The 71,465-nt window shown below is 49.4% G+C and overlaps 1 protein-coding gene across 1 annotated transcript; it reads left to right on the forward strand.

The window, feature by feature from the left end:
• Positions 1-13,061: 13,061 nt before the first annotated feature.
• C2CD4C (C2 calcium dependent domain containing 4C) lies at positions 13,062-30,377 on the forward strand. The gene is made up of 2 exons (XM_077331946.1): positions 13,062-13,164; positions 21,492-30,377. The coding sequence occupies exon 2, from the start codon at positions 21,524-21,526 to the stop codon at positions 22,829-22,831; it is 1,308 nt and encodes a 435-aa protein (XP_077188061.1). The 5' UTR covers positions 13,062-13,164; positions 21,492-21,523; the 3' UTR covers positions 22,832-30,377.
• Positions 30,378-71,465: the final 41,088 nt, after the last annotated feature.

Here is a 71,465-nt window from a genome sequence, read left to right on the forward strand (position 1 = left end):
CTGTCAAATCAGAAATGATAGCTGTAATCCCATTGTTGTTATTTTATGTTGGACTGATGCTGACCACTTGGACACAAAAGGATCTTCCAGTAGTTAGAAACCAGACTCCCCTGGCAGGTCTTAAAGTACAGCCCAAGCCGGTACTTAAAAGTTTGCTTCCACACTCTTGTTACAGTCAGGCACTGACCAAGTTCTGCAATCAGGGTTTTATTGCCTACAAAATTAGGCACTCTGAGCAGTGCCCAGAAGAAAGAGGCTTGTGATTTTTCAAGCTCTCAATTTGCTGCCTCAATCCACACTGGGACCACACAGAGGAGACAAGGCAATATTTTGGATTCAAGCACTTCCATTACAGGTGGTAAGTTCTTATTACCTTTACAATGAAAGAATTTCGATAGCAGTATCAGCTGACTTTTAATAGACTCCTGAAGGAGTCTATTCCACTGTTCCAAACTGGAATGGAAAACAGTGTAACATTCTTGTGTGTCTTTGGCAAGTCCAGTTCTACAGTTACTTCCTTCACTACTTTGACTGTTTTAAAATGTCCCACAAAATGCAGATTCAATTTCCTGGAGGGCTGCTGGCAATGCAAATGCCTCGTGGAGAAGTCCACCACATCTCTTTCCTTCAAAGGGGGGAACGGGCTACAGTATTTGTCTGCGTTGTGCTTATAATCCGCTTTGGTCCTCTCTAGGGTGTCCACAATGTTTGGCCAGGCGGCTTGAATCTGAGCTGCCCATTTTTTCAGGTTGGGGGGGGGGGCTCTCAGGCTTAGGGGTCCAGGTTTAGGGGCCACCAACAAATCAGTACTGTACACCACCTCAAAAGGAGAGAGCCCCATGTTGGTGTGGGTTCCATTATTATATGCAAATTAATCTAATGGCAACAAAGCAACCCAGTCCGTCTGTTGGTAATTAGTAAAACACCTCAAATATTGTTCTGGGACTTGATTGGCTCTTTCTATTTATCCATTAGTCTCTGGATGGTAGCCCAAGGTGAGGGCTTGTTCTACCCCTAAGAGCTTCAGAAGTCCCGCCAGAACTTGGCAATGAACTGGGAACCCCGGTCAGATAGACAATGTGTCGGGATTCCGTGGAGTTTGTACATGTGTTGTACGAACAAAGAGGCCAGTTTCTGGGCAGTGGCTATAATTGAACATGGCTTAAAATGGGCTTGTTTGGAGAATGCACCCCCCCCCCCCAGATTACAGTTTTCCCCTGGCTGGCAGGGAGGTCTGTAATAAAATCCATGGTAATGTCTTTCTAGGGACCTGATGATGTCCCTAGGGGCTGAACCAAACCTTTTGATTTCTCCCTCACCCTTCTGGCAGTGAGCCATGTAGAGCATTCCTTCACATAAACCTCTACATATTTACGCAGGGATGACCACCAGTAATGTCTGTGTACCAGATGTGACTTTTTCACAAAAACAAAATGCCCTGCAGGCTTTGAATAAGGACACAGTTTGAATACATCCACTCAGGCATCTGCGGGTACAAAAATAGCCCCTCTTCACCTGCAAGTCTGGGCACAGTGTCCCTTCCTAAGTCCTTCTACACCCAACCCCCTGGAGTGGAGCTGAGCTGTGGCATTTTGCTGTGTGCAGCCAGTTCCAGGTGGGAGGGACAGAAGATCGAGTCTACAACTGGATCTGCCTTGTTTTCATGTTGGGGTAGGTGGGAGAGTGTGCCGATGAGAAATTTCAATTTCCCGGGGAGGTACTTCAACGTAAAGTGGGAGAAAAGTTCCGCCCACTGGATCTGTTTGGCGGTCAATTTTTGTGGCTACCGTAGCGCTTGCAGATTTTTGTGATCAGTCCAGACCTCAAATGGAATTTGAGGCCCAGACAGGGCTAATTCAATGGGTGCTACCTCTTTATCCAAAATGGCCTAATTCCTTTAAGTTTCTGGAAATTTCTTTGAAATATAGGCAAGCGGGTGAAGCTGCCCATCCTCCCACTTCTGGAGGATCACGGCTCCCATTGCTATGTCGCTTGAGTCTACTTGGAGGGTAAAGGGCTGTGTAGGTTCGGCATGCTACAGGATCGGTTCAGATGTGAACAATCTCTAACTCATTAAAGGGGTATTGGCAGTCACCCATCCATCTCAGCACAGCCTCAGGACATTTCTCATTTTTCCCCTCCCTTTTTTGTTTTCAAACAAGTCCATGAGGGGAAGAACCACTTGGGCATAATTGGGAATGAACGTTCTGTAAAAGTTTGCAAATCCCAAGAAACTGTGCAATTGCATTCATGTGTGGGGAGGCTCCCAGCAGATCCTTCACTTTCACCTGTCCATGCTTAACCCTTGGGGCGATACCCGTTACACCAGAAAGTCTGGGCTTATGGAATTCACACTTGGATAGTTTGGCATACAGTTGATTTGCCCTTAACCTCAACACCTCCTGCACTAATTTGACATGCTCTTCCATGGTTATAAAATATCAGTAGAAGAAAAAAAATCCATGTACTGTTTAAGTTCCTTATCTAAATTATCAATTTTAACCATAAAAATTCTCCTCTGCCCTTCTTGAGAGTTTCCTTGATGTTATTAATTTTCCCTTCCATACCTTGGATCTCTGAGGCTGACTGTTCAATTATTAGTAAAATTAAATCAGTTGAACACTTATTCAGAATAGCTGCCCATTTTGTTTTAAATGTTTCATTATCCGTAAATAATGTGGGAAATTTTTGGATTCTTAACTTATGTAGAATCCTATTACAATTCAAATATTCATTTAAGCAGCATGGAGATGCATCTTAGTTTTCTTTTTACACGAGTTTTGATATTGGTTCCAGTCTCCAATATGAACCCCGTTACTGATATTCAGCGGCAGTAGGATTTGCTGTATTCTATTTCGATCCACCTGCGTGAAGGTGAGTCCCTCCGTCCAAGAAGCCATGCAGTCAGGACATAATACAACAGGTGAAGACCTGTCAGCCGTAATAAAGGAAAAGAAAAAAGTATCATGCTTGAGATGGCAAAGTGATTTAATGTTCAAAACAATTTCACAGTGTTCAAAACGGATACCCGGGTATAGTCCGTTTTCGATAACTTCATCAGTAATATTCTAAATATAAATGTATAATATAATATTATATAACATATAAATATATCCCCATGCTACATGTTAATTCAATATAAGGATCAAAATTTCAAAAATAAAGATGGAAATACCTCAATATTTTAATAACTCAATCTTCTCTAGTAGTACTTTTATGATTGTTGAAAATAACCTACAAAGATAGGTCATACATAGTATAAATCCTTATAAAATGCCACTAAAGGTTAATTCTACTTGAAGGGTTAATTCTACTTGAAAGGTTAATTCTACTTAATTCTACTTGAATTCTGCTGCCTTAACTGGCATTGTAGAGGCTTTTGCTTCTATGGTCATCTTCCCGCTGCCTTTACCTGGGAGTTCCAGTTCACCTTTGGAGGACTCCACATTGGAGCTTTCCCATTATTTCCCATCCCATTTCTCAGGGATCTTCTTTCCCGCATCCAGCAGGAAGCACCGTCTTCTAACCCAAATATCAAATTAACTAGAATTTAAGCCCGCTGTAAGCTGAATACAGTGGGCGCTAGCGTGGGGCGCAGGATCAGCCTGGCTGCATCCGTGACGTGGTGAGGCTGTTCCTGGGGCCGGGCGAAGGCCGCCGCCCACCCATCCGCGCATCAGCCAAGGCAACCAGGCATGCGCAGGAGTCCACGCATGCCTGGTTCAGTTCAGCACCGTGGCGGCCTAGCTGCGGCGCTGGAGAAGGCGAGGAAAGGGGCGGCAAAGCAGAGGACGGTGTAAAGGCAAGTAGGGTCGCGGCGAGGGGCCAGGAAAAGGGACGGTCAGAGTGGGGGGACGGCAGCGGGCCGAGAGGCAGCTGGTGGGCGTCGTGGCACGCCGGCGGCACGGGAAGGGTTCTGGGGATCGAGGGGGGAGTAGTTCTCAGTGGGTGGGTTATAATTTGGGTAGGAAGTGGATTATAATTTGTGTAGAAGAAGGAACACAAGTCCTTTGCTGGTTTTCAGAGCCAAAAACAGGTCATGAGGCTTTACTCTCCAGACAAAAATGGTTTATACATGGGCTACCAAATAAGACGTCATGTCTCTCAAGTGCACTTCATCAAGGAACAGGGGGCCTGGGACCTACAGAGCACTAGGAAAAAGGAGGGGAAGGAATGTGGAAGGAAGGGAAGGAGGCATAAAACATTATGGCAGGAAATAGACCCTGAGAACTCTGACTGTTGAGAAGTTCCTCCTGATGTTTAGCTGAAATCTCTAGAGTTCCGCGCCTGAGCTCCAGTCTGGCCCTCTGGAGCAAGAGAAGGGAAGTCCACTCAGCCTTGCACACAACAGGCCTCCATTTTGCCTCCATTTTGACTTCTCCAGCTTTTGTTTCAGTGTCTGGATTTCCTCCATGTTGTTAGCCACCCAAGACCTTTGTGAGAGTGGGACAGCCAATAAGTCAAATAAATCAATATATATATATAAACAAAATAAACCCGCCTGCCTTGTTGGACCTTTCTCTAGGGGGTTTGGTTTCCCGACCATCCTGGTTAGCCTCCTCTGGATGAGCTCCAGTTTGTTAGTTCAAATGCAGTTCCCAGGACAGGACCTGGTGCTCCAGACAAGGGCCAACCAGCATAGACTAGAGGGGAACCAATGCAAGTGAAGACTACACTTACCTTTTAGCACCTGCCTCCTGTTGCTGGCTCATGGTCAGCTAGTGATCCACTAAGACAGGGGTAGTCAGCCTGTGATCCTCCAGATGTCCATGGACTACAATTCCCATGAGCCCCTGCCAGCAAATGCTGGCAGGGGCTCATGGGAATTGTAGTCCATGAACATCTGGAGGACCACAGGTTGACTACCCCTGGTGTACATGATTCAGAAACATGCAAATAACGTCCTGCAGGGTGCATCAGAGGACACGTGTAGTTAGCATAGTTCAAACAGTATCTTCCTGGTATTTTTCAAATAGTCAATTCCAGTGTCCTGATTAGCTCCTTGGAGATTTCCTACTCCTTTGAGCCTACCTCTTCCCTGCTTGCCTCCAGAACAGACCGAAAAAAATGAACAGAACAGGCAAACTGTAGGACTCTCATTCCTCTCCTCTTTTTATACCATGCTTGTTTTTCTTCCTAATAAAATAAAGTAAGAAACATGGCCTAGAAAGAGAGAAGAGAGATACAGCCTACAGTCTGTTATTCTTTTAAGCAGGCTGGTGTGCACCTCCTCTTTGCATCTTGAAACTTGCCCACCTTCCCAACTTGAAATAGCATCAGAGTCATCTCCCTGATGAATTACATGGCCGTGAATACCATCGCTCCCATTAAAACAGACTATCAAGATCTAGGGAGAAAGCTCAAGCAAATGGGGGCACAAGTGGAATTCTCTTCAATCCTGCCTGTCAAGGGAAGAGGAATGCGTCGAGAGAGGAAGATAATGGAGGTGAATCAGTGGCTGCGTAGTTGGTGCCGGCAGGAGAGATTTGGTTTCTGGGACCATGGGATAGGCTTTCTTGAGGAAGGCCTACTAGCACCTGATGGACTGCACTGGTTGAAGCTGGGGAAGAATGTGTTTGGCAAGAACCTGGGGAGATTCATCAGGAGAGCTTTAAACTGAAGCCACAAGGGGAAGGAGACGTTCAGCATAGGGAGTGTAAGGAAGGAGACCGATCGGGGGCAGCCCAACCAGGAAGGCCAGTTCATAGGGAACCAAAAGTAAAAGGATTCAGATGCCTTTATACTAACGCCTGAAGCATGGGCAATAATAAGGAAGAGCTGGAACTTCTCATGCTGATGGAAAGGTATGATCTAGTAGGCATCACAGAAACTTGGTGGAATGATTCTCATGACTGGAATGTAATAGTGGATGGATATGAACGGTTCAGAAGAAACAGAATAGATCGAAGAGGTGTGTCAGACCACACCTGGAGTACTGTGTGCAGTTCTGGAGGCCTCACTTCAAGAAGGACGTAGATAAAATTGAAAGGGTACAGAGGAGAGCGGCGAGGATGAGCTGGGGCCAAGGGACCAAGCCCTATGAAGATAGGTTGAGGGACTTGGGAATGTTCAGCCTGGAGAAAAGGAGGTTGAGAGGGGACATGATAGCCCTCTTTAAGTATTTGAAAGCTTGTCATTTGGAGGAGGGCAGGATGCTGTTCCCATTGGCTGCAGAGGAAAAGACACGCAGTAATGGGTTTAAACTCTTGTGGCGCAGAGTGGTAAGGCAGCCGTCTGAAAACTTTGCCCATGAGGCTGGGAGTTCAATCCCAGCAGCCGGCTCAAGGTTGACTCAGCCTTCCATCCTTCCGAGGTCGGTAAAATGAGTACCCAGCTTGCTGGGGGGTAAACGGTAATGACTGGGGAAGGCACTGGCAAACCACCCCGTATTGAGTCTGCCATGAAAACGCTAGAGGGCGTCACCCCAAGGGTCAGACATGACTCGGTGCTTGCACAGGGGATACCTTTACCTTTACCTAATGGGTTTAAACTACAAGTACAACGATATAGGCTAGATATCAGGAAAAGATTTTTCACAGTCAGAGTAGTTCAGCAGTGGAATAGGCTGCCTAAGGAGGTGGTGAGCTCCCCCTCACTGGCAGTCTTCAAGCAAAGGTTGGATACACACTTTTCTTGGATGCTTTAGGATGCTTAGGGCTGATCCTGCGTTGAGCAGGGGGTTGGACTAGATGGCCTGTATGGCCCCTTCCAACTCTATGGTTCTATGAGTCTATGATCCTGCATTGAGCAGGGGGCTGGAGGAGATGGCCTGTGTGGCCCCTTCCAACTCTATGATTCTGTGATTCTATTCTTTCTGTACAAGCAGCCTCAAAGGGGAAATGCCTCCCCTGTGCTGTTTCATCATGGAAAAATGGCTGAGAGAGGAAGGCCAGGAGGACTTCCTCTCCCTTCAGTGCCATTTTGAGCCTCTTTGGGATCTTCTATAGAACAGGGGTAGTCAACCTGTGGTCCTCCAGATGTCCATGGACTACAATTCCCATGAGCCCCTGCCAGCATTTGCTGGCAGGGGCTCATGGGGATTGTAGTCCATGGACATCTGAAGGACCACAGGTTGCCTACCCCTGTTCTATAGTTTCAAAAAGACATTCCCCACAGCTGCTGGCTCTGGGTTGCCTGGACCCCAAGATGTGTTTCGTCCCTTTTCTTATCTGCAGAGGACACATGATTAGGAAGTCAGACGCTTGTATCCAGGGCCAGAGTGGAACTTGCTGGAAAAGTGGGCAAATTGTTGTTGGTGTTACGTATAGGCCAGTTTATGCAAATGAAGGCTTGCAGATGTCACAGTTTCAGCCAATCACTAAACTGACTCTGAAAATCGACCAACGAACTGCTCCCGTTAATGACCAATCAGATTCTTTGGTGGGCTAGCCAAACTGTATATAAGTTCACGTTCAATCTCCAGTTGAAGGTTCTTGGGCCATGGGGCTGAGCCTGAGTCAATATATGCTCTGTAAAGAAGTGAGTCTTTGTTAGAGGGGCAGCACCACCAAACTATTTGCACTGTGAAGGAACCCTGCCACCCATACCCTCAGGAAGGGAGCTGGAGCAAGGGTAGCCAAACTGCGGCTCTCCAGATGTCCATGGACTACAATTCCTATGAGCCCCTGGCAGCAAATGCTGGCAGGGTCTCATGGGAATTGTAGTCCATGGACAGCAGGAGGGCTGCAGTTTGATTACCCCTGAGCTGGAGCCTGGGCCTGGGCTTGAGACTTAAAAGAGTGTTGGTCCATGAATGGTCAGAATTCACCATTTTGCACCTCGGGCAGAAGCAAGTGCCCTGCATCTCTCTCTCCTTCGTGTTCAAGAATGACAGCTTCAGAACTCACACTTTTCTTTTTTTATTCTGCCCTCAGAGAAGCTTCAAGTAGGGAGGCCAGCTGGGTTTGGCTCCTGTCCTGCTCGCCAGCCAGGATCAGGAAGCCAGTTTTATTGTTGGACAGTTCAATTTTTGTGAACAGCCTGAGGACGTTTGGCGGGTTACGTGTCACATCTTTGCGTGGCACATGCAAATTCTCATATAGTCCCAGTGGAAGTCCTTATTCCCCCACCAACCTGTTTTCTCTGTGCTCCTCTCTGGTTGCATAAATAGTGAGCCAAACAGTCAGTCAGTTATTTATAAGCAAGCCTTGTTTTTTTAAAAAAATTCTAGCCATTTGGTATTTGTATTCTCAATAGTGCTTTGTGCACATGAATTTATGGATAGTCTTATGGGAGCTTTAATTTCCAGCATTATTTAAATTGCCCGTCTCGACCACCTACGATCCTGGGGAAGAATCAGTTCCACCGCCACAGCAGAAGGAAGCGAAATGCCACCGTGCCGGCTCCTGTGCCGACACAAAGCTGTTCGACGGAGCGTTCAAGTCACACGGCAGCAGGGGAGGACATCCCAGCGCTGCCTCCCGACTGACTGCGTCTGTCAAAAACAATATGTTCACCCACCAATCATGTTTGCTGTAAAGATCACTGAATCCTTCACTTTCAGACATTTTGGGAATTTGGTGATAAACAAACAGATCTCCTTTGCCAGCACTGGAAGCCTGAGGGCAGAGTTAGTTGGGTCAGAGCACAAAGAGCAGGTCGGGCAAACAAGAGTCAGGGGGCATGCAGGCACCCAAACACTTAGACCAAGAATTAAACTCGGGTGGTCTTCCAAGTGGCCCTGGACAGACACTTTGTTTTGTTGCTTTAGACCAGGGGTAGTCAAACTGCGGCCCTCCAGATGTCCATGGACTACAATTCCCAGGAGCCCCTGCCAGCGAATGCTGGCAGGGGCTCCTGGAAATTGTAGTCCATGGACATCTGGAGGGCCGCAGTTTGACTACCCCTGCTTTAGACCAACCCACCTGAATCTATCTTCTTGAGACAGTTATTCTTTTTCAGCCTACTTCACAGGGTTGTTGTGAGGCTAAAATGGAGGAAAGGGGAATCATGACTGTTATTTTGCCTTCATCAGAGGAGGGAATGGGTGCTTTTTCTTCCTGGGAGGCTGGGATGCCATTCCTCCCTCGCCCTCCTCAGCTGTACCTTGGGAGCTGAAGCTTTTGGTGCCCCATTACAATCTTAAGGGTGGGGGTGTTAAAAGATGGTGGGGGAAATAGATGGGATGATTTTATGTCAGGATAGGAACCTGGGCCACCTGTCAAGACTAGACAGAGGTGGCAAGATGGCCATCAAAGTGTGTTTAATATACTGCCTGATTTTCAAAAAAATGTAGTGTTTCCTTTTGAGTAGTCAAGAAATTAGCTATAGCTGCATGTTTTCAAGAGGGCCAGAGGTTTGTGGAAGGCAGCAGGCCAAGCCATGGGAGTACCTCAGTTAACAGCAAATGCCTTTTCCAGAACCTTAAAAGACTTCATACAGCAATAAAGCAGACTAAATCAAACAGATGCCAGTCATGGCCAACAGCTTCCCCCCAAAGTCACAACTCAGCTGCCTCTGCTTCTCCAGCCAGGGCTGAGCACCCAAACTGAGCAGCAGCAGCAGCTGGAGGGAAGAGAGGTGGCTCACAGCCCTTCCGAAATGTTGCCAAGGAGCTGCTAGTCCTCGTGGCCATGGCAGGGAATGTCTTGCTGCTGTCAGTTTGGGCTCTCCCAGTTCCTGCTGGCAGAGAGGACCTTTGCCAGCAGAGAGAACCAAGTCAAGTCCATCAGACATCAGGTTCTGCTAGAACTTCTGGAGGGCAGGGCCAGATCCAGGTTTTGAGAGCACTGGTCAAAATGCCCCACAATGCACCTTCCCCTTCCGCCATTTAAGTATACCATCAACAGCAGTGCTAGTGTGGCCAGTTCTAGCTTGGGAAATCCCCAGAGATTTGTGGGAAGCATGAAGAGATGGTGCAGCCTTTGGAGACAAAGACGGTCAGCAAGGATGCGATGCCAGAATCACATGGAGCTGGAAGAGACCACCAAAGGCCATCCAGTCCTTTACATCCTTAACATACTCTCCTGACAGATGCTCATCCAATTTCCTCCTGAAAGCTTCCAATGAAGGAGAGTCCACCACTCTCCAAGGCAACATCTTCCACCCACAAAAAGCCCTCTTTGTCAGAAAATGATTTTGATGATTTACTTGGAACCTCCTTTCCTGTAATCTGAATCTATGGCTCCTTGTCTGTCAAGCTGCAGTAAACACGTTGGCCCCCTCTTCAGCATGCCTACCTTTTATGTAGTTAAACACAGCCTCACGTCACCCCTTGGCCTCCTCTTCTCCGAACGGCACACACCCAACTCTCTCAGCCTCTCCTTGTGAGGCACGGATTCCAACCCCTCAGCCATCCCAGTCACCCTTCCCTGAACCCCTCCCAGTTTGTCCATATCCCTCCTGGGCCCATTCTGCACACATAGGATAATGCACTTTCAATGTGCTTTGGCAGCTGGATTTTCCTGTGCAGAACAGGAAAATCTACTTCTAAAGTGCATTGAAAGTGCATTATCTATCGTGTGCAGAATAGGCCCTAAACTGCGACACCTAGAACTGGCCAAATTCCAAATGTGGTCTAACCAATGAGGAAGAGAGTGGCATTATAATGTCCCTTGCTCCAGATTCTGTGCTCCTAGCCAGGCAGCCTGATATCGCATGAGCCTTCTTAGCTGCTGTATCGCACTGCTGGCTCAGATTCAACTTAAGGTCTGCCAGAACTCCTCAGCTGTGGGAATCATTCAGCATACTGAACCAAAGTGGAGCCATTTTTGAGAGCTGAGTGACCAAAGAAGGATGTGCAGAGTATGGAAAAATACTGCCACGTTGACAGGAACAGAGCTACAGGTCCTAAAGTCCAGAAGACTGGAAAACTACTCCATATAGGAGGGGAAATGCCTGTATGTTGAATGTATGTATTTAGGATTATGTATGGCGATGTATAACTTTGTAGTAGAGATAAGCATACGCACAGAGTAAAGGGGGATTAAGACTGTAACAATAAAGACGGGGTAGGAGAGGGGGAGAGGAGAAAGAGAGCGCGCGCTCAATTCCCAGACGGGGAACTTCTGCTCGGACTCCCCTCAGATCCTACCTAGATGAAAAGGCACACCGACTTTGAATCTTCTTTCAGGGGCTATCAGCTGTCGGCTGGCTCCGACACTCAGCCCCTTTCACACACACTAGTATCAAGCCAGGTATCCCCCACCTTATCATGATGCATCACATCTTTATTACTCAAACGTAATTCTCCCTATGAAAATTCATTTTGTTGGCTATGGCCCAATTTTCCAATCTATCCAGATCTCCTTGACTAGGAGTCCTTTCCTCTGGAGTATTAGGCACCCCACCCAATTTAGGGTCATTTGCAGATGGGCCCTCTATTGCCCTATCCAAATCATTAATGAAACTGTTAAACAAAACCGACCCCAGCACAGAATCCGGCGGCACACTGCCGGTGACCTCCCCCCAGCATACAGTCTTTGGGTTCTATCAGCCAGCCAATTACAGCCCACTGTCCAGTGCTGAGGATTCCTCCAGCTGTCATTTCACGAGAACTCCAGACCCCACCTGGCAGCTGGCAACCCTGCATGGCACACTCCTATCTGCCCAACAGGGAGGTACTCTGCCTCCCCCCCATGGGGGTGGGGTTTGAAGAAAGCCAGTCAATCACTGTTCCACTCTCTGTAACATCTTTTCCTCTGCTGCCCATGCATTGGAGGGGTGTGCCTAGGGAAGCATGGCTCTTGTGTATGACTTGCGCTCTTTCACTGCTGCCACCCTTTCCCTGGGAGACTGCCCCAGGAGCAACCATGATATCACCATTGCCCATCTCCTGGGGGGAGGGGAGCATGACCCTTCCCCAGGAGAGGTGTGGTCTCCTGCCATCCCTCCAACCAGGACATGGGGATGGTGGATGCTCCATTGCCTGGTGGGCTGGACCCTGAGCAGGAGTAGCTGGTGGCCCCCCAGCTGGGGAGTGCAAAGCTGGAGAAATCTGCAGCATCTCCCTTTTGTGCACTCAAGTGGGAATTCCCACTGGAGGAAGTGACCAGAAGGGGGGAAAAGGTTATACGGGAGAAATAACCTGACTTGACAGCTATACTTCAAGAAATCAACCATGTGTGTGTGTGTGTGTGGTGGGGGGAGGTAGTAATGCTCTAAATCAGGGTTAGTCAAACTGTAGTTTTAATTCTCCAACCTCCAAGGGAATCCTTTGATTATCATTCTGCCTCGCTTTGCCTGAAAACCGACATCAGCATGCCTTTCACATCCTGGTTGATCTGGGCTGCAGCATGAAGACAGAAACACGGGCCTCATAGGCACCCTCAGAGGCCCTCTCTTCTTTCTTTGGTTACCAACAGCCGGTCGCTGATGTCTGGAAACAGACAGCCTGCCAGTGCGGGGCAGCGATTAATTGGACTCAAGATCCAGGGAGCCAGGTTCAGATCCCCACTTGGGCCACACATGCTTCCTGGACACACTTCTCAGGCTAATCCTCATCACTGAAGAAGTGAGCAGGGACTCCCGAAAGCTCCTCCCTGGCCCCAAATGTTGCCAGTCTTGCAGGTGCTCCCGGACTCTGGCTGTTTTCTGCTGCTGCAGACAGACTAACACTGGGCCACCCAGCGCTATCTACCTCACAAGGCTGTTGTGCGGCTTTTATATCTACCTCTGCCTATATCTACCTCTATCTACCTCACAAGGCTGTTGTGCGGCTTTGGATCCTTGTTGGATCAATCTGTCGATCTCTGCTTCCAAATCTGGCCTGCCCAGAAGTCTTTTGGGATTGGGGGGGACTGGAGTGGGGTTTGGGGGGTGGGTGGGAGATATTTTCTACCGAGCAGGATCCCACTTTCTGTCTAAGGGTCTCCCTTTGGCGAGAAAAAAGACGGGCAGAGCTTAAGGCCGACCCCCGTGCCCCAGTCAGGTGTACTGCGTGCAGGGAAAAGGCAGCCAGAACTAGAATCAATTAATCCCCCCCCCCCCCCGCAAGCTTCCCATGTCTATTTTTCTGCTCGTCGCAGCGCAGCAGAGCGGACGGTGGGGGGGGGGGTAAGGGGTTGGGAGCGCAGCCGGCGGCGCCCCTCTTCGGAGGAATACGGCCCGGTGGCGGGGATGAATGAACGGGGCCGAGCGAGCGGCTATAAAAGGCGAGCGCCGCGCCCCGAGCCCGGCAGTGCCAGGCGGAGAGAGGCGGAGAGAGGCGGAGGCGGCGTCCCACAGGTGGGTCCCCCTGGCCGGGGCTGGCGGGTTTACCTGCGGGACTGCGGTCTGGGGAGACGGGGACCCCCTGCTCCCCTGGCTTGCCCGAGGCACCCTGGAGGGCGGGTTCGGAGGGAGAAGCGAGCGTGCCTCTGAGCATGTGCCGACGGCGGCAGTTCTCCTCCCTCCGCCCCCGTTTGGTTGCATGCCGCGGGACAAACGGACGGAGTGAACTTTCCGGGTGGGCTCCTGCCTTCCCCTCCCGCCGGGATTCCCGAGGGCAGAGCAGACCGGCCCAGAACCTGTTGACATCAGCCTGACAAGGGTTCCTCTGCGCAGGTGCAGAGTGCCGCTTTCTTAGGAAAGATCCAGTCTCTCGGGGGTTGCTTCGGGCGGGACTGAGGACCCCTCCCCACCCCCCCTTCCCCACCTGTTTGTAAGTTTGCTAAAATTCACCATTGGGGGTTGTGAGACTTCTGGGGCGTTTGCGGAATGTCTGGGTTTGCAATGCGGTGGCAATCGGGACCTGTAAGTTCCCCCCAAATGTCTGCGTGCAAAATTGGTTTGTTTGTTTTTTAAAAAAGAAAACCTGTAGAAATAGGCAGTTGCTCCCTTCAACTTGACCGAAGGGGGGTTTGATGCCTTCTGGGACATCTGGATGCTCTCTGCTTGTCCCACTTGGAAGCAGAAAAATAATTCCAGGGAGCCAGTGAGGAACTCTGCCCACCCTCCCTGTTTCAAATGCCCCTCTGCCAAGAGGCTCTCCCTGTAAGTAGCGGGCAAAGAGACCAATCTCTCTCTCCCCCCCCCCCTTTGTTTGAGTCAACAGCAGTGCTGAATAAATAGGAATAGGTAATAATAGAGAATAAACTCAGCCTGTGTTCATAAAGAGACAAGATCTCTCCGCTGTACCCTTGGGACTTACTGGATCTTGACACACAGATCGGCTACCAAAACCCCCTCCCGCCACCCTGCTTGGACAAGGTTAGTCACGCCGCAGCAGCAGGGCTTTGGGAAAGATGCACTCACGGGGAACCAGTTGTGAACAGAAAGAACTTTGCTAAATTTTTTAAAAATACAGAATTGGATAAAGCGATTGTACATTCAACGTTCCTCTGTACCCTGTGTCTCTCTCCGGTCCATTTAACCCAGGGGTAGTCAACCTGTGGCCCTCCAGATGTTCAAGGACTACAATTCCCATGAGCCCCTGCCAGCGTTTGCCTGATGTAACCGACCTGGCCAGACCCATTGCTTGGCTCTTTGGGAGAACCGAAAGGGTGGTGCTGTACCCCTCAGCAACAGGGTCCCAATTCCGATGGTTAGCTCCTTAAGGCAGGGGTAGGCAAACTGTGGCCCTCCAGATGTCCATGGACTACAATTCCCATGAGCCCCTGCCAGCAAATACTGGCAGGGGCTCATGGTAATTGTAGTCCATGGGCATCTGGAGGACTGCAGTTTGACCACCCCTGCCTTAAAGCAATGTCTTTTCCCCCTCCCTTTTTCTTTGGGCTTGTGTCTAGCACAGTGCGCTATAATCAAATCATAACATGTTTTTTGTTTCTGCAGAGCTGTCACCGTAGCCTCCTTCTTCCCCCTTCCTGGAGTCAAATAATGCTGGGGTTCCAAGCAGGGTCCTCTGCAGCTCTCTCTCCCCCCCCCCCATAGCAATATTTTTGAGATGCTGTCAGAATGTATTTTCCTGAGGTCTCTTTTTCTGTTGATGCGCCGTTGGGATACTTCTGAATGACTCCTGCTTCATATCTTTTCCCTGGATTTGGGAATTCTGCATGACCCAGTTTAGTTTCCAAAGTGAGACCATTGCATTTAGAATTCTCCCCTGATCCTGTTGCTTATTTCCTAAAACTGTACAACGCACTGTGCGCGCACACCACTGCCTTCTGTCCTTGCAGCATGTTTGGTGCCCTTCTCTTCCTTTGTGTTCTGGGTTCGCATGGATGCATGCCTAGCCTGCTTTCAAATGGGAATCCTTGAGGAGACAGAACTGTTATCAGGAACTGGTTCCTATAGAACAGTCCAGTACCATCTTAGGGCTCAATAAGGGTTTCTGATTATAAGCTTTTGAGAGTCAAAGCTTCCACTCTTAAAAGCTTATACCCCGAGGCCCTTGGTGATCTCAGAGGTGCTGCTGAGTTTGTATCGAGTTGTTCTACATAGAACTGAATTCAGATTCTTCTCTGCGGCGTTAGCTAACGTGTAGAAATGCAACAGAAGACAACACACGCCACAAAAAGAATCTCAGTGCTATCCTTTAGATGTCCAAGGTTTATCGCTAGACAAGAATGCACCAGAAGAGAAATGCAAATCCACAGAAGGACCAGAAAGTTCTGTGCCATTGCATTTGGTCCAATTCTGGAAATAATTTTAGCAAGATTCCTTTTGAAACTAAAGGAGGATGGGAGAGGAACAGTGGCTCCGTGGCAGAGCCTCTGGTTGGTGTACAGGAGGTCCCAGATTCAATCCCTGGCACTTCCAGTTCAAAGATCTGGCAGCACAGGATGCGAAAGACCTTTGCCCAAGACTCTGGAGAGCTGCTGGCAGTCAGAGCACTGATCCTGATGGACCAGTGGTTGGATTCAGTATAAGACAGCTTGGTGTGCTCATGTGAAAGATGGGAAAGCTGTTTCCCTCTGACTGGTGCTGGCTTTGTGTCCCAGAGCTAGACTGCCTCTGCTCATGTGCAGAGAGAGGAGATGCGGAGCTGTTCCAAGCATTGCCCTACCTCTGAGACTGTCCTAATCCCTGTGCAGTCTGGGCTGAGTCCTGCAGTCCAGCCTCGTAACAGAAAGAAAAACCAACAGTGAGACTTCCCCAGGACAAACTCCCATCAACCTCCGCTCTGCCCAAGTGCACAAGAACGGCATCAAAAAACAGACTCGGGGCTCCCCGCCACGGAGGGGCATCGAAGAGCCACTGGGAAGGTGCGTGCCAACATTTTGCTGGTGGCAAAAATCCCTTGTCGGGACAGAATCTGCAGAACTGAATGGGAGTCTTGAGAAGAGAGGTAATGTTTCAAAAGGGGGAGAGGGGGAACATGGCATGCAGCAGTGCCCCAGGGCCAGTTCCGGAGATGAGAGAAGGGTTCACCTGAAGGACCTCTCCCAGAGACCACGGAGAAGTGCTGGCAGGCTGTGTGGACAATACGGACTCGAATGGACCAAGGGGGTCTGACTCAGTCTAGTGGGATGCAGCCCTGCAGCATTCCTAGGCATTGCCTGGCGTTAAAATGCGATGCATTCCTTCTGGCACCACATGCGCAGAATGCTAAGGCGCTCCCAGGAATTCTTGGCACCCTTGAGTTGCACCCCCCTTGCCCTGGGAATCCCCCTCTTGAGGTCCCCATGACTCGCTTCTGCCCTTCCTGTTTGGCCAGCTGGGCAGGCTGCTTTGACTCGCTTGGGCTGTATATTTGTCAGCCTCCCCGGGTGGCATCGATTTTTTCCCCATGCGCTGCTGCTGCGAGAGGGAGGCGGGCAAGAAAAAGGCTGCATTAAAGGAATCCGCCGTCTCGACGGGCCTTTGTCCTTGGTAAAGAAGTTAAGGCAGCGGAGTGCTTTCCTGGGCACGGCTGGACTCCTTGCAAAGGCATTTTGGTCTCACGGGAGATGTGGAGCGATCTCAGTCTCTGCCGTGGCTGCTGCCTGCTGAAGGGCTGTCTTCCCCAGGGACTGGAGCCACTGGGTTTGGGGAAAGACCTCAGCAGAGTGTAATGAAACGTTCTCCGTGAGAACTGCTCTTTTTAGTGTGGAGCTGAGTTGTAATTCCCGGAAGTGTCCGGGTTCCACCTGGAGTTTGGCAACCTAACCCGGGAGCCCTCTCTTCTAGGACTTGGGAGAGGCTTGGCTGGGCAGCCAGGCTGATAGCCCTGCTAGAAGTGAGACCATCTGTGTATGCTCCAGGACACTCTTGTCTTATCCCTGCAGTAAAACACGTATTAGTTGAACAAGGTGATCAATATGAAGAAAGAGATGGATCCCCAGGGATGTTTCTGTTCCCTCTGAGTACAGGGGCACATGGCTTACATGTACGCACACAGATTTGGACACACTCAGTCACGCAACCTGGCGTCCTGCCATCAAGGGCCCCACCCCCCACATGATCCTCAGAGGAGGGGGGCAGGCTTTCCCTTCCTGGCAACACAAGAAGCCATAAATGGTCCCTAGGTGAAGGAGTAAGAGGGAGAGGAGAGGGGGTGATGGCAGAGGGGTAGAGCAGTGGTCCCCAACCCCCGGTCCAGGGACCGGTGCCGGTCCATGGATCAGTCGGTACCGGGCCACGGCTCCTCCTCGTCCTCCTCCCCGGCTGCTGCCTCGGGGGCTGCCCTGCCACTCTGCCACCAGCTCACCTTTGGTGCTCTCCAGTGGCTGCCATGGCTTGGGCTCTCCCTTGGCATGGCACTGAGCAGCTGCTGGTGGCAGGGCCCCCCAGTGGGCGGCGGGAAGTCAGGGGCGTCGGCGGGAAAGCAAGTGGAGAAGCTGCTCAGGCGACGGTGACATCCCTTGGCAAAAGACTACCCCCCTCCTGGGTCTCAGTAAAATTGTCAAGCGTTAACCAGTCCCCGGTGATAAAAAGGTTGGGGACCACTGGGGTAGAGGAAAGGGCATGGGGAGGGGGAAACTCAGGCATACCTAGTCCGTGGAGGTTCTCTGCCATGCCAGTGGCTGGCCCATGCAACTGGGCCCTGGTTTTCCTAGGCACTGTTGTGGGGCAGAGGGGGAGGGGACGCTTAAGACAGGTAGGGGGGCTGTTGGGTGGGAAGAGGTAGGGTTGCCAACTCCAGGTTATGAATATCCTAGGAATTTGGGGCTTGGTGCCTGGGGAGGGAGGGGTTTGACGAGGGGAGGGACTTTAGAAGGGTATAAAGCCATAAACAACACCCTCCAAGGTAGGCGTTTCCTCCAGGGAAACAAGAGGTGCAAGCTCCAGGTGAAGGCTGGAGATCATTCGGAATTAAAGCTGCTTTCCTGGTCAGTTTTTCTGGAGAAAAGAGCTGCTTCTGGCTTTATACTTTGTTGAGGTGGCTCCCCCCCCCCCCCGAATCCCCAGGAACTGGCAACCCTAAGGGGAATGGGCTTCTGTAGTTGGGTGATCCATTGTGATCCCAGGAGCCCCCCCAGGTTGGCAGCCCTAGAAGGAGAGAACGAAGCAGGAAAGGGAAAGAGGAAATAATGAGGAAAGGAAAAGGAAGTCCTTGTGAGTTCCCACTCGTACCTGTACAGTTGATGGCCGCCTTCCAGCAGATCATTTCTCTGGGTAGGTGAGAGCCACACTGAAGATTTTTAACAAGCCCCCCAAAGTGGAAGGGTCTTCTGATGCAATGGGTGGGCTAAGCAGAGTGGCTGATGTCCTGAGGCTGGGGAAGGTTCTTTGCGTGCAAACTGGTTTTTTCAAATGCACACACATTCTCCAAACGATGCGGAGAAAGAACTTTGATAGCAGCGGCCTGTTTGATCCCCCCAGATAAAAACTGTATAGCATTCTATCAGCGGACAGTGCAGTAACGAGAAGAAACCGATGTAAATGAACAGAAGGAAAGGGAATTGGAGGCCAGCCGCTGTGAGTTTTTAGCTGATTGCTTTCAATAAGAAAAGTGCATTTGCAGGAAAGGCTCTTTATTGAAAAGAACAATGATGCTAGCTGCCTGGAAGCTTTGCTAAGGCTAAACTTCCACCGTCTGTTGCTCTGCCTTAACCTTCAAGTCCCCCCTCCTCCGTCCGCCAGTCCATTTGGGTGCAAAGATTCCAGGATCCATTTAGCGAGGGAGACACAACCATCCTTCAAGGAGCAATAAAGATAGCGGTGACAGGACATTCCCCCACTTTTATTCCTATAATTCACACCTGTGGCAACTAAGAGCAAAGCAATAAAAGAATGAACGGCAGCAGTGTTCTTTACAAAACTGGAAATAAAAATTAAAACAGTAGGGCATTTCGGCATTGGTTCTGTTTTAGAAATCAGGCCAGATAATGCACCAGTCCAGATAATTCACATAGCCCAGGTGGGAAAATGAAGAGGATTTTAGAAGCATGCCCCATCCCTGCAAATTGCACCAGAACTATTGAACCATGTTTTGCCTGGATTGCAATGGACTAAAGAACACCTAGAAGAGCCTCTTGTGGCGCAGAGTGGTAAGGCAGCTGTCTGAAAGCTTTGCCCATGAGGCTGGGAGTTCAATCCCAGCAGCCGGCTCAAGGTCGACTCAGCCTTCCATCCTTCCGAGGTCGGTAAAATGAGTACCCAGCTTGCTGGGGGGTAAACGGTAATGACTGGGGAAGGCACTGGCAAACCACCCCGTATTGAGTCTGCCATGAAAACGCTAGAGGGCGTCACCCCAAGGGTCAGACATGATTCGGTGCTTGCACAGGGGATACCTTTACCTTTACCTTTTTAAAGAACACCTTGGAAAGATGTCAGGCTTGGAGGCTACTCAGAAGCCAAATTTGTCCAGCTCTTTATGGCATAATACAAGCAAAGGTTAGGGGGAGGTCCCCCCGCAAGGAAGCAGCCCCCTAAACTTTGACAGGGGAGGAAAAGAGAGGCCAATAGAAAAGTGACTTTGCTCCCAGTGGGGAAAGAGCTGATTACATGGGGGGGCTGAGGAGAGATTGGGAGGGAACCTTGTGAAGTAGGGTAGACAGAGTGTATGACTGGCCCAAGGTCACCCAGCAAGCTCCCATGGAACAAGTGGGGATTCGAGCCTGGGTTTCCCAGATCCTAGCCAGACACTTTAACTGCTAACACCACATTGACTGTCCTCAGAAAGCCAGTTTCCAGTGTAAAAGGCAGCCAAAGAGAATAAGAACACCGGAAGAGCCCTGCTGGATCAAACCAGGGGTCTATCTAGTCCAGCATCCCATCTCACACAGTGATCAACCTGTTCCTCTAGAGCAGGGGTAGTCAAACTGCGGCCTTCCAGATGTCCATGGACTACAATTCCCAGGAGCCCCTGCCAGCGAATGCTGGCAGGGGCTCCTGGGAATTGTAGTCCATAGACATCTGGAGGGCCGCAGTTTGACTACCCCTGCTCTAGAGGGCCAACAACAGGGCAAAGAGGCTGAGCGAGGCCTTCCTAAGATCAGAAGAGCCTTGCTGGATCAGACTAGTGAAGGTCCATCTAGTCACAGAATCATAGAGTTGGAAGGCACCTCCAGGGTCATCTAGTCCAACTCCCTGCAGGATGCAGAGCCCAGCATCCTGTCTCGCACAGTGGTCGGACAGTTCCTCTGGACAGCCAGCAACAGGCATAGATGCCATTCCCAGGGAAGAACATCAGAAGAGCCCTGCTGGGCCAGATCACTGGTCCATCTAGTCCAGCATCCTTTCTCATACAGAGGCCAACCAGCATTAAGGCCCGGGGCATAGATGCTTCTTTGTTCAGAGGATGGGTTCCCCACCATTGCTAGTCACCACTGCTCCATGCAGTGGTGATTCATCCTCCATGCATCTATCTAATATGGTTCTCAAGGTGTTTATACCTGTGGCCATCACATTTTCAGGCAGTGAATTCTGCATTTTTAGGGTTGGGCGCTTCGACATCCAAAGAGGCTGTTTGCGCCCAAAGCAGGCAGCACCATGGCCAGCAACAGGCATAGATGCCTGCTCCCTGCTGCGGACGCGAACAGCCGCTTTGGATGCTGAAGCGCCCAACCTTATAACACTCTTTGTGTAAAGCAGTGTTTCCTTTTGTCCTTTGGAAGCCTACTGCTCATCAGTTACATTGGACAGCCATGGCGTTCTAGCATTTTGGGAGAGGGAGGGAAATGTCTCTATGGCATCTCTCTCTACCCCAAAAAGTGAATAGTCTCAAAACCATAACAGCCAACATTGACTTCTGACATTATTTATTTGGGGTTGGGACGATCTGCTCACGACTTGCAAAGGTGCTTTCTCACTCCACCCCCCCTTCTCACCTCTAGTAAACCAACATGTTTTACATCTTTAACCGGATACCTCTGTGGTCTCTTAATGACTTATCCCCTAACACAGGGTTAGTCAACCTGTGGTCCTCCAGATGTCCATGGACTACAATTCCCAAGAGCCCCTGCCAGCATTCGCTGGCAAGGGCTCATGGGAATGGTAGTCCATGGACATCTGGAGGACCACAGGTTGACTAACCCTGCCCTAGCAGATTCCCCAAGGCAAATAAGCTGTCCTGTGTCCGTCCCTTTGCAAAGTGCTCTCTCTTTGACCCGTGAGAATAGCATTCTAGATCCTGCGTAGAGCAGGGGGTTGGACTAGATGGCCTGTATGGCCCCTTCCAACTCTATGATTCTATGATTCTAGACCTCCTCAGTGATGGCTCTTTCTTGTGTTTATCTTTTGCACGACAGACCTTTGGACTTGCAGAGAAGGCGAACCCAAAATGTGGCTCCTGGAGAAGATCAGGGGCTCAGTGGAGAACGGAGGGGCTCGGGCCAACGAGTCGGGCGACAAGCAGTCCAAGGGCCCCTTGTACAGCAACGTCCTGACCCCTGATAAGATCCCAGACTTCTTCATCCCCCCGAAACTTCCCACGGTGCCTCCAGAGGCAGAGGGGGCGGAAGGGAAGGCCAAGCCCAACCTGGGCACCTCGGCCTCGGAGCAGAACCTCTCGGCCCGCAAGGCCCAGCGCAGCCCCCGCCTGCCGCAGAAGGCCGCGTCGGAGAGCAAGAACCTCCTGAAGGCCGCCAGCCGCCACATCATCCAGATAGAGAGCGCGGACGAGTGGATGTCCGAGGAGGACTTCAGCACCAACGCCGACCCGCAGTCCCAGACGGCCATGTCGCTGCCCTACGTCCCCAAAGCCCAGACCTCGTACGGCTTTGCGACACTGATGGAGAGCCCCCACACGCGGCGCAAGGAGTCCCTCTTCCACAGCGAGCACACCAGCCTGTGCCCCTCGCAGTCCTCCTCGCCCAGCTCCCAGAGGAAGTCCGGCGGGAGCAAGACCAACGGGGAGAGCGGCCACCTCAACCCCTCCGACATCAACATGTCGCTCATGAACCCTTACCGCTACTTCAGCGGCGGGGAAAGCGACACCTGCTCGTCCGCGGAGTCGTCCCCCTTTGGGTCGCCGTTGCTCTCGCGGTCGGTGTCCCTCCTCAAGATCTTCAGCCAGGAGAGCCAGTCAAAGGTCATCAAGCTGAAGCATTCGGTCGCCCGGAACAGTTCCCTTTCCACAGACGACAGTTCTGCCGACACCAGCCCCAGCTCGCAGCGGCGCATGCGCTGCGCCACCCCTCCGACGGGGGGCGCCACCGGGGGCGTGCAGCAGCAGCCTCTGGCCCCCGCCGAGTCCCACGACCGGCTCCACAAGGAACACACCATCCGCTTGAGCAAAGGGGGCAGCATGCGCCTTGTGGCGGACTATGACCCTTCCAACGCGCGCTTGCGGATACGCATCGTCACTGCCGAGAACCTGTACGACAAGCACTGCGAGGCCCGGAGCATTAACTGCTGTGTGGCTCTCTACCTGAACCCCGGGAAGCTGCAGAAGCAGCGGAGCACCATCATCAAGAACAGCCGTAATCCCGTCTTCAATGAGGATTTTTTCTTTGACGGCCTGGGAGCCGGCAACGTCAAGAAAATGTCCCTCAAGGTCAAGGTGGTCAACAAAGGCAGCAGCCTGAAGAGAGACACGCTGATGGGTGAGAAGGAGCTCCGCCTCACCGCCTTACTCCCTTTTTTATAGGCCTCTCCAGGACAGCCTGCCATCGCGCCTGTCCCTTGATGGCCCCTTCCCCTGCCCACAGAGGAGACGGGGTCGGAGGCCACCATAAAGGTTTGGCGAGGGCCGGTCTGTGTTCCCCCAGCAGCCGCTGCATGTACAGGGTGGCGAGGGTTGTAGCCTTGTGGGATGGCGTCTCAGAGGCTCTTTCCTGGGGGAGACGGCCACTCTGCCTGGGGGTCCCGTGGGGTCCCACAGACATCAGGGATGCCTGTGGGCTTCTGCAGGCAAACACCCCTTGCGGGAGAGCATGGAGGCGAGGCAAGGGATTCCAACAGCTCTTGTCAAATAGGGGGCAGGATCAAGGGCCAGACGGGAGAGGGGGCCCTTAAACCCAGTGGTCCCGGGAGTGGGAGGTGGGTGCATGCCTCTACCATGTGTACATCCCCTCCCTGCTTCCCTTGAAATGCATGCAAGAGGGCAGACTGGCCTTCCCCTTCGGAGACTGCATGCTACTTGTGTCTGAACAGCCTCATCCAGCAGCCCCCAAACAACGGTTCCTGGGGAAGTCCCAGGTTTGGGCAGCACAGTTGCCTTCTGGGAAGGGGTGGGGGAGGGGGTTGCTGTCCAGGTGAACCTCATTGCCTTATTACCTTGTGCAAATCCAGATCTGGATTTGGGAGCCCGGGTGTGTCTGTGGGCTTTACGGAGCTGCTTGAGCAGGAAAATGCTGCAGACTATAGGGGGTGGGGGGTGGGAAACGGGGAGTCATGGCCTTAGTGAATCCTACAAATAGCAAAGCTGCTTGGGGAAGGGGGCGGGGTCCCTTCCCGGGGTACTGGCAGAGATGCAGCTGGTGAGGGAGGATTCTGCAGCAAGGAGAGAAGGAACCTGTTGGGTTTGTGTTGGGGAAGCCGCTGCTTGAGCCCTTGTTCCTAAAACACGTGGCACCAGGCCGACGGTCCAGGGCAGGGCAGGGCAGCAGCACCCTTGTATCTGGGGTGCTGACAGTTTGGCCGTGCTTTCCAAAAGAGTGTGGGCGGGTTCCCCAGGCAATAGCCCAGTTCTGAGCCCAGCTGCCCGTCCCATCAGCCGTAGGTTGCCGGCTCCGGCTGGCAGCAGTGCCCCCGGGGAATTTGGGCAGAGGAAGGTCTTTCACAGGCATGCCGCTGCGGTCTTTGACACACAAAGCGCTGCGGGCTGACCACAAGACATCCTTCAAGGGAAGAGTGTGCTCCACTACAGCACTAAGGCAAAAGAAATAAATGTTTGGTGCTTGCCCTGTGCTTTTTCTAGCACTCTTGGCCAAGGATCGGCCTCTCATCAGCTGCCCCTTTTTGAAAGCGCCAGGAAAATTATCTTGGGAGTTCTTTCCCGGCCCAAATATCCTCCCCCCTTCGCCTCGCTCTGCTGCCACGGAGAAGCAGAGAGCCTCATGACTTTGGGTCACCTGCTGGGCTACTGATGAAAGCCCGCTTATTTAGGGTTCCTGCAACCACATCTGCACGATCCACTCCGGTCCAAGAATTCCTGCCATCTACATCTGTCAAGGAAGCCTTTGATACTATTTTCAGCTGTAGATGGGCCTGTTGGGGCTGGTCGATGAAGGGCAGGTACTCTGCACATGCTCACAGGACCTCTCTTCCCTCCTGATTTTAACTTCACTGAGCCACAATACTGAAAAGGATACCTCTAATCATAGACCATCCGAGCCCAAAGAGAAGCACAGAATAATGCTGCGGCCAGAGCCAGCATGGCGTGGTGGTTAAAGAACAGCGGACTCTAGTCTGGAGAAACAGGCTTGATTCCCCACTCCTCCTCCACATGCAGCCAGCTGGGTGACCTTGGGCTAGTTACAGTCCTGATAGTGCTGTTCTCACAGAGCCGTTCTCTCATAGTGCTGTCAGCCCCGCCCACCTCAGGAAGGGAAAGGTGTTTGTAAGGCACTTTGGGTTCCCTCTGGCACTCCTTCAACTGCAATTGGTGCAAGATGACCTGCCCCTGGAGAGCCATGTGAACTTGGAACAGCCAGCAAGTCAAACTAATAAATGAACAGAACGAAGTTTGAGTCCTGTGGGACCTTTAATACCAAAAAAGTTCAATTCTGAGTGGAAGCTTTCAGGTGCATAAGCCCCAGTGAAACTGTGTCGGTCTTCAAGGTGCCTCTGGACTCAGACTTCGTTCTGCTGCTTCAGACCAACACCGCAGAGCCATTTACCTCTATCTTTGTTCAAGAAATCAACCATGAACCTTTGGGCCAGTTTAGCAACAACAACAAAAAGGTTAGAAAGAGGAAAACAAAGGCCAAAAGGCCATGCGGTGATGGTTTCCTCTGCCCTCTGGCTGAGAATTTTGGCAAAGATGAATCCTGGGCCCATTCTACACATGTTGGATGCTTTCAGTGTGCTTTAGAAGTAAATTTTCATGTTCTGCACAGGAAAATCCAGCTGCAAAAGCACATTGAAAGTGCATTATCCTACATGTGCAGAATGGGCCCAGGAGTCAGAAGAACAGGGCCGTTAATGTCCATCTGTGTGTTTTCCATTTGCAGCATTTAAGATGGCAGGTTTTCTGGTGGGCTGGCTCAGGTAGTACTGCAAAGCGTAGTCAGATTGTGTTTATACCTGCCAGGTGAATCTGTTCGCTATCCCCAGAAGCCCGCGTCTTCTCAGTGAGATTGAGCGTGACAATGCACCCACGGAGCTGAGGCTATTTTCCAGATCCCCCCCCCCCCCACCCTTCAGTTCCACTTGGACTCTGACTCTCAGCTCCCAACAGGATCAACAGATCAGCTGTTTCTTTCAAACTGCTGCAGATGAGAAACAGGCAAAGGGTATCCAGCAAACATTCCTACAGGCTGTGTGCTCTCGAAAGCTGTGGGGTGGTGGATCAGCTTTCTACACTTGAATTCCTAAACAAGTTTTTTTTTTTTTTTTGGAATGGAGTGATGTACAACAGAATCAAGCACTGAACCTTTAAGAAAGCTGAATTTAGGATTCATCTCTCTTGATTTACAAAGTCTTGCCCAAAGGGGCTGGTGATTATGTTTCAGAAGCCGACACAATTCCTGGGGAGGGGGATTTATATCCCCACTAAACTTGGGGTGTGTGGAGTGGGAGGGAGTTGGTTGTTTTTTCTAACTCGGCTTCATCACAAAAAGTATTTCTGCATGTGTTTCGCTGGAGATGCTGTTGAGTAAACCTACCGTCCCTCTTGCCTTTCGGCATGCATTTTACTCTTTCCTTTAATATAAAAATTATTTGTTTAATGTGAATCTTTGTTAATTGCACTTTGATCTCGTGTCATTAGATAGCTGCAGAACTGGAAGCCAGTTCTACAAGAGCAGGGGTGGGCAAACTGTGGTCCTCCAGATGTCGCTGGCAGGGGTTCATGGGAATTGTAGTCCATGGACATCTGGAGGGCCACGGTTTTCCCATCCCTGTACAAGAGTTTCCTCTGCTGAATCTCTCTCTCTCTCTCTCTCTCATTTCTGTATATAAGTCTGGGACCCTCCATGCCTTCCTGAACATGCACTTTCAAAAATGAGTTTCAAGCAGAGCATGGCTTTTAAAACCTTTTCCAGTATCTGCATGCTGTCAGAGTAGACAACTTGCCTGTCAATTGCTTTGTCGTTTTGGCTTCTGTTGATGAGCATGGGAGGGGACCTCCTCTGGTTTGTCATCTCTCACTCCATCCCGACCACCCACCCACTCTCCTGCCACCTTGTCCTTGTCCCTAGATGCCTCATTTCTGAGAAGGATAGGCCTGAGTTCTCACCCTCGCAAAAACTGCTCAGGATAAATGACGGCTGGTTTTAAAAGCGTTACTTTTGGCAGTTGTACAATCCTGGTCAGGCTTTATATCAGGGGTAGTCAATGCGGCCCTCCAGATGTCCATGGACTACAATTGTAGTCCATGGGCATTTGGAGGGCCGCAGTCTGACTACCCCTGCTTTAGATAATCAGTCCCGGCCATGTTTCATGCAATGCAAAAGCAGCCTATAATTGTAAGCAAGGTAGGTTTTTTTAAAAAAGATTCGATAGGAGCACCTGTGATGCTTAGAAGAGCTACTGTGAGGTTATGATCCTTCTGATTGCTGTAGGTCAAAGTTGTCGATAGAATGTTGACAAACAGTTGCTTTGTGAGAGGTCAAGATTGGTCTTTCTCATACTTCGTGGGAGGAATATGAATAAGATAGGGATGGAATGGACAGAAAAGGTTATTGGGGGGGGGAGCATTTTCCAGTGCTTTGCTTACAAAATGGGGAAGTTCTGTCAGTCACTGAAATCCTTTTAACCATTATGAAGCCAGAGAGAAGAGCCTAAAGCAGAGAAATTAGAGAATATTTCATAAGTTTGCATTGCAATCCTAAGAACACTTTCCTAGGAGTAAGCACCATTTAATAGATGTGCTTAGGATTGTTCTCTTTGTAACTCAAGCCAATAGATATCTAGCTATAGTAAATTAATGAGAGTTCTAAGCATGCGCATACCTATCACTGTGTCAGTAACCATGTTTCGAGTCCACTTGCACCTTTAAGTCAACAAAGTTTTAGTCAAAGTATAAGCTTTCGTGTGCATGCACACGAACATTTATACCGTGAATAAAACTTTGGATCTTCACTTACATTTTTTACACTGTAAATCGATTTGAACCTGTACCTAAAGCTTCCCTTTTTCTTAAACATGTGGCTCTTCTGCATTTGCACTGTCCAAATGGGGTCTTCTTCCGGCTTGTTTGGGGGAAGGGGAGTCGGTGAACTTCCAGCCGGCATTGAAGGAGCACAAGGCTGGAGAGTGCTTTATTTCATGCATCCAGAGCAAGTTGGGGGACGGGCAAGTGGATCAGAAGGCTGCTTGTTTATCTTTCTTTTCCTGCAGGAGCAGGGGGGGGGGAGGGGAGAAGAGGCGAGAAGAGGCAGCAGCCTCACAGAGGAGGGGAGAATAAGTCCCCTCCTTATGTGAGGCAAATATCTGCTCAGAGAAGTGTGGGTTTCTGGAGCGCAGTCACTTTAAAACAGATCCCAAAATGAGGGCAAAAATAAGTATTGTGATGGAATGGTGACCTGGAACTAGGCAGTCTTTGAAATGATGCCCTGACCAATCAGCCACAGACTGCTTTGCTACAACAGTGTTGGAGGCGCCAGAGAGGAAGTTAATCTGGCAAAACGCAGAGATCTACACTTAATACTGGGGCTCTTGGCGCAGTTTCCCCAAATGTAGTGAGTTATATCTGCTCCTGGATATCACGGGGGGAAAGGTGGTGCCACCGTGGATCAGTCATAAACGTTGCAGAGGGAAAATTTAAAGTGCTAAATGTCAAAATGGAAATCAAACAATGTGTAGATGACTTTTTGAAATTCAGGGTCAGCAGGGATCAAAAGCCCAGTGCAGATTCTACCCAGGTCTCAAAGGTGCTGTTGGACTCAAGATTTGTTCTGCTTCAGACCAACACTGCCACCCACTTGAACCAATAGCTCTGTGTTGGGTTACAAGGAGATGTATATTGAGTCAGAGAGAGAGCTTTTCAGGCAAACAAGAGCCCCGGCAGTTCCCATATTTAGAAATTGGCAACACAGCTAATTTGTCGCCTCCTCTGGCTCTCAAAAGCTTATACCCTGGAGATGTTGCCAATCTCAAAGGGGCCTACTAGCCTTAAATCAAGTTTGTGCAAGGCGTCACTTTTATATTGTCCCTATATATGTATTAAAAGAGATTTGGGGGATGGCTGGAGCGGAGATAAAAATCTCTAGTAATGATTGGCTGAGCTGCCCTGATGTCACAGCAGGGATGAAGGGGCAAGTACCCATTTCTCTGATTGCTGTGGGTTGTGGGTGGGCCAAACTAGGTATGGGCATGTTCTTGTGTTCTCCACAGCAGTGCTACTGGGGATGTGATTTAAAATGCCACAAAACGGCCAGGGGTGGGGGTGAGGGGAGGGATGCTGCCTTGGAAAGGTACAAGAGATCGGGGGCCGCAACATATTTAAATTCCTTTAAAATGGTGGTGGCATCTCTCCGGTGAGGGTGAGGCTGCTGACTCTCCTGGCCCTGAATTGTTCTGATCCTTGAAGGGATGTGGGGAGCCTGCCTTGAAAAGGCAGAGAGACTGGAAATGGGTTTAGAACGGGCTTTTTCAACCGGGGTTTTGAGAAATTGGTCTTGAATTGGTGAGAGGTTATTAATTTTTAATATATTTTTATTGGGTGATATGACCATCTAGGGACATGTTGACCCACCCATCCCCAAAATGGCCAGTGATGGGCTGGGAAAGGGTGGGAATGATGGGGCCTGGTGGAGGGGCCATGTCCGTAGCTCTGCTTCTTGTCCCTATTCTGCATGACCATGCCACTTCTGGGGTTCCTCAAAGCCTGAAGAACGTTTCAGGGGTTTCTCAATGGTAAGAAAGTTTAGAAGGGCTGGTTTAGAAGAATGAAAGAAGGGCAGGCCAGAGAGACAGGAAGAGATATAAAAAAAGCAAAGTTGGAGAGAGAATGTCGCAGGAGAAAAGAGCACCTTCAAGATTCGGCTCTTTTTCTCCTGCTAACACGGCCACCCATCTTGGAGAGGGAATAAGCAGAGAAGAACCAACCTTTTGGAAATTGCTCCATTCCAGCCAGATTTATACCGTATTCATTTACCCAGCAAGACAAAATTTGTTCTTTCAGTTAAAAACATACTTTAACCCCCCCCCCCGCCCACAATTGTCTTATGACAAGAATCCAAACGCACATTCTGCTGCAGCCGCAGAAGTCTCTCCGACGGCATCCTTTGCTCTGCAGGTCAGGGTGAACAAGGCAGCAGCGTCCTCTCCCTCTGGAGAGGTTTAATTCGAGAGACGCTGAGCAGAGAGCTGAACCTTGACTCAGGCAGCTCTCACACTAACAACATTTCAGACAGCCAAAAGGCAGAGGACTGGGACTGTGATGGGACTGGCTGCAGGGAACCAGGGCTGCTCCTGATAAATGGGGGCAGCTGCAGGGGCATGAACCAAGTTTGAGTCCAGGGGCACCTTTCAGACCAGCAAAGTTTTATTCAAGGGAGAAGCTTCCATCTGCACAACATTTAGATCAGGGGTAGTCCAACCGTGGCCCTCCAGATGTCCATGGACTACAATTCCCACGAGCCCTTGTCAGCGTTGGACTATCCCTGAATTAGATGGTTTGCTAGCAAAGCAACAGGCTAGACTGGGCAAAGGTGTGGGGGGGAGCAGGAAGGGGGTGCTTCATTTTCAGGGGAGCAGCAGGGGAAAGAAATCAAAGCACTCAATCAATCCATCCTTCCCCCCATTGCACAGCTGATCTAAGAAATATGATCTTTAAAATTTGATCAGACAAACATTTCCAGGTCCTGTTCTCTCCCCCCCCCCCCCCCGGGGAGGTACAGTTGGTGTCTTCCCTCCTTGATTCACTTTGGTGCTGAACTATTAATTCCTTACAATCAGCAGTTAATGAGCTTGTTTCAGCCGCTCCAGTACTGCCTTCATTGAGGTATATTATCTTTGCTCGGTACTAAATCCTAATGTTTATAACATCTTCTGCTTTGCTCTCCCATCATGGCTCTTCCTTTTTTTTTTAAAAAAAAAATATGTTTCGTATGATAGATGTCAGCTATTAACAAGGCTTCCTTTTGGGCTTTGCAGCCATTTTTTAGGAGGTGAAGAGAAAACTGCCCTGAACCAGAAAATGAACCAGGAAAAAAATTGGATTGGAACATTCTTCTTTTGGGGGGTTCACAGTATGTTCCCACTCTTCAGTACATGGCTGGGGGGGGGAATAGGCTGCCTAAGGAGGTGGTGAGCCCCCATTCACTGGCAGTCTTCAAGCAAAGGTTGGATACACACTTTTCTTGGATGCTTTAGGATGCTTAGGGCTGATCCTGCGTTGAGCAGGGGGTGGGACTAGATGGCCTGTATGGCCCCTTCCAACTCTATGATTCTATAATTCTATGATTCTATGACCCCAAAACAAACTCTTCATCAGGTTGATTTTTTAACAAAAGGCAGTGTATGGTGCCAGAGTATGGTCAGGGAGACCCAGGTTTGAATCCCTGGTTGTGCCATGGAATGTCACTGGATGACCTTGGGCCAGTTGCGCCCTCCCAGCCTAACCTACCTCGCAGGGCTGTCCTGAGGGTGCAGTGGAGAACCTCCAGGGAGAAAAGTGGAATATAACTGAAGCAAATAAACAGGGTGGTTTTAATGCAGGCTGAATAATGCCGTTTCAATCGACTTCAGTGACTGTTTGCAAGCAGATTTTGTCAGCTAGGGCAGGGGTTGTCAAACTGCGGCCCTCCAGATGTCCATGGACTACAATTCCCATGAGCCCCCTGCCAGCGAATGCTGGCAGGGGGCTCATGGGAATTGTAGTCCATGGACATCTGGAGGGCTGCAGTTTGACTACCCCTGAGCTAGAAGATGCATAAAGATGTTAAATAATATTGGGGAGAGAATCATGCCCTGTGGTACTCCACATTGGAGTGGGGAGCAGTGCGACTGTTCCTCCCCAATGGCAACCCTCTCCCCTTGAACTTGGAGAAAGGACAGGCCAGCCACCGTCATGCTGCCCCCCATATTGTTTTTCCCCACCAACCACGTCTTTTTTCTGCCCTGCTTTGGAGCAGAGCTTAATGCAACGATATATAGGTGTTGGTACTCACGACTGCCCCAGAAGTCCTGGCTCAGATTCCTAAACAGAGAAAGCACTCTGCACAAGCTTAGAGATGCTCTCCACTGTGCTGCTAGTTTGATTTATTTCCTCCAAGGTGGTTCTTGCCATCTGCATCGCTGAAGAGGCCCTTTCCTGAAATGCTGATTCGTGTCAGGTCCTTGGTTCACATGGCGCCTTTCCAGGCAGAAAGCGGCACTGGGGTTTTGTATCCCACACCCTTCTTTCACGATTACGCTTTTGAGTCTTCGTGCACCAGAAGTTTGCGGCTGCAAAACCGCGTCTCTCCCAGCAGGCAAAAGAAGCCGAAAGACTGGCAGAGAAAAAGAGCTCTCTCTGTTTCAGTGGCAGAGCAAAGACTCGTGTCTACAGCATTTTAAGATTTCCTGTCCAACCTGTTTCAAAGAGGTTCCCAAGAAGCCTCGGCCAGACAGGAGATTTATGAAGCCTGCTGGCAAAGTGAGAGAAAAGGTTTTGCTTCCGTCTTCTCAGGACTCTGGGCTGCCATGGCAGCACAGCTAAGTGAGGCAGAGAATGTGACATTTTACTTTCTTGTACTGCGTATAAAGCAAGCAGTTGTGGGCTGCCAGCCTAAATACCTGGTGATGCTCACACAGGTGGGCTGCAAGGCCTGGGAGGAGGAGGTAGGGGGAAGAGGGCAAGGGTCAAGGACGGCTCAGCCACAAATGCTGGACGGCCTTTGCATGAGGTGAAAATAAAGAGCCCCGCCAGCCACGAGAGGTGGGAAACAGGACCAAGGCCGAGGGAGCAAAATCAGATTAAAGTATATTTTATTACTCAAGTTTCCAAAAAATTCCCCACCTGTTTTGGCAAAAGGCTTTGTTAGTCTTGCAGTCGTTTTTCAACTGAGCAACTCAGAGGAGACAGTTAAAAATAGAGTCCCAATAGCACCTTTAAGACCAACAAAATTGGTCTTAACCAACAAGCTTGTTTCATTCCCTTTGGTGTTTCAAAAAGCAGCTACTGATTTTTGACTCCTTTTGAAGAATGATGAACAGATTTCTCTGACGAATCCTGTTGGCAAAATTTTGTGAAGGGAATTTTGGGGAGATGTCAGCCTTCTATCCTTCCGAGGTCGGTAAAATGAGTACCCAGCTTGCTGGGGGGTAAACGGTAATGACTGGGGAAGGCACTGGCAAACCATCCCGTATTAAGTCTGCCATGAAAACGCTAGAGGGCATCACCCCAAGGGTCAGACATGACTCGGTGCTTGCACAGGGGATACCTTTACCTTTGCCTTTAACTGAGTAATAAAATTTATTTTACCTTGTTTTGCACCCTTGGCCTTGGCATTCTTTTTTTTTTTAATCTCCTTTGAGTGAAGCGCCACTTGTCGATGGAAGGCACTCCGTTGCTCAGCAGTTCAGTTTACAAAAAACAAGATGAAAACTAAACCTTCTGCAATGTAAAAGTATGTGAATGAGGGAGTTGCTGCGGTAGAGGGGGGGATTTGAACCTGAACTTGCTTGCCCGAAACTGTAATGACTTGTTATTAAATTTCTAGACCGTCCCTATCGACACAGCTGTCTTGGGAGGTTTAAAGGTAAAGGTATCCCCTGTGCAAGCACCGAGCCATGTCTGACCCTTGGGGTGACGCCCTCCAGCATTTTCATGGCAGACTCAATATGGGGTGGTTTGCCAGTGCCTTCCCCAGTCATTACCATTTACCCCCCAGCAGCAAGCTGGGTACTCATTTTACCGACCTCGGAAGGATGGAAGGCTGAGTCAACCTTGAGCCGGCTGCTGGGATCGAACTCCCAGCCTCATGGGCAGAGCTTTCAGACTGCATGACTGCTGCCTTACCACTCTGCGCCACAAGAGGCCCATGAGGTTTACAATGTTTAAAAATACAATAGCCATAACCAAGGGCCAAAATCAATTTAAACAATTAAAATAGATTGAACGGTTAATCTGCCAGATGGTTGGTGATCCCCAATTAGTTCTTGTGAGTGGGGCAGGCAATGAGCTGTTGGGTTGCAGCAGGGGAGGGCCTTTCTGTTCATCTGAACTGGCCTCATCCGTAGGTCGGACAGAAGGGCACCATGTTGTAGGCCCTACGGAACTGTGCTAGTTCCATTAGGGCCCCGATGTCACTGGGGAGCTCATTCCACCATGCTGGGACGAGGGCCAAAAAAGCCTTGGCTGTAGCCAAGGCCAGTCAGATCTCTTTTGTAACCACCACAATGTTCCAGATCCTCAGAAATTAAAAAAAAAATACAGAAGGGGGTCCCACCTAGATGTTTGAGAACCACTGGCCTAATGTTAGTCAAAGGCAGCGGTAGTCAAACTGCGGCCCTCCAGATGTCCATGGACTGCAATTCCCATGAGCCAATGCCTGCATGACAAAATACTTTTTTTGTTGTGATTTCCTGGCTGCAGCAGAACAGATTGCAAGTGGTGTTGGTCCGAAACGAACTGCAAGGTTTCTGCCTCCACCTCTTCAGTGCTTTTGGACATGGCTCAAAACAACAGAAGTTGGTCACTAAGAGAATCTGTATGCTTATATGGCCGTAATGAAATCCCTCATTTAAACCTCATTCATGGTTGGCAACTGGAGGGCTGTTACATTCAGGTGTGTCTAAGGTAGCAGAACAAAATTTGAGTCCTGTGGCACCTTCAAGACCAACACAGTTTTATTCAAGGCACTAGGGGCCAAGCCTTTTGCATTCAGGATTTGGGGGGTGGGGTGGAAGAACTCTGCAGACGGTTTAGGTCTGTGCTGTAATCCGACTGTTTCCTTTCCTTCTCCCGGTTATTTCTTGGAATCTGGCTCTGAAGGGCTTCCTATAACCCCCCTGTCATAGTAAATGTCAGAATTATGCCATATACTTTGGATATTTGTTTGCTAGCTAAAATTTAATTTTCAGATTTCTAATTTTGTCAAATCCCTCCACGACTTTGTGTGCCAAGTAATTTTTCTTCTTGAAAAATGTATACCCTGCTCCTTTGAGACACACAATTAAACCATATTAGGAAAGAACACACAGTATCTCTGCTGCAGATGGGTGTATTTTTATACATAAGATGATTTTACAAAAAGTCTATATAACTTTTCATTCCCCATTTTAAAACGATCCCTGTCATTTGTTTGTCTTAAATCTGGCTGACACTAGGCCTAGGCTAAGGCTTTGGGGTTGAAATCTTCCCTGATTTTCTTTCAGGTCTCCAGCAACTAATCTGGAACTGGTTTATTAGACCTATTTGCTGGCTATATGTTCTCTTTTATAAACCCATGACTTAATCTCCAGTGCCAGAGGCATCAATCCAGTCTCACAGCCAGGGGAAATTGTCTTTATGTTAGGTCAAATCGAAATCAAACATCTAAGCAGATGGCCGATGAAGAACATCACCAGCACAATCCTAAATAGCTTCCAGTGGGAAGCCATGTGAGTTGGGAATAGTAAGGGGGGAAATGTGAGTCAAGGAGCCCCTTGAAGACCAACAAATATTTCCAGGGGACAAGCATTTGTGAGTCAAGATGACAAAGTAAACTTTGACTCACAAAACTTGAGTCTTTAGCCTCAAGATCGAAAGCTGGGGGACTTTGAAGGGTGTAAATCCTCTGCAAAGGTATCTAGGGTTGTGTGTGGTGGCGGCCGATTTGGATGCCGCCACACACAACCTTAGTATACACACCTTAGGACTCCCTCCCTAGCTGATGATTTTAATACACATACTTTTTCACACCCACACCACCAATAACCACTGCCATATCTTCTGCCAACCCAGATTTCCTTACCGACATTGAAACTGGATTTACGGTTGAAAATAATCACATTCCTTTCAAAGGTAGATATTCACAGAGATGGCTTATTGTTTCATCTCTCTACATCTGCTTCATGGTTTCTTTTGGATAACAAGATCTGCAAACGGCTGAGCACTCAAGGATCTTGCTAATTTGACTGCAGGTTTCCAAAGATAAGCATTCCTCTGATGCTGCTGAATTGTAGCCTCCGCATGCTTGATTTGTGAGTTTTGAAGCATTCAGCTTTCTCACCTTCCCAACAACAAACCAAATTGAAAGCTATTGTGGGGGAATGTAAAGGTTAATTGTCCATTTGCCAAATTAAGTGCTGTTTCCCTCTCCATTCCCCTTCTGCCCAAAATAAAGACTCGTATACTCAACATCATCCATGACTGGAAATGTTTTGTGGGGCAGCAATAAGCAGAATACCAATTACATTTCCCCCCAAACAAATGTTGGTTTGGCAGATTTCCTTGAGCAAGGTTTTACCCAAATTTGTTGCTCTTTCTGAAGACCAGGGTGTAAGCTGCACGGAGCTTTTATTCCAATCCCAGGTCGATTCAGTCCCTGCCATCTACACAGAATGCAATTTCCATTTTGATTTTGTCCCAATTTAAAATTTGCCTCTGCAACAAACATGAGTGATCCGGAGTGACCCCACTTTTTCCCTGAAATATTTAGGAGTGGAAATAACTCTCAGTATTTTCAGAATCGGATTGAGAAAACATGTTTGCCGTGGTAGAGAAGCCCTGATTGGTCAGAGAAGCATCCAGGCTGTAAGCTTTTCTTAAAGGGGAAGTGCTAATTTTCTCTCTCCAGAAGCTGCAGAAGCAGTAACTTCTGTGGGTATAGGTTTGCCTCGTGTTCTTTTCCCTCCCTCCTTTGTTGTCTTCAATCCTCTCCCCCCCCCCCTTTAAGAAAAGAAAAGAAAGAAAGAGGCTCTGTCCGGGCTTGGCTCCCCCATCCCCTTCTCAGCCTCCCTAACCTCATGCAGAACACTTTTCTGTTTCAATGCGGGGGGTGGGGGGAGAGGAAGACCAAGTTGAAATTGATCTGGATTCAGCAGGATCCACACCAGAAAAAAACAAAGTAAGTGCAGAATCAGCCCTGCAAGCAAACATTTGTGGTAAGCTTAGAAAGAAACTGTCAACACACACACATCCTTGTTCTTTTTGGGCTCTTGTCCTGTTGGCTTTCTACCCCACTGCAGACTCTTTGGCCTTGGTAGTTAGAATATTTATGAACATTCCATAGTACCACCATGATTGAGTCAGCAGTGGCAAGTGCTGTAGGTAGTTTTAAAGATATGTTCATGAATTCCAGGTGCAAATTGTTTATCTTTCACCCTTCTACTCTGGGACTAAATCTGCAGCTTTAAATCTGCAGCCCTTGGATTGGGAAAGCTGACCCTTGGGCGAACAATTCAGTTTAAAATAACATTATTAGTTTCAGTTTTTGAAAGGTGGTTTTGTCATGGTGGCTAATTTCTCCAGCTTCCTGGGGATTTCATCACTTCATTCCCATTCCTGGATCCCTTTCAGTAGCAGAGTAGAGAGCAGAGTTCCCACCTAGCTGTGTGGGTGAGCAGCCACTGGCTGACAGGGCAAACCTTGCACAGCAGCCATCTGGAGCCACGCAGGGTCTGGCATAGCCCATGGCCCTTTTAAGATTGCAGCATTTTAAGGTTCTGCTCTGCTCAGTGTTGGGGGAGGGTGGATTAGAAGGAACACTGGGAGAAGGGAGAAAAATCCCTAAAAGTAACAGAATGCAGCCACGAGAATGAGGTTCAATTCTGCATTCATTTTTTAAAATATAGGTACCCTCCACATGTATCAGTACATGCACATCCCACCCTCAAGCCTCACACGTAGTAATGGCCTTTAATGTATTCTCTGTGAGAATGGCAAGCAATGAACTAAATAATTTTTAAAAATATTTGTTGTCAGGCGTGCCTCAAGAATACAGATCTGTGGCCACCTGAAAGCAACAGGGAGCAATTCTGCGCCCTGATGCACCCCACCTTTCGAGGAAGGCCATTTAAGGGGCTATTCTGAGCCAGGTAATGGGTTCCCCTTTCCTTTCTTTGGATGTTACTTCTCCCCCCCGCCCCACAACCCAAAAACTGTTTAGGAGAAGTTGAGCCAAGAGACTTGCAGCTACAGGATGCAATTGCACTGGGCTATTGGTGGTGGTGGTGGGGGGCGGGGGGCTTCTAGAAACGTGGTAGCCATTATATTGTGTGTTGTGTATGTTCCATCCCACCCCCTCCCTTCCTGTTTCTGCCTTCTTTGAGACACACATGCACGCACGCATGTATGTATTTCTATTCCAGTGTTTGCCTTGGAGACAATGCAGTTTTTATGGAGTGTGAACAAAGCACATTTGGAAATGTTTGTATACAAAGGAACCTAATTTTTGGCATAATTAAAGGCATTTCTAAAACAGTCACAGAGTACAAAATGTTTTTGGTCTCATTGCACCCTGACTTTCTTCCATGAGCTAGGGTTGCCAACTTTGGGCTAGGAATGCCTTGGAGATTTAATGGTAGAGCAAGGGGAAGGTGGGGCTTGGCAAAGGGACTCCATCCCCCTGAGCAGCCATTTTCTCTCAGGAAACTGATCTCCATAGTCTGGGTCTGAGTTATCCTTCTGGGAGACCTCCAGGCATCACCTGAGAGTTGGCAGCCCTACAGCAAGCTGAGTGAACTGAGCATTTCCCCAGCTACCAAAGCCTTTTGCTGCAGGTCGACAGAGTTTTGCAGGGTAGCTGGGAGGGAGGGAGGGAGTCAGGTTTCTGATTCTTTCTCTACAAACTCTATTCTGCTTTTTCCCAAAAAAGAGGCGCAAAGCGGGTGACATGCAACATGTTCCAAGTAGGCCCAAGAAAGCGCTGTGACCTACCCACAAACCTCTGCAGCATTTGTCAAAGAATTCAATGTTTCGATGCAATTGGGAAAGCAGTCCATTTTCCATTCTGGTGGGCCTTCTGGTGGGCCTTCTGATGGCACCTGGGGTTTTTCCCACTGTGTGACACAGAGTGTTGGACTAGACCAGTGGTTCTCAATCTTCCTAGTGCCGTGACCCTTTAATACCGTTCCTCATGTTGTGCTGACCCCCAACCATAAAACTATGCAAGTGTTCTTTCACAGAAATTAAACCAAAACTGACCAATTGTGTGAAGATCCATTGTTCATGATTGGTTATAAATTGTTTTTTCCCCCCGGGGTTTTCCGTTCAGTTCTGCCTCACGTCCCACCATGCTGATTGTGCTCGTTTCTGCTGCTCCAGACAGATGAACGCTCTCTCTCGATCTACCCTGCAAGGCTGTTGTGTGGATGGCGCCCCCCCCAGCCAAGCTGCTTACCCTGCCGTGACCCCTCTGAAAGGGTTGTTCAACCCCCAAAGGGGTCCCGACCTCCAGGTTGAGAACCACTGGACTAGATGGATCACTTAGATGGCTTCTCTTACATTCTTACAAGAACTGACAATCCTACCAACCTGTCCAGTGGGAAAGTGAAGGGGACCATGTGCAGTGATGTTGGTTTACATGTTCACTTGCATATATTATTAAGGAATTAAGCATTCAGAACACATTTTGGAAGACAAAACAACTATTTTTCGAGTGGGAAACACTGAAGAATATAGTTTGAAATACCATCATTACACCCCTAGCAGAGAATGCAGAACTCACAGAGAATAGATGTCTCCAGAAAGAATCCCACCCTGCAGGAGCATCGTTGAATTCATGACGGAGTATTCAATTCAGGCAAAGGAACTGATCACTCAAGAAAGTGAACCAAACCACAGATCAGGAAAATCCATAGTAGAAAGAGCTTGAAAACCTGACATTCTGTATCTAACCAGTTGATCCTTCTCCCTGCAATCTACCCGAGAGGTCCCCAGGAGTCAGCAGATGCTCAGGAACAAGAAAAGGGGCAAAGTGCCCAGGGGATGGGTGGGAAGAACTGGTGGGAATCAGCAGGTCCTTGCCTAAGGGCCCTTGAGCTGTTTGCATGGATGGTTGGATTCTGTCTATACTGTGACCCCAGCCCTCTAACAGACGCCCTTCTTCTGCTGTCTGCTTTAAGTGGGTGCTTCCATTTCCCCTTCTGAAACCCGGACTTAAGCAATTGGTGTTACAGGAACAACCTCCCCCTCCAACCTACAGTTGCCAACTCCAGGCTGGGAAATATCTGGAGATTTTGGGGGTGGAGCCTGAGGGGGGCAGCGTTTGGGGAGGGAAGAGATTTCACTGGGGCGTAATGCTACAGAATCACCTTCGGAAGCAGCCATGTTCTCCAGGTGAACTGATATTGTAGCCTGGAAATCAGTTGTACTCTTAGGAGGTCTCCAGCAATAGGTTGGCAACCATATCTCAATCGTGTGGAGACTCTATAACTCCTACACACGTGCAGAGCCCAGGCTGAATCTGTCTCACTATGCCAGGAGAGACTAAAGATTGTATGGGCTCAGCAGAGGACCATTAATTTCTACCGGCCAGCAGGAAAGCTAATTCTCACAATATTGCCTTTGCAATAAGATTATTCCCAGACTAATCAAACCTTACACCAACTGTCTTCATAAAAGGAGTACAATTCTTCAGAGTTAAAGAATTAAGCACATTATCAGCACTGCTGGCTATCTTCCTATCTAAATTAAATAATGTCTGAAATGATTTAAAAAAAAAAGTGATCTCAAATTAATTTTGAAACTTTTTGATCATTTCAGTTTTCCTCCATCAAGCTCCATGACAGCATAAAACATGTAGCAAGTCAAACGGAGAACATTCTTCTTTGCGAGAGAGGAAGGGAATTGACAAAATCTGCGATTTCTTTTAGGGGTGCCCAGGTTCTACTCCCCAATTGCCAAGACTTTCCAAACCCAGAGTTGGTAACCCCATACCTGAGGTGGTGTTTGTTACAAATATACATATTGTAACACAGTGGTCCCCAACCCTCGGTCCGGGGACCAGTCCTGGTCTGTTGACCAGTCAGTACCGGTCCGCAGCTCCTCCTCATCCTCCTCCCCGGCTGCTGCCTCGGGGGCTGCCCTGCCACTCTGCCGCTGGCTTGCCTTTGGTGCTCTCCAGCGGCCACCATGGCTGGGGCTCCCCCTTGGCGTGGCACTGCGCAGCTGCTGCTCATAGTGCCCCCCAGTGGGTGGCGGGAAATCAGGGGCACCGGCGGGAAAGCAAGGGGAGCAGGGGCTCAGGCGGTGGCAGCAACGTCCCTTGGCAAAAGACTACCCCCCCCCCGGACCTCAGTAAAATTGTCAAGGGATGACCGGTCCTCGGTGATAAAAAGGTTGGGGACCACTGTTGTAACATATCTGAGCTATGTCTTGGTTCCTAAAGGGCTAATAAAACATTCAGTCGGAATTTCTGTGCAAAATAATTTCCTACAAAAGTGAAAATAACTGACTGGTCTTTCAAGAGCAAACTGGACTGGAACATTTGCAAGACTGCCACATTACTGGTGGTAAGAGTTCATGGAGCCAGCTTGGTGTAGTGGTTAGGAGTGCGGACTTCTAATCTGGCATGCTGGGTTCGATTCTGCACTCCCCCACAGGCAGCCAGCTGGTCTCGGCTCGTCTCGGCCCTGATATAGCTGTTCTGACCGAGCAGTGATATCAGGGCTCTCTCAGCCTCACCTCCCTCACAGGATGTCTGTGGTGGGGAGAGGAAAGGGAAGGCGATTGGAAGCCGCTTTGAGGCACCTTCTGGTAGAAAAAAAAATGGCATATAAGAACCAACTCTTCTTCATAGAGCTGAACCAACTTTTCCAGAGAACAGCTATTCCAGAGCAGAGATGGATAGTTTAGTGGCACACTCTATACTTTTCATGCAGAAGTGTCCAAGCTCAAATTGTGGCATCGCTTGGTAAATCAATCTGGGTAGCTGGGCTAGGAAGTACCTGCCAGTGAGACCTTGAAATCCAGACAATGTTACACTAAGACGATAAGAAAATGCCTCCTGGATTAGATCATCTCGACCAGCCGTTCTTAACTGGGGCCACATGGCCTCCTGGGGTGCCCTGGCACATTGAAAGGGGACACAGGCTGAAAGATGTGAGAAGAGGAACTCAAAGAGTTTAGTGGGCGTCAGGCTGGTAACCAAACTGATGAAATAGGCTTTTTGTCACATATGGTGTCATTAATTGCTAGACAGTTTTACCTTCGTTAAGGAGAAGAAAAAGAAACCATACTATTCGTTCCTTTGTGTGTGCTTGAATTAATACATTCAAGAAAAAAGAATGAACACACATGCTTCTCTAGGTCAAATGTTCTTGTGTGCATATAAGACAAGGTACGTTGAATATCGTTTTTCCCCCTTAGCTTAGTTTGTTCTCCCTTAGCGGCATCCAAATTGGCCATTCCAGGCCGACAATATCCAGTAGTAAACCAGAAGGCCTACCTGGCGCCACCCACTTCCTAAAAACACTTGGTAGATGCCAGAAATTATGCCGGTGGACACCATGACATCCATGAGCACCATACTGGGGACCCCTCAGCTGTCTGTTTTCTAAACTGACGAAGAAGAAGAAGAAGAAGAAGAAGAAGAAGAAGAAGAAGAAGAAGTTAGTTCTTATATGCCGCTTTTCTCTAACTGAAGAAGTCTCAAAGTGGCTTACAGTGGCCTTCCCTTTCCTCTCCCCACAACAGACACCCTGTGAGGTGGGTGAGGCTGAGAGAGCCCTGATACCACTGCTCGGTCAGAACAGCTTTATCAGTGCCATGGAGAGCCCAAGGCACTTCGGCTGCATGTGGGGGAGCGCAGAATCAAACCCGGCATGCCAGATTAGAAATCCGCACTCCTAACCACTACACCAAACTGGCTCTCAGCAGACTCCAGCCTTTCCTCCTAGGGAAGGGGCTCCAATGCCCTCACCCTCTGGATTGTCCTCCTGTGATGACAAGATGCCCCAATCATCTTACACAGCAGAACGCAGCTTCATCTGTTTCAAGTCCTGGGAAAGAGATTGTTTAATTAGGAGATGAGCTGCAATTCTGAGGGAATCACCAGGTGCCAGGTGGAGGCTGACATCTCTAGCCTCTACTGTTTTAAGATCTCATTTATTTGCTCCTGCATCAGCACTGTCTGTCTGTTTATATTGTTTGGTGATCTGCATCTTTCTGATGGCTTTGTATCCTTGCCTTTCCTCGATGTATTCCGGTACCGTGCATCTGATTCCCTTCGCAGTTTGCTTTTGCACTGTATCGCACAGTAATGCCTTGCAATAAGCCACTCAGTTCTTATCACTTTGGAGTCTGTATCTTCCTCCTGACAGTCATGCATCCACCAGAGCAGGGGTAGTCAAACTGTGGCCCTCCAGATGTCCATGAACTACAATTCCCATGAGCCCCTGCCAGCGAACACCAGAGGGTCTGACCCTACATCTGCCAGTGAGCTTTCAGAGCACAGTGGTGGTTTGAACCTGGTTCTTTCACACCCTAGACCAGGGGTGGCCAAACTGTGGCTCTCCAGATGTCCACGGACTACAATTCCCATGAGCCCTGTCAGCATGTCCATGGAGTTCTGCAAACACACAGGGGCTTTCCGCATTCCTTCAAAATTGCACAATGGTTGCCAATTGAAATCGCTACTGATTTGCCGTTATGCACAACGTCGTTGACAATCTGCAACACTCCTGAAACCGATCCGCAAAAAGCGCTTCGTTGTAGCGCTTTCAGGGAAATCCCAAAAAGTGGATTCACCTTCCGGAAAGTGCTACACTCCTGCAACCAATCTGCAACACTAGCGGGAAAGTTCTTTGCATTACCATTGTTGTGGTTTCTACAAAGTCCCTCCCCCTGGCTCTCTCCTCTGATCTTCTGGCGAAGCGATCGCCATTTTTTTTTCTCCGAGCGAGCGGAAATCAATGCACCGGCGAGCCTCCGTTTAGCCAGTGAGGCTTCCCCGGCTGCAGTCCCTTCCCAGAGCTGTTTAAAGTCACTAAGCACAAACAACAGAGAAGCCCGTTTGCTGATGTATTTTCCCTTTATTTTTCAAACTGTTTTATGCCGAAAATTGCGCCCCTGAGGGGGGGGGTTTCACTCGGGGGGAGCGTGGCAACGATGAAACGGCAGCTCAAACACACCTGCCAGCTGGATGGGTCTCTCCGTTGCAACGAAGCAACGCATATTCGTTGCAATGGGTGTTTTTTTAAAAAACCTTTCTTAAAGGGAAAGGGGCTGTTTGGGAGCATGCTAACGGCCACCCATTGGCTGCTTGACGGCCAGGGGCGGGACGAGCTTGGCAATAGCGCTTCCTTTCTAGCGATTTCTGCCGAGACCGGAAGCCTGTGGGAAACGATAGAAACGCAACTGGATTCCACTACAAAGGCAGGTATGCATAACGACGCATTCCACTATTTAAAATGGCGATTTTTCGTTCAGCAAACAATTTGCTACAAGGATCCCGGTGCGGAAAGCCCCACAATTTGGCCACCCCTACCTTTTTTGCTGGCATAGGAGCTGGCACTTAATCGTTTACATGCTCTTCAAGTTAAAAAAAAAATCCCATCCCCATGGGTGCAATTTGTGGCTGAAATTACAGCCAGTGTCAAACAGGGGGCTATATTGTGCTTGGGAACTTTAAAGACACTAGTAGTGAGCTTTGTTTTACTGTTAAGCAGTTCTGTGGAGGGACTTTAGCCGGAGAAGCCTCGCTCGTTCGTTGCTTTCGCCGGTCTAAGGGGAAAAAAAGTGGCGATCGCGTCACCGGAAGCTTGGGGGCGAGAGCGAGGGAGGGACATTCCTTCTACCGCTACACTGAGAATGCACATGTCTTTTTCGTATGTGTTGCAGGTTGTTCTCAAGAGTCTAGCGGTTTTTTTTAGGGGGAACCCACTTTTCTGGATTTCACGAAAAGCGCTACAATGAAGCGATTTTTGTAGGAGTGTTGCAGGAGTGTTGCAGATTGTGTACGACATCATGCGGAATGTTGAATTAATAGCGTTTACCAAAGGTAGGACTTCTGCTACATTTAAGTCATGCGGAATGGCCCCCAGTTTTGTATCTTTTTTCTGCTCTGTAATGTCTGGTTTTGTATAGAGGCATTCACCCCTAAGGCGGACATGTGTAAACTTTAAGCTTCTGACTCTCAGACAATCGGAGGAGCGGTGAGGGGTGTACAGACTTTGAGCTGGTTTTGCTCACATGTTCCTATATTAAACGCCTTTAATATGATATAGGAGAACTTGGTGTGCAACCCTTTGTTTCCAGTTTGATAAGTGGAGTTTAGATACTCCTGTTGGAGTGGGGCAGGCAACCCCATGCATAACACCCTTAACGTGTCACAACCCCCCGAAGCAAAGGAGATGGACTGCATGCGGTGGTTCGCGATGATCTGGGATGGAAAGAGACAAGCAGAGACATGGGGGGGGGGGAGCTTTGTGAATCAAAGGTCAGCGGGAGGGGTGAGCATTAGTTCCTCCGTGAGGGGGGTCAATAAAGCCCTGGGAGGGGGCTGGCATGGGTCACAGGGCCTTGGGGACATGGCTTTCTCTGGGAAGGCTTGTGCTGTTCAGACATTGGGGGTGGGGGGGGCGGAACCTTTCCAGGCAACCCCACTTTCCTGAGGATGCTCTGACTATCTGGTCCATGGGCATGTTGAGCCCAAAGGGGAGCAGGAAATAACACTCCACAGGTAACTGGGGGTAAAAATATCACACCTTTCGAGGAGATATTCGCACTCGGCTTAGGTGGCAAAACACTGCATTCACCCCTCAAGCTGAACTGCTGTAAGCTTTTGTGTGCATAGCCCATTTCTTCAGACACAATGAAATGGAAGTTACAAGGGCACGTATATAAGCAGAGAATGGGTCATGAATTAGTACGCAGCATAAAGAAGATTACCAGATACGAGGGTTTTACAGAAATAACAAGCATTTGGTTCAACATCCCTCCTATCAAAGGGATGTCCGGGGACACTTGTCTACATTCCCAGATCCAGGCAAAGATGAATGGTGTGTGTGTGTGTGTGTGTGTGTGTGTGTGTGTGTGTGAAATCAGAGGAAAACCAGAGCGGGCAATTCAGCCAATTAACTCAGACATAAATTCCTAACATCTACATTTCTAACAGTTGCGAAAATATACGGCAGAAGCCTGGCACTTCAGACACCTGTGCCTGCACCCAAGGAGGAGGCATCTCCACAAGAGCTGAGCACCTGAAAGATCACACCTGGAATCAAACTGTGTTGCTCTTAAAGGTGCCCCTGGACTTGAACTTTGTTCTGCAACCTCAGACTAACACCCACTGGAAATTATTTAAGTGTTCGTGCAAATAAAATGTGGTTGGCCTTAAAAGTTCCCTGGGACTCAAGCTTTGATCTACTGCTTCAGACTAACATGGCCACCCACCTGAATCTATGTACTATTATGCCATCAATTTAACTACAAATCTCTGCAGTCTCAGGGAATGGGCCGGGGGTGGGGGGGAGAGACACTGTGCAAAATCAGAAGATCTGTTCACACAAACACATATAGGCAAAGCATCACAGGAGACAACATAGGTTCCAGTAGGACTGGCTCTCTTTGCAATGTTTCTTGGGTGTGCAGGGATGTGTCTCCTCCATGAGGTTTTGAGCCGAAAATCCTTCGGACAGACTGAACGGATGATTCTTTAATTCTGTGCATTTTTCTGCCCTTAACTTCCCTAGGAAAAGGGCCCATTTTCCAACATGGTTTGTGCATCAGTGAATCAATGTGTATAAAACACTGTACATTATATATTGGGTATCTAAATGTAACCTGTCTGCAAATACTGCACTACATGCACAGCCAATCCAAACAAAAATTCAGAACTATGAGAAGCTGAGAACAGAAACTCCTGATGACAAAATAAATGAATGGTTTAAACAATGAACTAGGACTGCCAGACTCCAGATGGAGCCTGGAAATCTAGATACAGAGATCAGTTTGCCTGGAGAAAATGGCTGCTTTCCCATTATGCCCTCTGGAGCCCCCCTCTAAATTGCACACACACCGTGCTGCACTCCAAATCCTCAGGAACTTCTGCTCCTCCCTATCTGTGGGATGATCCAAAGCTGATCGGCCCCCTAGCCCATTGCAAAAGGAGAAGACACCAGATCTGGATGGCGGGGCATGAGGATCATGAGGTTCAATCCGTCGACAAATATTCAAAATGATGCTCAGACCAGTGAAGCAGAGGTCGCTCTTTCCAAGAATGGAGAAGAACACCATGTTAGAAGTCACAAAGTATTGGCGCCTGCCAGGTTCTCCATCCTCCATCAGTTGCGGACCACAGGACCGGGGGAGTGGTGGCAATCCTGATATGGGAGGATGACCCTTCAGCGCCTTTCCTGTGCCATCGACCCTAGACATTGAATGTGTTGGCCTCAGGTGGGGTGCAGTTGGGAGTCTGGCCATCTGAGTGATGTACTATGCACCCAACATGCCACTGGATACCCTGCCAGCCCTGCTGGAGGTGGAGGCTGCCTGGTCATTGCAGTTCCTTGGACTACTAATCCTGGGGGATTTCAATGTCCATTTAAAAGATAGTTACCTTTATGGACTTTTGATACTAATAGACCCAAATTATATGGCTTATATGGCTATAAGACCTTTATGGACTTTTGATACTAATAGACCCAAATTATATGGCTTATATGGCTATAAGACCTTTATGGACTTTTGATACTAATAGACCCAAATTATATGGCTTATATGGCTATAAGACCTTTATGGACTTTTGATACTAATAGACCCAAATTATATGGCTTATATGGCTATAAGACCTTTATGGACTTTTGATACTAATAGACCCAAATTATATGGCTTAAAATATAAAGTATAAGGTATATAAAATATAAGAATTAGGTAGTGGGTTGAAGACTTTTTTTTGTATCCCTGAAAAAAACAAACAAAAAAAAACAAATCAGAAATAAGTTTACTGAGGAAGTAAAATATGAAATCGTGGTTTTATACCTAGGAACTCGTTCTGAATAAAGCTTTTTGCCATCACCAGCTTGGAAATTTCTTTCTGTTTATTCATCTTTGGCTGACGGGTTGTCTCTGTTTGTATCATCTGGAAATGGGCCAGATCTGATGTTGGCCATGGCAATACTATGGCTCTCACAGTTTGTTGCTGGCCCCACATATCAGGCACGTCACACTCTGGACTTTATCTTATGGTTGCCAATTGGTTGCCAATTGCTGCCTGGATCAGGTTCAAGGTTCTGGTTTTGACTTTTAAGGCTATACGTGGGTTGAGACTAGGGTTGTGCGATTCGGCCGCCGAAGCGGCCGTTCCGTCCGGGCGCAGCCAGCGCTGCGCCGCGGGGGGGGAGGGCGGTGCCGGCAGCGGCGTGACAGCAGGCGCAACCACGCAGGCGCGGAGTTCCGGACGGAACGGCCGCTTCGGCGGCCGAATCGCACAACCCTAGTTGGGACCCACATACCTGAGGGACCGCCTACCGCCCTATATCCCCCGCAGGGCTTTACGCTCGGAGGGGGAGAATCTCCTGATCGTTCCTGGCCCTAGAGAAACTCTCCTGGCCTCGACCAGGGCCAGGCCTTTTCGGTCCTGGCCCCTACCTGGTGGAATGAGCTCCCGGGTGAGCTGCGGGCCCTGCGGGATTTTCCAGCTTTCCGCAGAGCCTGCAAGACGGAGCTCTTCTGCCAGGTTTTTGGTTGAGGCCGGGGTCAGCGAATGAGTGCCAGCATTGTGACTATTGTGACCTGCCACGTGCTTAAGGGGAGTGGCAGGAAATAATAATCGACAATCGACAATCGACAATCGACAATCGACAATCGACAATCGACAATCAATAATTAATAATTAATAATTAATGATAATGTGTGGGGTTGGAAGTAGAGCTAAGAGCAGCAAATGCCATCCCATGGTCAGACCACTATGCTCTGAAGGCATCTATTGCTATCAGGCCATCAGCTTTCCAATAACATATGTTATTGGTTATTGGTTATGTAAGCCGCCTCGAGCCTTCGGGGGGAGGCGGGGTATAAATATAAATATAATAATAATAATAATAATAATAATAATAATAATAATAATAATACTTGATACTCCAGCGGTTTCCCAAAGCACAGTGCTTTGTGAGGTTCTCCCACCCAGCCAAACAGACGGCTTCACTTCTGATGTGGCTCTGGACGGAGGTGGCCCCCGAGCTCTGCTCAGAAGGGGCAGAGACCTCAGCTTCCTGGCAGCAGGGAGGAACTTTCCATGATGCCCAAAGAGCTCAGCTGCAGGAGGACGGCAACGCAACAAGTGATCTTTTTTTTGAAGCTCTTTATATAATAAGAAGATGGTTGGCTGGTCCCACACCAACTCTTTCATCTCACAACTGCCTCTGAATCAGCTGCACAGAGTCAGATCCCCCCCCCCTTTCAAACAAAGAGGGGAGGAAAGGTGCAAGTAAATTAGAGCTGCGACATCAGTTTTGGAACCTGGGCTGATGAGCCAAGCCAATTAACAAATGGACATCTGCCAAGTCCTCTCCTGACTCTTTCTCTCCCCTGTGCCTTGCTGGGAGGCATGTTACTCATCCCTCCCTCTTACCTGGACCTACAATTGGTTACCTGTTGAGCGACCCAAAAGGCAGGCTCCCTGGAGGGCCTGCTAGAGAAGAACTGGAGCATTCCTGCTCCCTCTCTTTTAAAAGCTGTGGACTAGATTATTATTGTGCTTATATGCCTCCCCTCCCAGCCAGATACTGTTAGCGAACTCTGCAGATGTTTAGAGGCGGCTGAGGAGGTCCTTTACAAAGAGGCAGGCATTGGATGTGGAGGCAGCATTCAGCCCCACCATCCATGCAGTCTCAGTCCCGTTTTGCAGACAGTACAGGGGCAGCCATGCTTGAGGTGGCCAGACAAATAAACCCAAGAGCCTGCTCCTTAGCCGGAAACTTTCTGACCTCTCCCGTTTCTCGGGGGGCTCATGGGATAGATTTCTGCTTTGGGGAGGGGCTCCGGTGATCATGAAGAACTTTGAAATGCTCCATAAATAAATGCCAGGTATCACTTAGGCTGATACGCTCTCCCTGTAGCGATGGCTTTCCGCAGAATGTTTACGGAGCCCTCTTTTTCATGGCTCCCTTCCTTGCTTTCTGACCTGTTCAGCCTTTGCTTGTCTGCCAGCAGGTCCTGATGAAGGGATGCATGTCAACCTGACCTGTAGTGTTACCCCACTCCCGGTAATTGTCATTCCACTGCCTTCAATTCAGAAAAGTGTTTAATGCCCTGATATGGAGCCGCAATATCCTTTTGGGGAAAACATTCATAAAAGAGGCTGCTTTCTTTCGATGTTGCTCACACACACTCCCTCCGCCCCCCCCCCCCCCGAACGGCACTGTTTTGTCTGCCCCCAAGGGACACATGAGAGAATGGGAGGGATTTCCCTCTCCCTGCTCTAGTCTTTTCATCTCCAGGAGGAAATAAATTACTAGCGTGGTGAAAATTAGGAAAGTGCTGCTTAAAGAGAAGGCAGTGTTAGCATGAAAACCTTATTTTTGGCATTTTGTTATTTTTTTTATATATAAAAGAAAGCCAGCAAGATCGCATTCAAAGATGGATTTAGACACAGGAACAGCAGCAATAGAAGATTTGATTACCCCCCAAAATAAAAATTAAAGCAGCAGAATGCCACATTGGGACACTGATCACTTGCCCTCCAGCAATGGATGCCAGTGGGCCTGCTGCTTTCCCTTGGCACGTGCTGGTGCTTTCCAGATGACAGTGGCAAACTTCCCTCCCGAGGGCCTGGGTGGAAAGACTTCCATGGCAAGGAGATGATGGGGGCTTTCCCTGCCCACCCACCAAATGCTGGCCTCATCTTCCTGGGGGAGAACTGCCTTTATGCACACAGAGAGAAACTTTTCTTCTTTTGGGTAAGTCTAGAGCTTGTGGCCACCCAGTTAAATGAACAGTAGATTGAGCCTGGACTTCACACAATGCCAATACTTTGCACAACGCATAATGATTTCTGCTATAAGGAGGGTAGCGGTGGCTTCTGGCATGCATGACTGAACCAAGATGACACAGAAGCGCGCTTACCCACCCTGGGAGGGACACACCTCACTATCGCGTCCCAGGCCAGGAACTTGGGTGTGATCATTGATGCCTCCCTGACTTTGGAGGCATAGGTCAAAAGAGTAGCGGGCCAGGCATTTTTCCAGCTTCGCCAGGCCCGACTACTAGTGCCCTACCTGTCCCCTGAACACCTGGCCACAGTGATCCATGCGACGGTCACCTCCATAATAGATTTCTGTAACTCGCTCTATGCGGGCCTTCCCTTGTTCTTGATACGGAAACTTCAGCTAGTGCAAAATGCAGCTGCTAGGGTCCTCACCGGCACACCTTGGAGGGCCCACATCCAGCCAGTGCTGAGGCAGCTGCATTGGTTGCCAATCGCTGCCCGGATCAGGTTCAAGGTTTTGGTTTTAACCTTCAAGGCTTTACGTGAGTTGGGACCCACATACCTGAGGGACCGCCTATCGCCCTATGCCCCCCGCAGAGCCTTACGTTCTGCGGGAGAAAATCTGCTGGTCGTTCCCGGCCCTAGGGAGGCACGCCTGGCCTCGACCAGGGCCAGGGCCTTTTCGGTCCTGGCCCCTGCCTGGTGGAATGAGCTCCCGGGAGACTGCGGGCGCTGCGAGATTTTCCATCGTTCCGCAGGGCCTACAAGACGGAGCTCTTCCGCCAGGTTTATGGTTGAGGCCAAGGCTAACATCTACACCCCCCCCCCGGGACCTAGGATTAGGACCTGGGATTAGGATTGGGGATGGGACCATCGGTATCCCCTCTCCACCTGCTAGTAGGGGGAGGGAGAAGTTGACTAGCCGATCTTGCCATGTTAGCCGGCTAACTATGGGATTGTAGTGTCATTAATGGTTTTTTAATGGATTTTATGGGGTTTTAGAATGCTGTAACCCGCCACGAGCCGCAAGGGAGTGGCAGGTAATAAATCGCATAATAATAATAATAATAATAATAATAATAATAATAATAATAATAATAATAATAATAATAATAATAATAATAATAAAGTCTGGGTCCGGGCCAGGGGCATTTTTACGACCAACAAAGTTTCACTCTGGGTATACACGCACAGGAAAGCTTCTACACAGTTGCTCTTCAAGGTGGCCCCAGACTCACACTATGATCTGCTGCTTCAGACCAATACAGCCGCTGACCTGAATCTGCTTAAAAACAGTCACAGAAGGAGTGGCTCTAACTCCTAAGGGATGCTAAGTGTCGCATCCCTATCGTACAAAGACAGTTTACCGTGTGTGAGGCACACACCATGAGAGAGGACTGTCACCTTAAGCATTCACCTGCGGAGATTCTTGGGAAATGGGATGCTGAACTAGAGGCACACGACAGGTTTCCAGGGTCCTTAGGCTAGCAATGTAGAGTATAGCAATGCAGCAATGTAGAATAGGCTGCCTAAGGAGGTGGTGAGCTCCCCCTCACTGGAAGTCTTCAAGCAAAGGTTGGATACACACTTTTCTTGGATGCTTTAGGATGCTCTGGGCTGATCCTGCATTGAGCAGACTAGATGGCCTGTGTGGCCCCTTCCAACTCTATGATTCTATGATTCTATTCTATGATCCTATAGATTGCCTGGAGTTGCCACAACTAGAAAGAGCCACAGACGCCAAGGCTCATTCAGGAGGGCCTTTGTTCAAATCTCAGGGCCGTTCCGCATTCGTCCAAAATAGCACAATGGTTACTAATTGAAATCACTACAGTTTTGCCGTTATGCACAACGTCGTTGACAATCTGCAACACTCCTGAAACCGATCCGCAAAAAGCGCTTCGTTGTAGCGCTTTCAGGGAAATCCCAAAAAGTGGATTCACCCTCCTGAAAACGCTACACTCCTGCAACCAATCTGCAACACTAGCGGGAGAGTTCTGTGTGTTACCATTGTTGCGGTTTCTGCAAAGTCCCTCCCCCTGGCTCTCTCCTCTGATCTTCCGGCTAAGCGATCGCCATTTTTTTTTCTCCGAGCGAGCGGAGATCAACGCACCGGCAAGCCTTCGTTTGCCCAGTGAGGCTTCCCCGGCTTAAAGGGAAAGGGGCTGTTTGGGAGCATGATAACGGCCGCCCATTGGCTGGTTGACGGCCAGGGGCAGGACACAGCTCAGCAATAGCACTTCCTTTCTAGCGATTTTTGCCGAGACCGGAACCCTGTGGGAAACGTTAGAAACGCAACTGGATTCCACTACAAAGGCAGATATGCGTTACGCCGAATTCCACTATTTAAAATGGCGATTTTTCGTTCAGCAAACAATTTGCTACATGGATCCCGGTGTGGAATGGCCCTCACTTTTGACAACGTCAACAAGTCTTTTACTAGAGATGTCAACGCCATCTTCCAAAGTGATATTTTTGTAGTTGCCTAGTGATGGCCACTAGGGGCTTTCATTTTTTAAAGATACAGGTGCTGTTTCTATCATGTTGAGTATTTTAATGCCCTTATTTTTAAAAATTTAGCTTTCATATTTTTCTGCAGAAAGATCTGTCTGGTCTGTTCACGTCCTCAATCTCTGGACTTAGATATCCACAGATGGACCACGTACATATGTTTTGCACTAAAGCGGCTTCACAGTTCATTGGTTTCAGGTGTTTTGAACTGCTCTTTGGGCTGTGAGTAAGCATAGGAACCTTTCCTTGGTTTAAGAGCTCAACTCAGTGTAGGAAGGCTTACAATTATAGAATCATAGAATAATAGAGTTGGAAGGGACCTCATGGGTCATCTAGTCCAACACCCTGAACTATGCAGGACACTCACATCCCTATTGTTCCTCCACTGTAACCTGCCACCCCCTTGAGCTTTCACAGAATCAGCTTGCAATTTACTATTTTTATTGCTGATTGAAATTGTAACACTGTTTGTTTGGATTAACACTGTTTGTAATGCCTCATTGATTGTGATTTCTTCTTTTATAATCCATTGCGCCACACCTCTGTGCTTTCCCTATACATGCTAGAGGGGGGGGGGATCATATGGGAACTGGGGCTGGGAAGCACTCTGTACATTCCCAGAATCCTCCCTCAGGTGCATCATACCTCCCACAGGATTTCACTGGGCCAGAGATGCAACTCACAGCCTAAGTGCAGGTCAGGCCTTGGCTCTGTTAGGAAAATGGGATCCTGCTTTGGGCTTCAGCTAACTGAACACCTGACCTGACCTGGAGTTCTGCAGGAGCTGCCCCCAACCCCCAGTTGCCAACATTGACTTGAGAAATTCCTGAAGCTTTGGGAGTGGATGGTAGGTTTTGGGGAAAGACTTCAGCGGGAATATAATGTCCTAGAGCAGTGGTCCCCAACCTTTTTCAGGCCGGAGACTGGGGGGGGAAGTGAGAGGGAGGCCCGGGGATCAAGGGGGAAGAGTGGCGCATGCCAGCGGGCACAGGCGCGGAGCTGCCTCGCCTGAGCGTTTGTGCCCGTGGCTCCCCCCACAGCGCGGCGCTCTCTGGCGGGCGCAATCGTGCAGGCGCGGAGCCTGTTTCAACTCCCAACACCGCAACCGACCCATCAAAGCACCCCCACTCAACGCTTCCTATTTTCCCACCCCTGGCTTTTCCTCTTGCAGCTGCAAGGCTTGCTTGAGACTTTAGTTTGTCGCCAGGTTATTTCCTACTTCTCACCGCTCCTTGCGCACGGAAGGCAGGGCACTGCCATGTACCGCAGGACACATTCCCAGCACCAACTGGCTGTAGGCGCCACAACGCAATGGCCGCCCTCCCCTGGCCGAGTTTTATTTTTATATTATGTGGTGATTTATTTCCTTGTGACTACAAGGAACCCCCCTCCCTCCCTTTGTTGAGCTGCCTTCAGCTGGAAGGAGGCAGAGTGCCGTGTGATCAGCAGTCCTCGGGTGAGGGAACCGGGCAGGGGGGTGGGGAAATTATCAGGGAAGAGTGCTCGGCCCCAGACATCCACGCTGCAGGGAGAGGGAGGCATGCTGACGTTCGCACCTCCTTCTCCCCCTCGCCGTGGCCCGGTACTGAGGGCTCCACCGCCTGGTACCGGGTCGCGGCCCAGGGGTTGGGGAACACTGTCCTAGAGTCTACTGTCCAAAGAATCCACTTTCTCTGGCTTCTGTAGTCTGGGGATCAATTGTAATTCCAAGTGATCTCCAGTCCATACCTGGAGGATGGCAAGCCCCCCTCCAAAAATTTCTTACAATGCCTCCTTCCATCCCTGTTTGAAATAAATATCTATAGAATATAATGCAAACCCCAGAATCATCCCTAAGGCAGCCATAATTGCTCCTCAATTGAAATCACAGAGGATTGACTGGGTCTGGGGTCAGCCACAGCAGTAAGGCAGCCAAAGAGTAAATAATCAAGTGGAAGGCTTGGCCACAACACTCTTTAAGCCAGAATAAACTTCAGCATCACCAAAATATGCCAAACTGTGTCAGCTTGTGGCTGTCATGCCCAACTACCAGGCAGGGGGGGATGATGTTCATTTCCACCAAACACCAACAAAATCGGCACTCCAGCAAGAAACAGAAATATTGCTATGTGGGGCTGTTTAAAATCTTCTTAATGGTAAACAAGGTGGTGGTTAAGGTAGAATTGTCCCCCTCCTTCCGCAAAGTCCACCTGGTGTTTCATATTCGTCTCCTGAGCCCGGATCCGGCTCAGTGGCATCCCTTAGCTCCTCTGGCCCCCTTAAAGGCAGCAGAATGTCACGCCATATCCCATTTTCCCTGGGAGCTCGAATTCTATATATGGTTTCCTCCCCTCCCAGCCTGTTTTGCTGATTCCTGTTGTCTGCTAGTGCCTCTAGACATCCCTTTGAAGTTTTCTCTGGGCTATGTTATGCTTTGTACTTGGAAGCATGAAGATTCTCAGCTCTGACTTCCTCGCAGCTGGATTAGTACCTGGGAACTCAGGCATTTAGTCTCTGGTTTTTGCATCCTGTAAGATCAAAGGGGCAGTGTATGAGAACTGGTTTTCCCATGCTTTGTTAGGGGAGTCACCCCCTAGTAGATATGAACCCTGGTCCCCCCTTTGTCACCCATCTTCACCAATTTCTCTGCTCTGTGTAATTCCTGAAGAGATTTGCTCTGCTGCAATTCCTAATAAAGACCGTGCTGCTTTAGGACTAAATGGAGTCATCGTGGTTCTGTCTTTGAGAGGGATTTTCCTGCAGGCTGATTTCCTAGGGACATGACACGTTTCATCGGCACTCTCAGAAAACCCGGGGAAGCAGCGATGGGGAAGCAAACTGAGTGCTGAAGGGAGGAAAAACAACGCAGGATGAAAAAGAAAACCCCATGGACGTGCAAGGTGCAAGAAACGAAATGCAGAAAAGAAACAAACCCCAAAGGACATGCATGGTGAACCTGTGGGAAAATACCAATGGACAAACGACTTTAAGGATGTTATTATCTTTTTGTACCAACAGCATTAAACATATATCAATTAATCCAAATCCAATTAATCCACAAATTTGACATTTTAGGATATCCATATTATAAATGGCAGAATATTCTTGATTTATTTGATTTGTTTGCCCTCCCTCTTTTCTCCCAAAGGGTACCCAAAGCGGCTTACAACATTCTCCTCCCCTCCTCCCTTTGATTCTCATAACCCTCTTGGGTAGGTCAGGCTGAGAGAATGTGACTGACCAGATACTAATCCAGGTACTAGTCTGCTGTTCATCCAGCCCTTCTAGCACTGACTGGCTCCAGCTTCTGTGATATTCTACATGTGGGCATGCCTTACAGTAGTGGTTAAGAGAGATGGACTCTAACCTAGAGAACTGGGTTTGATTCCCCACTCCTCCCCATGCAGCCAGCTGGGTGACCTTTGCCCTTTCAGTTCTATTCAAGCTGTTCTTGCATCTCAGGATGTCTGTTGTGGGGAAAGATGTTTGCAAGAGCCTTTGAGACTCCTTCGGGTAGAGAAAAGCAGGGTATAAAAAACCCTCAGCTCTTCTACTACTATTGCATAAGACAAAGAGTTCTTTAATTTAGCACTGTCTCCACTCCCTCTAGGGTCTAGGACAGAGGAGGGTCTTCCTTAAAACTTACATCTAACTGAACATGTTGAGAGTCTGAATTTCTGAAATGCAGAGTGGGATTCCACCCCTGATTTAGCCATGCTTCTGTCTCAGCTAACCTGCCATAGAGGACTGTAGTAAGGACACAGTGGAAAAAAAGAGAAAAATATTGATCATAACAGAAGGAACAGCAGGATTAAAAAAAAAAAGAAATAGGATAGGCCACACCTAAAACATGTGCACTATCATTGAGCCACAACACCAGAACAAAACATGCATTGAGGAGGGGCAGCTAATTCCCCAGGATCAAACAGAGAGTGTTTACATCAATGCCACAAAAGGATGTCACGTGACTCTGTCTGAAGCAGGTCGGGACTCTTTTCTACTGCAATGGGATATCTCTCAGTTTCTCTGCCAATTGAGCCGTTAACTGCCAATTGAGCCTAGAATATACCTGCATATTTTCAATACGTATTTCAGATAGTGGATTTCATTAATCTCCTCCTGCCCGGGCTGCTTTGACGGCTAAAGGGAACCAGCAGAGAGATATCTGCAGCCAGTGTCTCTTCCATATTGATCCTGGGCTTTCAAGGCCAGCAGTATGAAAAATATGTGCACCGGGGAGCTTTGTCTTTGGAAGATATCATTGCTTTTGCTTTAAACAAACAAACAAAAAAGCCAGTCCTATATCTGTTTGGGGCCTTCCATTCTTAATGATGAAGATGTGCCATCAAAGCCTGTGGGTGCTGCAGGTTGTACAGCACAATGAATCATTCCACTCCCAATTAGCTTGCACCTGAAAATAACTTGCAGAGGCTTTTGCACCCCCACCTTGTTACAAACCCATTGCCTGCTCTCCCCCCCCTCCCCCAGCACAGAAGTCTCTGGCTGAGAGCCATCCATTGCACCAGCAAAGGTGAACAAATACCCGTCCAGCTCCGAGCCAGAATAACTTGCGTTCCTGACGCTCTGGGCTCATCCGTATGGTCTGGCATCTCCCCAGAAACATGTTTCCTGGCTCATACCTTCCACAGTGCCTTGGCAGGGCTTCCCTATGGCGCAGAGAAGCTTGCTAAGACTTTCTGCTGTTAAAGAAATGAACAGACTGTGGTGGGCTTCTGGCCTGGGTAAAACACAGACCTCTCTCTCGGCAGTACACGGGGGACTGGATTCTCCTGAGAACGTGCCAGTCAAACCTGGGAGTGGTAGGTCCCCTCCACTCGTGCTTTCCGATTGGCCCCTCCACTTGTCAGTCTGGGGCCAAGGGGCCGATTGTTGCCCCCTCCCATCCCAGACTGAACCCACCCCCACACCCCTTAGCCTTTTATTTATACTGCGGAACACAGTTTACAGGTATTCTCTTTTAGAGGAGCCGATGCCTTTTGGCAGCTTTATGCCAGATGTGCAACCTTTTATCGTGTCCTGCACCTGTTCCGCATTTTTATTCTAGGTAGTCATTAGACAACTTTATGTTACAGGGTAGTTAAGGGGGGAAGTTTTGCGTTGCGTTGTGAACTGTGTTGTGTGTCCTTGATTTCCTTTAATTTCTGTTGCAAAGTCTTATCTCTCTTTTCCCAAAAGGATGTTTTGTCTTCGATCCAGTTTTAGCTGTTTTGCGCTCAAACTGGAAGTAAGGGGGACTGGCAGGCAGAACAGGATATCAGTGACCCTGTCACCACCTTTCCTTAGTTTTGTGGCATCTGCTTATTACTCTCCAGTAAACCTTACTCTGGCAATCGGCTAGAAACCTCACACTGGGGTATAATGCTCTGAAGTCTACCCCAAGGCATTTTCTCCAGGGGAACTGTCTGTAATTCCCCAGTCCCTTCCTAAATGTTGGCAAACTTCAGTCAAACCATTATGTATGTGGTCTATTGGAGACCGGGAGCGTGGATCTCCGTTCAGGTTTGGGGTCACACGAATGCTATTGGCCAACATGCAGGATCCAGCCTGCTCCTGGTTGTTGTTTTCGCCCAATTAGGGGGCTCCACTCAGGACCAATCACAGGCTTTGGTGGGAACCCCTCAACTGTATATTCATTTGGATGGTGGGCTGTTTGGTAGTTCAGTTGCGTGTGATCAATAAAAGAGCTGATGTTTGGAATAGAAGCCTTATTGAATCTACAATTTAATATTGGTGATGAGGATGGGATTGCTGGGCTAGGAGAGCAGCCCTGGCTAGCAATTGCTGAAATCACTGGCTCCTTATCTCCCAAGAAAGGACCGCTGAAGCCACTCTCCAAGTTCCCGCCTTCTGAGAGGAAACTGCAGAGGTCACTCTGCTCCCCGGCTTCCAAGGGGGGATCACCGAAATCACATCGCTTCTCACCGTCTGAGGAGGGCAGCTGAACCGCATCGAGGCCCAAGTCCTCTGTGTGTTCCAAGCACTGTGGGCACCACGCCGAGTTTCATCATGGTGACCACAGGCTGTGTCAGTATCCCTTCACTGTATGGTTGTTCAGTTGTATGCAGTCGACAAAAGAACTGGTTTAGCACACTCCATGTATTATGGAGCCCACAATTCAATACAAATCCCTTTTTTGGACACTGTTGTTCTCATAACAAATGTGCCATCCCAGAAGCTATTTGCCCTGCTGAGGAAAATACAGACCTCCCCCTCCCCCAGAGCGTCAACTTTGGGACGGGATGGGGGATTAGAGGTGGAGAAACTGCCATGGGGGCAAATACCCCCTTCTCTTTATGATCTGCTCACCCTACTCCACCTCACAACTGCTGCTGAGAAACAGAAAATGTGCCTGAGATCCTTTCCTGGCTCTCCCCATTTCTTCCCTTGCGTACCTCAGGGCCCCTGGTCCAGGTGGGGGTCTCCCACTTTCCATGGGCATCTTGGGCATCCCTTCCAAAGGGAAGAACAGTGGAAATCAACACAACATGCCAACATCACATGGGAGGGAGTAGTTAGAACTTGAAGCTAATTCTACCCTGGTGTTCTTGTCCAAAAGCCACTGACATCACTCTGGGGTGATGTCAGCATGTTTTGGCATTCCTGTCTGCTCCTGGAAAGTGCCTCCTTTCTCCCGCCAGTAGCTGCAAGAGACTTAGAACCGTAGACTCATACAGTTGGAAGGGACTTCCTGGGTCATCTAGTCCAACCCCCTGCACTTTGCAGGACACTCACATCCCAATCGCTCATCCACTGCAGCCTGCCACCCCCTTGAACCTTCACAGAATCAGCCTCTCCGTCAGATGGCTATCCAGCCTCTGTTTAAAAATTTCTGAAGACAGAGAACCCACCACCTCCTGAGGAAGCCTGTTCCACTGAGAAACTGCTCTGACTGTCAGGAACTCCTTCCTGATGTTTAGACGGAATTTCTTTTGAATTAATTTCAGCCCATTGGTTCTGGTCTGTACCTCCGAGGCAACAGAGAACAACTCTGCTCCATCCTCCATATGGCACCCTTTTAGTTGAAGATGGCTATCAGATCCCCTCTCAGTCGTCTCCTCTCCAGGCTAAACAGACCAAGCCTCCCAACCTTTCTTCATATGTTTTGGTCTCCAAACCCCTCACCATCTTTGTTGCCCTCCTCTGGACACGTTCCAGTTTGTCAACATCCCTCTTCAACTGTGGTGCCTAAAACTGAACACAGCACTCCAAGTGAGGCCGAACCAGAGAAGAGTAAAGCGGTACCATCACCTCCCATGATCTGGACACGATACTCTGTTTGATACAGCCGAAAATCCCATTTGCCTTTTTAGCCACCGAGTCACGCTGCTGACTCATGTTCAATGTATGTTCTACTAGGACTCCTAGATCCTTTTCGCACATGCTACTGCCAAGCAACTCTCATTCGGAGCTTGAGGAGCAGGGACATGGTGGCCTTCTGAAATTACAGAAAAGTGTCCTCATAGCAAAGATCACCATCTGAGCCATCTGAAAATATTGATATTGGCTTTGCCCCCCAAAAGGGCGGGGGGGGGGGAATGCAGTCCCTCTGTTTAGGGTTGGAAATTCTTGCCGATTTGGGGGTGGAACCTGGGGAGATTTCGAGAAAGAAGGGGACCTCAGCAGAGTATAATGCCATATTGAGACCAAACCTCCAAACCAGCCACTCCCAGCAGGGGAACTGATCTCGCAATCCCAAATTCAGCTATAATCCTTGGAGACTTCCAGCCCCCACCTGGAAGTTGGCAACCATCTCTCTCTCTCTCTCTCTGATCACACCCTTGTCCTGCCTTCCTCATGAATCCTTTCACAAACTGGCAGGAGAGTGATGAAAATTGACCAACTTTTAAATTAGAGGCAGAGATCCAAAGTAGGGATGAGCAAGTATTGCCTCGCTAGAGAATGCTGGCGTTTAATTTCGTTCCGAGCCATCTCTTTCCCCGGCTCCTCTGCTGTGCTTAATAAACTCTATGATTTGACTGACTGACTGGTGCCAAGGTAATTGCTGACTTCCCACAATGTGGGTTCATAATTTGTTTGGAAGAGCAGCTATACAACTGTCCCCTTTCAATTATCAGAGCTAACAAACATCACCTTAAAACTAGACCAACAATTCGGATTATGTTGAAATGGGACTTCCTAGTTGCTTTTGATATTGTTCTACCTCTTTCTTTTCTATTACTGAGTCCAATAACACCGTTAAGACCAAGAAAGATGTGAGCTTTCATGTGCAGGCACACTTACCCAGACAAAATGGAACAAGAAGCATAAGAGTACAGATATATATAAAAGGTAAATCTGTGGCAAATCAGTAAACTGTGTCATAGTATTCAAATTGTGCCATATAATAATTCTTTGCTAAAACAGCTAATCAGTCCTTTTGAGTTCAGTTGTAGTTCACAAAAACATTGGAGAAATAAAACGGTCCATGTTAGTAATTAACAGCAGACACTTTCCCAGTTTTAAAAATAAATAATTAAAAGAGACTAGTTGCTTCCCCATCCGTCTCCACCCAAACGTGGAAGTGACCAGAGTTAAATTCGAAATAACATTGCATATTACTAACACCACATTACAGACACATTGTCCCAAATAAGATAAAATAAAAAAGAAGGGATTGTAAAGAATCCTTATCCATTGTTGATCCTCTATCTGTAAACCGGTAGAAATAAAGCCCTAAGGGCAAGTAGGAAGGAGAATGGGGCGGGCGCTGTCCGTGATAAAAACTCGGAGGGGCAAATCAGGAGCTCCTTGGCGGCTCCTGATTTGCCCCTCCGAGTGGCACTCGGGGGCCAAGCGGCCAATTGGGAGGCGCGTGAAGCACGCCTCCCTGTTGGCTGCTTGGCCCGTCTTTGGCTCTGCACTCCAGCGAGGCACACGTCCTCACCTCTGCATGCGCCCTCCAACGATGCCTTCCCCGGGGGGGGGAGGGGAAGGAGCAGGCCCCCCACGCCGCACTTCCAAGATGCACCCACTCCGCCGTGGCTGCCCTGCTGCCCCGCGTGTGCGACTACCTTTCCCGCCCTGCTGGAAATATATTTAAGTGTTGCTCTGCCACTTTAAATGGAGCTTAATCTCTATTTAATAATCCTCTCACTGGAGCTGGGGCTAAGAGAGGGTGGCTTACAACAACCCTGTAATGTAGTCTGTTGCAATTATCCCATATGTGGCAAGCAGGCTGAAGCTGAGAGAGAGAGAGAGAGAGAGAGAGAGAGAGAGAGAGAGAGAGAGAGCAGTTTATAATAACCCTGCAATGTAGTCCAGCATTTTTATGTTAATGACTGAACAAAAATCTCCTGGCAGATTTTCCATTTTAAGGGAAGGCTATGAAGCTTACTACAGCATTAGTGCTTGGGCTAATTAACTTTTTCACATGCCACCCACCTAGCAATCATGTTATGTATGTAGATCTGCAGAGGACAGAACGTGAGGTCCGAGACAGGATCCAGGCAGAGGCAAAACTGACCAATACACTGCGAAGAAAATATCTGATAGATCCAGTAGGTTTGACTCAATCAAGTTCAGCCACACACAACTTTTGTCTGCCACATGTCAGGGTTTTCTGAAGGGTTTCTCAGTCTTCTTGTCACCTGCTACAACTTGTACTCATGGCTATCACCAATAAAGAGCTGTTTGTTTGCCCGTTAGCCTGGCATTTCTTCCATGAACCCACAGATTTAGCAAAACAAACCCCTAAGTTGTGGTCCCCACATTTCAACCAGATTTCCCCCACAGGGGGGAAAAGAGCAGGGGGAAGATTTTTGGTCACACAAGCAGACCACCTGGGGGGGGGGGAATTAATCTCTTTCAACGGCTCCACGGCTGCAATCAATTTTGCAGCTTGCCTTTCCCTTAAAACCTTTCCTTCCAAAAAAAGGCCAGCGAGATATTGATCACAGATCATTCAGTGCTGTCTGAATTGCTGGGTTATTTTAAATGTTATGGTGGAATTTCTGCCAAGGACTTTTGGCTTCCCAGAAAAAGATCCCCCCCCCCAAACACACACACAAAACACTTTTTTTTAAATTTAATTTTTTGAATTTATAGGCAGCTCCTCTTCAGATGGTCTGGGGGCTGCTTACAATAAGTTGACCAGAGGTCTCGGATTTCACGGGATAATCCCGATATTTATTTTATTTATTTATTTAATTATTTTTTATATTTATATACCGCCCTCCCTGGGGGCTCAGGGCAGTTTACATAAGAACAACAGCAGTACATAAAACAATCTATAAACATGTGAATAACTTTACGATAATAACCGTATAATAATGTAACAGTTTATTAAAGTTTTTGTCCCACGTCCTGCGACATTTGTAAAAAGTCCTGATTTTTCTAGATCTTTTGCCCTCCATCTCATTCCATCCACGGGAAGAGTCCATAACCCCCCAGGCGGAGGGAGGGATCATGCCGGCCGCAGCGGCCTCTTTTGTTCTGCCCCCGGCAGGGCCTTTGCGAGACCAGTCCAGGCAAGGCAAGGCTCGGCCGCCACTCCGTCCAGTGCGATGCTGCCTGCTCGGCCACATGGCGCCTGCCCCTGCCTGCCTGCCAGAGTCCTATGAAGCCGCTGAGCGCAGCCTGGCCCCATGGCTCTGCCCAGCTGCCCCACGCCGCCGCCGCCACCGGAGCTTGAGTGCCACCTCCTCCTCATCGTCCTGGTCCTGTTCACCTGGTAGGCAGGTCACCTTGGGGGGCTGCTGGGGCCCGCCCCTTGGCAGTGCATCTGGCCGGAGCCCTCTGCTGCTACCTGGGCACCGGGGGAGGGGGATGGGATGGCTCTGGGGGAAGAAGAAGAAGAAGAAGAGTTGGTTCTTATATGCCGCTTTTCCCTACCCGAAGGAGGCTCAAAGTGGCTTACAGTGGCCTTCCCATCCCTCTCCCCACAACAGACACCCTGTGAGGGAGGTATGGCTGAGAGAGCCCTGAGATTACTGAAGAAGAAGAAGAAGAAGAGTTGGTTCTTATATGCCGCTTTTCTATACCCGAAGAAGTGTCAAAGCGGCTTACAGTCGCCTTCCCATTCCTCTCCCCACAACAGACACCCTGTGGGGTGGGTGAGGCCGAGAGAGCCCTGATATCACTGCCCGGTCAGAACAGCTTTATCAGTGCCGTGGCGAGCCCAAGGTCACCCAGCTGGCTGGATGTGGGGGAGTGCAGAATCGAACCCGGCATGCCAGATTAGAAGTCCGCACTCCTAACCACTACAAACTGGAAGTGACTTGGGTTAGCCCCCCAATGCTCTCCGACCAGCTCCACCCCCCCACCTTTTCTTTAAAAACCCATACAATGAAAATGTCACAGCTTAACATTTATCAATCTAAGCATTTTTAACCGCTCCGCCCACGAACAGGGAACCTCACCTGCTGGCCCACGCGGACGCTGCGGGAGCGGGGGTGGCGGTGCCCGCCGCCACGGCGGAGGCGGTGGCCGCAGAAGACCGTTGCCATCTTCTTTCTCCCTGGTAGGCGGCGGGGGGGGGGACCTGCAGGAGGTGGCGGTGGCTCGCAGGCCGGCCCATGGCCAGCCTCGGGGGTGAGGGTGGGGAGTGCGAAGCCGGAAAAGCGCACTGGAGAACTCATGAGGCCCGCTACGGCCCACTGTATTTAAACTACAGCGGGCTTAGTTTCTAGTTTCTAAATTTAAAAGAATGCTCCATGCAGTCTTCCCCTATTACGCCTGGAGTCTAAGCAGATGGTATACTAATGTCAACCAGGCCTGACATAGAGGGCGGAGGGGTCTGACTGGTGGGGCCCATTCAGATGGTGATGGTGACATTTCACAGGCCCCTCCAGATGGCAGGACCAGCTCTTCTGCTCCCCAACCTATTAGGACTAGGTGTCAGGATTGTAGAATCTCTGTCATAAATTAGCCTGAGTTCCTCCATGTCAGTTATACTGCTTGGCGCCTGGTTGCCCCAGGCCCTGTATTCTTGCTAACCATAAAAGTGAATAATATGTTGTTGTAACCTTATCACTTGTTGAGGCCTCTCGGCTGGGCCCGGTTTCGCTATCACCTAGTCAAGGCCATGAGAATGTATCTCTGTTTTAATTACATATGTTTCTTCTTTCCTTCTCCCCTCCCTTGGGAACTTTCAAGTTTTGAGCGGGAGAATTGTATTGATAAGCAGAAGCAAATCTGTACTCTAGTCAGATTTGACTTTGCAGTCCTAGAGCGTGTAGTACTTTTCAATAAAGCTTTCTTTAATTAAGAAGCCTGTTGTGAGTTCTCTTCACGTTTGACATTAAGTCAAATCTCACAACCTCTTTCGCCTGCCAACATGCAGGACGAAGGCAATATCTATACTGAACAGGAAGAGGGCCTGGATTGGGACCTCTCTCAGGGCGACGTGGCCGGTGCGGGCTCGTATAGCTCGGGCATGATCAGAGCCTTGGGAGAGGCAACTCCGGGTCATGCAGAGTTCCTGGAAAAGCACATCACCGAGCGCAGGCGTCTGTCAAAGTACGACCACCTGACGGGAGATGAACAGTGGCCGGATCAACTGGGGATGCCTAGCTACGGGATGGATTCCACCTTGGAAGTGCGTGAATTGCAGCAAAAACTGGACAAGGTGACCAATTGGCTGCAGGATGTCTCAGGACGGTTGGATCCGGAAGAGCTGCGCGAAGCACGGCGCCTGCTGTGCGAGTTGCACGGAGACTTTCGCGAACCCAGCGGTCAGAGGCTGGGGGATCTTCCCACCCTGCGGGAGCGCGAGGAGGTGGCGATGCAGGCTGCCGCCGAGGCCGAAGCCGCCGCCTTGGCAGCGGCGAGAGCGGCAGCGCAGTTGCAGGAGGAAGAAGGAGCCGGCCTGGGTGGGGCCGAGGCTGGTGGCGGAGCGGGAGCTGCCGAAGGTGCCGGGGCGGCGGACAGAGCGGCGGCTGATGCTGGCGGAGCAGATGTGGCGGTGGCGGCGGCGCGAGCAGCGATGGCAGCGAGAGCGGCGGCAGTGGCGCGAGCGGCGGCTGCGGCGCGAGCGGCGGCAGGAGCAGGTCGCGGCGTGGGCCAAGGAGTGCGGGCTCCGATGGATTGGGGACCGGGACGGCTGCCTCCCCATCTCAGAGGAGTGGAAATGCGGAGCACCTACAAGTTTAAAGCTAAATTCTCGGGGGACCCATCAACCTTCCCTTCGTTCCTGGTGCATCTCCAAGCCTACATGATGGACATGGGTTTCACTTTTAACGATGATGCCGAGCGCGTTCGTTTTGTGGGAGAATGCCTGGAAGGGAAGGCAGCGAAATGGTTCATGGACCTCTATCGTTACAACCCGAGGGCCGTCCGTAATTACAATCACTTCCTGAGAACCATGCGCCTGATGTACGTGGAACCTTTCGAGAAGGAGACGGCGGAGAAGAAGCTCAAGACCCTGAAGCAAGGGAAAATGACGGTGGCCGAATATGCCAGAGAATTCAAGGAGCTTTCATCAGCGGTACCGGATTGGACTGAACCCCAGAGAGTGCACGCGTTCGTGGGAGGGCTCTCCGGAGATTTGTCCAGCAAGTGCCTCCTCCTGGAAGACCCACTGACTGTGGCAGGATGGGTGCAGTTGGCAGGAGAGATGGAGAGCCGCCTGGAACGGGCGGCCGAATATAAAGGAGTTGCGGACAAGACGGGGATGAAGACTTCTACTCCCAAGAAAGCCAAGCCCAAGGCGAAACTGGAACCGAGTGAGCGCACTCGGCGCATGGAAAAGGGATTGTGTCTGGGTTGTGGTCAGGCTGGCCACTTTCTCGCACAATGCCCAACCAAGACATCACCCAGTGCCAAGTCAACGGGGGGAACCCCAGCCAAAGCTTCCACCACCAAGAAAACGGCCCCGAAGAAAAGTGCCAAATCGCTGCTCGCCCCAGCTGGGGCCGCAACTGTGGTGGAGGAATCGGAGGACAGCAGCGGCCAGGATGAAGAAGTTCAATCGGAGGAGCAGTCGGGAAACGAAGACGGTCTGCTGTGTAGGCGCCCCGCCAGCAGGCCTCCGGCAGGGGCAGACGCGCGGTGAGTGACTATCCCCTGGTCCTTTTGCCCGCGACCCTCACAGAGCCCAACTCTGGACGAAAAGTGGGGGTTCGTTGCATTGTGGACTCAGGGTGTACCAAAACCCTAGTAAGTCCAGCGCTAGCTGAGACTTTGGGGGTGGGGAAGGTGCCTTTGGGGGAGCCCCTACCCATTACCCAACTGGATGGGAAATGTGCCCCAGGGGGGGAGGCTACGGTGAAAACGCTTCCGATGGACTTGGACGTTGAGAAACATTGGGAGCAAATTCAACCCCTAGTAGCGTCCCACTCCGCTTTCCCATGTGTGCTAGGTTTGGACTGGTTGAGGGAGCATGACCCCACGGTGAAGTGGAAAAAGGGAACAGTGAAGTTTTCCTCACCTAGTTGCAAGCGGCATGTGCGGCCCCAACTCGCTCAAAGCTGCAGAGCCGTGGCCGCAGTAGGGACCGCTGGGGGGGCGGCCATCCCTTGGGAGTATCGAGACTTTGCTGATGTGTTCGCAGAGGCTGAATGCGACCAACTTCCTCCCCACCGTAAAACAGACTGTGCCATTGAGTTAAAGAAAGGGGAGCCACTTCCCAAAGCCAAACTTTATTCTATGAGCCCTAGAGAAATGAAAGAACTTAGGGAGTTCTTGGACAAAAACTTAGCCCGGGGATTTATCAGACCTGCGACTTCTCCCCTGGCTGCCCCGGTTCTCTTTGTGAAAAAGAAAGACGGGTCCTTGCGCCTCTGCACGGACTACAGAGGGCTGAACGCTGTTTCCACCTGCAATGCTTACCCGCTGCCTTTGATTAAGGACTTGCTGGGACATTTGGGGAGGGCTCGGATTTTTACCAAGCTGGACTTGAGAGAAGCCTATTACAGGGTCCGTATAAAGAAGGGGCATGAGTATTTGACTGCTTTTAACACCCCCCTGGGCCAATTTTAATACTCCATCATGCCGTTCGGCCTCGCCGGCGCACCGGGCGTGTTCATGAACATGATAAATGAAATTATGCATGATTTGTTGTATCAAGGGGTGTTGGTTTACATTGATGATATTTTAGTGTATTCAGAAGACGTGGGGAAACACGCCAAATTAGTCCGCGAAGTGCTCCGCCGGCTGCGGAAGCACCATTTGTTTGCCAAACTTTCCAAGTGTGAATTCCACCGGGATGCGGTGGAATTTCTAGGTTTCCGGGTCTCCCAAGAGGGGATTGAAATGGACCCGGGCAAGGTGCGTGACTTGCTGGCCTGGGAATCTCCCCGGACGCGGAGGCAGCTCCAGAGTTTCTTGGGATTTGCAAACTTTTATAGAACGTTTATCCCTAGTTTTGCCAAGGTGGCATTGCCGCTCACTGACTTGTTGAAAACAAAAGACGGGGGGAAAGCGGCAAATCGACCGGGCGCCCCACTCCAGTGGACCCCCCGGTGTCAGGAAGCTTTTGAGAATTTGAAGCTCCTCTTTACATCTGAGCCCGTGTTGGCCCATGCTGACCCAGCTAAGTAATTTACCGTGCAAGTAGATTCCTCGGATGTGGCAATGGGGGCCGTGATCCTACAAGAGGGGGAGGATGGGAAGCTGCACCCCTTAGCCTATCTGTCAAAAAAGTTTTCCGGGGCAGAACGCAACTGGGCCATCTGGGAAAAAGAAGCAGCAGCCGTTAAATTAGCGCTTGCCACATGGAGACATTGGTTGGAGGGGTCTGCCGTCCCGTTTGTAGTTTGGACAGACCATAAAAATCTCCAAGCACTCAAGCAGCCCCGCTTGCTCTCGGCTAAACAAATGCGGTGGGCGGAGTTTTTCTCCCATTTCAACTTTACTCTCAGGCATCTGCCAGGCAAAATGAACTTTTTGGCGGACGCCCTCTCCCGCTTGCCCCAGTACAACAGTAAGCGCGATCCATTGGTGGACACAATGTTCACTCCCACCCAATTGGGGATGGCAGCAGTGACGCGCAGTCAAACAAAGAAAGGAAACCCGATCCCTGGTGGGTGGGTTCAGAAGTAGGTGTTACAGGACTCTGAATTTGCTTCCCTCCGCCCTGACCTCGTCGACAAGGGGGGCCTGTTTTTCAAAGGGGAGCGCCTTTACGTCCCAGCGGCAGCGCGAGGGGACGTTTTGAAATTGTGCCACGATGCAAAAACCGCAGGTCATTTTGGTTTCGTGAAAACGCTGCACCTGGTCAGGAGACATTATTGGTGGCCTATGTTGCGGAGCGATGTGGAGAAATACGTGCAGGGCTGCCCCACCTGTCTGGTGTCCAAACCCCCTGGAGGGAAGAGACGAGGGCTGCTGCAGCCTCTGCCCACCCCCGCCCGTCCCTGGTCCGATGTCACCATGGATTTCATCACGGACCTGCCTTTCAGCCAGGGCAAAACTGTAGTTTGGGTGGTGGTGGATGCATTCTCCAAGCAAGCCCATTTTATTCCTTGCGCGGGTTTGCCCTCAGCGACCAAACTGGCCTCCATGTTCGTGACCCACATAATCCGCCTACATGGAATCCCTAGGAGATTGTTCACGGATCGGGGCCCCCAGTTCATTGTCAAGTTCTGGCAGGAGCTCCTGAAGTTGTTGGGCATCGAACAAGCCTTGACATCGGGCTACCACCCTGAGTCCAACGGCCAGACTGAAAGGGTGAACCAAATTCTTGAACAGTACCTGCGCTGTTTTATTAACCACCAACAAAATGATTGGGTCGCCCTCTTGCCTCTTGCTGAGTTTGCCTATAATAATGGGGTGCATGCCTCCACTGGAGTGTCACCTTTTAAAGTGGTGTACGGGACAGACTTAGTGGCTGCACCCACCTGGGATTTACTTTCTGCTGAGGCCCCTGAAGTCACCAAATGGGCAGCAACTATTAGTGCTTGCTGGCCTGACATTGTCTCTAGCCTTGAGGAGGCAAAACAGGCTTACAAATCACAGGCAGACAAAAAACGTGCACCAGCGCCCGCTTGGAAAGTGGGTGACCTCGTCTACCTGTCTACAAAGAACCTACGCTGTCAGCAAAAATCTAAGAAGTTGGGTCCTAAATACATGGGGGCCTTTCCAATTGTGAAGCTGATCAATGCTGTGACTGTAGAATTATGTTTGCCAGAAACTTACAGGAATGTACATCCGGTTTTTCATTCCAGCCTGCTGCGGCGAGCCCCTGTGCCTGATGTGTGGCACCCTCCACTCTCAACACCAGTACCGGTCTACATTGATAAGGACACTCACTACGAAGTCAACCAGATCTTGGACTCTCGTGTGCACAAGGGTCACCTCCAATATTTAGTGGATTGGAAAGATTTCCCTTCAGGAGAAAGGGAGTGGGTGGAGGCAGAAAATGTGAAAGCTCCGCGCCTCCTCCGGGCATTCCACCGCGCATTCCCTGATTGTCCTCGTCCGGTAGATGCCGGCTAGGGTGGGGGAGGTCTATTTTAGTGCGGAGGGATGTCAGGATTGTAGAATCTCTGTCATAAATTAGCCTGAGTTCCTCCATGTCAGTTATACTGCTTGGTGCCTGGTTGCCCCAGGCCCTGTATTTTTGCTAACCATAAAAGTGAATAATATGTTGTTGTAACCTTATCACTTGTTGAGGCCTCTCGGCTGGGCCCGGTTTCGCTATCACCTAGTCGAGGCCATGAGAATGTATCTCTGTTTTAATTACATATGTTTCTTCTCTCCTTCTCCCCTCCCTTGGGAACTTTCAAGTTTTGAGCGGGAGAATTGTATTGATAAGCAGAAGCAAATCTGTACTCTAGTCAGATTTGACTTTGCAGTCCTAGAGCGTGTAGTACTTTTCAATAAAGCTTTCTTTAATTAAGAAGCCTGTTGTGAGTTCTCTTCACGTTTGACATTAGGATATGTGTTGGTAATCGAGGACCCCCTATTGAGAGGAGTAGAAGAATCAAGGATGTCTCAGAAAGGGTGGGAAGACTTGTAAAGCCCAAGGACACATATCCCTTCCTGAACATTCCTGTGGGAACAAATGATACTGCACTAGGGGTGTGTGGTTTGGCAGCTGAAGTGGCCATTCCAGCCCGAAGCAGCCAGTGCCACACTGCGGCATTGGCTGCTTCGGGCTGGGACGGCCACTTTGGTGTCAAAGCACACAACCCTATACTGCACTCTGGAGCATGAAGCTTCTCAAGTGAGAGGACGTGGCCTTGGGGAGAAAAGTGAAGGACTTGGGAGCACAGGTTGTGTTTTCACTGGTTAATGGCTGAGGCTTAGGAAGAGAAAGAAAAAAATAATGCAAATAAATGACTGGGTGCACCATTGGGAAAATTTGGGGGTTTTGGGCCACAGATTGTGCTACCATGATGAGGCTCTTCATTCAGGATATGGTTTATACCTCACGATGGTGAAGAATAATATATTTACGAAGAGTCTTGTGGACCTGGTGAGGAGGGCTTTAAACTAAGTGTGATGGGAGAGAGAGACGCACATTCAAAGCCTAATTTGATGACGAGAACTGTAGATGGAAATACTGCAGATTTAAAGGGAATGGCACATATGCAGGGAACGATTACAGGAAAAGTTCAAAAATGAAAAGTCTGGAGTACTCATATGAAGGATTATGATGTCCCTACACATGTGCAGAGTGTGGGAAACAAGCAGGATGAACTAGAAGTCCTAATAAATGAAGGGGACTATGATCTAATAGGCATTATAGAAACGTGGTGGGAATCTCACAGCTGGAATTAGGGTTGAGGGGTACAATTTATTTAAAAGGGATAGACAAATAAAGGGGTTAGGAGTAGCAGGGTGTATTAAGAATGTATATACATGAGGAAATACATGTGTCTGAGCATGAGAGTTTAGCTGAGAGTTTTTGGGTAAATAACAGTGGTATTATGGTGGGTGTCTGCT

Source organism: Paroedura picta, chromosome 4 (assembly GCF_049243985.1).
Source record: "Paroedura picta isolate Pp20150507F chromosome 4, Ppicta_v3.0, whole genome shotgun sequence".
NCBI lineage: Eukaryota > Metazoa > Chordata > Lepidosauria > Squamata > Gekkonidae > Paroedura > Paroedura picta.

Excerpts from the sequence above, each read along its gene's own strand:
- C2CD4C (XM_077331946.1), top strand. The coding sequence starts at position 21,524 with ATGTGGCTCCTGGAGAAGATCAGGGGCTCAGTGGAGAACGGAGGGGCT.